The 72,089-nt window shown below is 47.4% G+C and overlaps 2 protein-coding genes and 5 pseudogenes across 2 annotated transcripts; 5 read left to right on the top strand and 2 right to left on the bottom strand.

The window, feature by feature from the left end:
- The first annotated feature begins 12,985 nt into the window (after positions 1-12,985).
- LOC125548957 (peroxidase 2 pseudogene) lies at positions 12,986-14,144 on the top strand (annotated as a pseudogene).
- A 17,069-nt stretch (positions 14,145-31,213) lies between these two features.
- On the top strand, positions 31,214-32,415 carry LOC125548956 (peroxidase 2 pseudogene; annotated as a pseudogene).
- Positions 32,416-37,810: 5,395 nt separating this feature from the next.
- LOC147980983 (uncharacterized) lies at positions 37,811-38,411 on the bottom strand. Its single transcript, XM_087517006.1, has one exon. It carries the CDS (start codon positions 38,223-38,225, stop codon positions 37,812-37,814), a length of 414 nt encoding a protein of 137 aa, XP_087373132.1. The 5' UTR covers positions 38,226-38,411; the 3' UTR covers position 37,811.
- A 45-nt stretch (positions 38,412-38,456) lies between these two features.
- LOC147980982 (uncharacterized) lies at positions 38,457-39,071 on the bottom strand (annotated as a pseudogene).
- A 364-nt stretch (positions 39,072-39,435) lies between these two features.
- On the top strand, positions 39,436-40,479 carry LOC125547096 (peroxidase 15-like; annotated as a pseudogene).
- A 5,657-nt stretch (positions 40,480-46,136) lies between these two features.
- Positions 46,137-47,408, top strand: LOC125548955 (peroxidase 2). Its single transcript, XM_048712466.2, has one exon. It carries the CDS (start codon positions 46,241-46,243, stop codon positions 47,207-47,209), a length of 969 nt encoding a protein of 322 aa, XP_048568423.2. The 5' UTR covers positions 46,137-46,240; the 3' UTR covers positions 47,210-47,408.
- A 21,645-nt stretch (positions 47,409-69,053) lies between these two features.
- On the top strand, positions 69,054-69,624 carry LOC125547095 (peroxidase 54 pseudogene; annotated as a pseudogene).
- Positions 69,625-72,089: the final 2,465 nt, after the last annotated feature.

The raw sequence follows: 72,089 nt of genomic DNA, 5'->3' as shown, positions 1-72,089 counted from the left end.
GACGACGATGCAGGAGACGAACAGGAACCACTGCCCACAGGGCACTGGACGCCCATTTCATCACATGACGTATACATGGTGGACACACCCAAAGAAAACAACAAGGAGGAACGGAAAGGACGCAGCGAAGGGTTGTTCCCTCAAGAAGTAGTCAAAGCGGCGGCGTAAACGCCGCTCCAACTCCCGCCTCGGCAGAAATAACGATCATATAGACCCAGCGATAGAGTAGGGTGAACCATCGCCCGACCAGGGCAACACGGGGAATCAAACCGAACAACCCGACTCCGTCGAAGATAACAGTCCGGACGACACCACACCGGACAGGTGCCAGGAGCAACATAACGCACACCAAAGGCTTGTTGCCTCGGCAAGGAACCTGAAAAAACAGAAGCAAAGGCTCAAGGCTGCACAAGACACACTCAAAATCAAATGGAGTGAAGTACTCAACACTGCAGCGAAGTACGGCAGTAATCGCCACACCAAGAGCTATCCCGAAGCAAAATTTGCTACCTGAATTTAATGAGGAGGCCTTAGATCCTCCACAATTAAAAAAGAAAACGTCCATCCGGCCGGATAGACGACCTCATAGCCAACATAAAGCGGTAGATGACGCCGCACACAAACCAGTACGCGATCCGCGTAAGGGCTCGCATCAAAAGGACGGCACAACCAGATCCATCTATGGACCACACAAGCGCGCTCCAGCATACAATGCAACACAACAAACATTCGAACACCACGGTACACCCAAATATAGGGGTGCCGCACACCCTCTATGTTTCACCGATGAGGTGCTGGATCATGAATTTCCAAAGGGATTCAAACCCATAAACATAGAGGCGTACGACGGAACAATAGACCCTGGGGTCTGGATTGAGGACTACATCCTCCATATCCATATGGCTCGAGGAGATGATCTCCACGCCATCAAGTACTTACCCCTCAAGCTCAAAAGGCCAGCTCGGCACTGGCTTAAAAGCCTCCCCAAAAACTCCATCGGAAGCTGGGAAGAGCTCGAAGACGCCTTTCGGGCAAATTTTCAAGGGACATATGTCCGACCACCGGATGCAGACGATTTAAGTCATATAACTCAACAGCCCAGTGAGTCAGCCCGAAAACTTTAGAACATGTTCCTCACTAAAAAGAATCAAATAGTCGACTGTCCGGATGCCGAAGCCTTAGCAGCTTTCAAGCATAGCGTTCGAGACGAATGGCTTGCCAGACACCTCGGTCAAGAAAAGTCGAGAACAATGGCAGCATTAACAAGCCTCATGACCCGTTTTTGCGCGGGCGAGGACAGCTGGTTAGCCCGATGCAGCACCAACGACCCAAGTACATCCGAAGTCAGGGATGGAAACGGGAAATCACGACGCAGCAAGAATAAGCTCCGGAATAAAGAAGACAGCCCGAAGAGCACGGCGGTAAACGCCGGATTTAGAAGCTCATGGCCAAGCCAGCAGAAGCCGCCCTCCAAAGGCAACAGAGATGAACTGTCCAGCCTAAACAAAATTCTGGACCAAATATGTCAGATCCATAGCACCCCTGATAAACCTGCAAATCATACCCACAGAGAATGTTGGGTCTTCAAACAGTCCGGCAAGCTCAACGCCGAACACAAGGGGCAGGATACACCAGGTGAAGACGAGGACGAGCCTCGCAAGCAAAGCACAGGGGAAGAGAAATTCCCACCAGAAGTCAAAACAGTCAACGTGTTACACGTGATAAAAGGGAGAAACAAAGCGGCACCTTTAGAGAAACATGCTCCAAGGCCTATCACCGCGGAGCTCCACTACTGGACATCCCAACCGATCACCTTCGACCATCTGGATTACTCGGCAAGTACCCGGCGTGCAGGATGGGACGCCTTGGTATTAGATCCAATAATTGACGGATACCACTTCACACGAGTCCTAATGGACGGCGGCAGCAGTTTAAATCTGATATATCACGACACAGTCCGCAAAATGAGGATAGACCCAACAAAAATTTGTCGCAGCAATGCTACCTTTAAAGGAGTAATGCCAGGCCCGGAGGCTCATTGCAGGGGCTCCCTGCTACTAGAGGTTATATTCAGCTTCCCCGATAACTTCCGTAGCGAAAATTTAACCTTCCACGTTGCTCCGTTCCAAAGTGGCTATCAAGCACTACTCGGACGCGAAGCTTTCGCTCGCTTTAACGCAATACCGCATTACGCTTCCCTCAAGCTCAAGATGCCCGGTCCACGTGGCATCATTACAGTGAATGGAAATATTGAGCGCTCCTTGTGCGCCGAAGACAGTGCGGCCGCCTTGGCCTCTGCACACTAAACGGCCTCACCAACTCAAGCATTTGACAGGTCGTTAAGACCACACACGCGGTTAGACGACTCCGGCGCAGCTATACGTAATTAATAGAGGTTTGATGGCTATACCCCTATTACAATATAAGGGGCTCAACACGCACGCAAAAGTGGCAATAAGGCTCACCTTTACTCAATTTCAACTATATATTGTTCATTTAGTATAACTTAACTTTTGCACAGCAATTAAGTTCCTCTCTTTTTCAGATGACCATTGTGCTACACCCGTCCAGGATACGGCACAACAGAGACACAGGCGCAGACGTGCAGCAGGGACCCGTTCCAAGGATTCTTTGTAGATTAAGACCCTGCGTAAACCTTTTTTACTATCTCTTGTTGATTTACATCCCTCGGTTTCTCAGTACAATCAAGAAGGATGCTGACGTCTTGGCATGTGGCCACGCCAGAATAATGCACATACCTGGACACCAGGGGCTTATTACAAAGGGTACTGTTTAGACCCGGTTTACACCATAAAGACCGAATACCTTAGGGAGTGTTCGGCGTCGCGAGTTTGGCCTTATATGCATCAGCTCCAAATCATGTCTTTGGTCAAATGTTGGGTTTGCCCGGCTCCTGTGTTCTGCTGCCTTACGTTCCGCTCTATCGGCAAGGCGGCACTAGGAGAACTACTGCGATTGTGCCCTGGTTCATCCGGACGAGCACCTCAGTAGAGAAAGCCGAAAACTGACTGTCATGATATAGCGTGAGACTGGTCAACCACTTGATGACCTATTGGAATCTTTGGGATTCCTCCGCATTAACGAAGGGCCGTTTCCCGGCCAGGCATGTACGCACCCCGAATCTGGATGAGTGCGGAGCCACCAGGGGCTATATAGTAGCCCCACTGTCAAACTCCTATGGCTAAGTGAAAGTGTTAAAGCATTATAGTCCGGTTGCCTAGTTCGCTGCGCTATCACCTCCGTAATAGGACCAAGACGTTGGATTAAGTGTGAATACGCGTCTTCTGCGAACACCCCCGCATTATATGCGTGGGGGCTGAAACCGACGACTGCAATCTTTCAGGTTATATACATATATACATAAACGGCCGCACAGGAGGCATCACAATACTTTCGGGCAAAAGTATAAATACAGCCTTGATAAATTCAATGAAACGTTGTTTTTACAATAGGAATACATATCACTCAAACATAACATTCTTCGAGCACTGGGCCTCTATCGAACGAGCGCCTCAAGAACTTCTTCAAAATAGTGCTCGGCAGCCACTCGACCTATGGCCAAACCCTGCGCCACGACAGTGCTGGCATCCATCTCCGCCCAGTATGTTTTGACACGGGCAAGGGCCATCCGCGAGCCTTCTATGCACGCCGACCTCTTCATCGCATTAATGCGTGGCACCGCACCAAGGAACTGCTGCACCAAGCTAAAGTAGCTGTTCGGCTTTGGCCTTTCCGGCCACAGATGATCCGCGACAGACCTCATGGCAAGTCCGGACAATCTATTGAGTTCGGCCCATTCGGAAAGCTGATCAGTCAATGAAAGCGGACGCTCTGGAACATTAAATTGCGACCAGAATAGCTTGTCCACTTCACGATCTGTTTGATCTCGGAAGTATTCGGCCGCATCGACAGCGCCGCCGCTAAGTCCAGATATGCGTCGGCCGAACTCCACAGCCGATCCAGAGGGGCATACCGCGGATCCCCGAACTTCCTCCGCAGCAAAAAGGGCTTCCCAGCCACAATGTCCCCGGCTTCGCGCAGTTCCTCCTTCTTTGCTCTCATTGCAGAGCGGGTGTCTTTGGTCGCCATTGTGGCCTTTTCAAGGTCCGCAGCCTTCGCCCGGTTTTCTTCTTCAAGAAACTGTCAGCGGTCGGCAGTGTCTTTTAACTTTACAGCCATTTTGGCCATTTTCTCTTTGCTCTTGCTATGAGCGGCCTTCTCGGCTCTCAACTCTTCGGCCGCCTTCAAAGCGGCCGCATTACTACTCCTTGCTTGCTCCTTGGATCGGGCAAGCTCCGCCCGCAGGGCCTCCACGATGGCAGCTCCATCTGCAGTCACAACATATTAAAGATACCGGCATCACGCTGCTCTTACTATGTGACATCCACTATAAATATCACCTACCATGTGCCTCGTCAAGCCGCTTGTTAACAAGCTCGATGTCGGCATCCGCCGCATCTAGTCGCCGCTTTAGTTCGGCAACCCCATCAGTCCGGCTAGCCACCGGAGCTTCAGACACCTGCACATAAAGGCGGCCTGGTTATTACCTGGGACTATGATCCTCTGTTCGCCGCCGTTCTCTACGACAACCAGAGTCTCAGGGGCTACTATCTACACAGGACACACCTAAAATGTGCGTTTCCATCACAAATGTACATCATTTCACGTACCTCAAAGCCCGTCAGTAGACTCATAAAGGCTTCATGCAACCCGTTTTCGGCGGACGAAATCCTTTCAATCACCGTACACATTAATGTATGGTGCTCTTCTGAGATAGTCGCTCGCTCTAGCAGACCCTTCAGTACGTCCGATCGCATACCAGATGGTGACGGACTCTTTTGATTACTCTCTTCAACAGCTGGATACTGAGGGCTTTGGGTGACCATGGGATTACCTTCTGGCCTTGCCGGATCCGGAGAAACTCTCCATGATGACACTTGAAGGTCGCTCGCTTCTTGAGCCGGGGAGTCCGGGGGAGGCGTTTCGCTCTCCATCATCTCCGGAAGAAGATCCCCCGAAGACGAGCTCCGCTGAGAAGGGCTCAGATCCAAACTGCAAGATAAATGCTTTGGTTATCTTCCTCAGAAGTAAGGTAGTATATCTTCACTATTAAGTACTTTTTGATTACTTACAACTCGTTAGAGGGTTGATCCCCGCACGGGCTTTGTGCGGCAAGAGCACCCTCCGAGGCGGGACCCTCTGGTGGAGTTTTCTTCTCCCGTTTGGAAACCTCGGTTTCCGGATCATCAGAGGTAGTCCTCTTCCTCCCCCGGGGCGAGGGAATGTCAGATTCCTTCCCTTGGTTATCCTCCCTCACGGAGGCGCTCGTTCCCTCGGTTGGAATAGGTAGCGGTGGAGGCCCGCTTTCGCCCTCTTTATTCCCCCCTTCATCTTCCTTTGAGGGCACCGGGCAAGGTCCTGGCTCGAGCATCTTTTCCAGCACCGGATTGTCCAAGCCTTCGGGAAGGGGGGCCGAACACCGGATCATCTTCGCTTTTGTTATCCAGTCTTGGTCAAAAGCGATTCTTCAGAATGACATCGTGATAAATGAAAGACAGTGTGTTCGACTAGAGGATTACTTACTTGGGCCGCGGTGCGGTTGCTGCTCAGGCCCACGTCCTCGGAGGTGTCCGGACATTCTATTTGGGGTCCGAAGAACGACTTGTACATCTCCTCGTGTGTCAGGCCGAGGAAATTCTGAATAGCGCGTGGTCCTTCTGGGTTGAATTCCCACAAGCGGAGGGGCCGGCGTTTGCAAGGCTGGACTCGACGAACCAGCATGACTTGCACTACCATAACCAAACTAAAATCTCCCTCAAAGAGATCTCGCATGCGGCTCTGCAGTATTGGCACATCCTTGGCTGGACCCCAGCTCAGCCCCCTGCTGATCCATGACATCAGTTGTGGTGGGGGGCCCGAGCGAAAGGCGGGGGAAGCTACCCACTTGGCACTTCTGGGAGCGGTGACGTAGAACCACTCCCATTGCCATAATCCGGACACCTCTGGAAAGGAACCCTTTGGCCACGGAGCTCCAGCGATCTTGCTTATTAATGCCCCTCCGCACGGTGCATGCTGCCCCTCAACCGTCTTCGGCTTCACATCAAAGGTCTTGAGTCACAAGCCGAAGTGAGGGGTAATGCGGAGGAAGGCCTCACATATGACAATAAATGCTGAGATGTGGAGAAAGGAGTCCAGGGCTAGATCGTGGAAATCAAGCCCGTAATAGAACATCAAACCCCTAACGAAGGGATCCAGAGTGAGGCCTAGTCCTCGGAGGAAGTGGGAGATCAACACGACGTCTTCATTGGGTTCAGGAGTAGGGACGACCTGCCCTCGGGCAGGCAGCCGATGCGAAACTTCGGCGGTCAGGTATCTTGCCTCCCTCAACTTCTTGATATCCTCTTCCGTGACGGAGGAAGGCATCCACCGGCCCTGAAGGCTGGATCCGGACATGATTGGAGATCCGAAGCACCTGACATAGGCTTTGGGTGTTAGAACTCAAGGCGGGGGAAGGATTCGATTGAGCATGGGAGGGAAAAAGTAAAAGCCTTGTCCCTTTATAAAGAGGGTGAATATCAAGCATCCTCCTCGTAGCCGTTGGGACTTGCCTAAAATCTAGGAGTCCTAGGCACGGTTGGGTTACCCACGACCGTATTGATGAGAATCCCGTAATAAGGGGGACACGATCTCTGCTTTGACAAGACGTGTCAAGAAACTGCCTCGTGTTATGTGCGGGGCTAGTTAAAGAAAAACGGTTCGAATAATCGCCGAGACATGGCATGATGTCATGTTGCCAAAACGTGTCAGTAGATTAGATTTGTGGAAATATTATTCTCTCTGCGATGGTATGTGGAACTTATTTTGCAGGGTCGGACACCATCCTTTTATTCAAACTCTTCTCTGATGTATCCGGAGGAGGAACCCGCCTTGCAATGCCGAAGACAACACTGCGCGCCGGACTCATCGTCATTGAAGCCTAGTTCAGGGACTACTGAGGGAGTCCTGGATTAGGGGGTCTCCGGACAGCTAGACTATATCCTTTGGCCGGACTGTTGGACTATGAAGATACAAGATTGAAGACTTCGTCCCGTGTCCGGATAGGACTCTACTTGGCGTGGAAGGCAAGCTAGGCAATACGGATATGGATATCTCTTCCTTTGTAACCGACCTTGTGTAACCCTAGCCCCCTCCGGTGTCTACATAAACCGGAGGGTTTTAGTCTGTAGGACAACATACAATCATACCATAGGCTAGCTTCTAGGGTTTAGCCTCTCCGATCTCGTGGTAGATCAACTCTTGTAATACTCATATCATCAAGAATAAATCAAGCAGGACGTAGGGTTTTACCTCCATCAAGAGGGCCCGAACCTGGGTAAAACATCGTGTCCCCTGCCTCCTGTTACCATCCACCTTAGACGCACAGTTCGGGACCCCCTACCCGAGATCCGCCAATTTTGACACCGACAAGCATTCCACATCAAAAATTCTGTTTTTATCATTTACCTACTCGAGGACGAGCAGGAATTAAGCTTGGTGATGCTTGATACGTCTCCAACATATCTATAATTTTTGATTGTTCCATGCTATATTATATTCTGTTTTGGACATTATTGGGCTTTATTATACACTTTTATATTATTTTTGGGACTAACCTATTAACCGGAGGCCCAGCCCAGAATTGCTGTTTTTTGCCTATTTTAGGGTTTCGCAGAAAAAGAATATCAAACGGAGTCCAAACGGAATGAAACCTTCGGGAACGTGATTTTCGGAACAAACATGATCCAGAGGACTTGGACCCTACGTCAAGCAATCAACGAGGAAGGCACAAGGTAGGGGGCACGCCTACCCCCCCCCCAGGCGCGCCCTCCACCCTCGTGGGCCCCATGTTGCTCCACCGACGTACTCCTTCCTCCTATATATACCTACGTACCACCAAACTACCAGATACGGAGCCAAAACCCTAATTCCACCGCCGTAACTTTCTGTATCCACGAGATCCCATCTTGGGGCCTTTTTCAGAGCTCCGCCGGAGGGGGCATCGATCATGGAGGGCTTCTACATCAACACCATAGCCCTTCTGATGAAGTGTGAGTAGTTTACTTCGGACCTATGGGTCCATAGTTATTAGCTAGATGGATTCTTCTCTCTTTTTGGATCTCAATACAAAGTTCTCCCCCTCTCTCGCGGAGATCTATTCGATGTAATCTTCTTTTGCGCTGTGTTTGTTGAGACCGATGAATTGTGGGTTTATGATCAAGTTTATCTATGAACAATATTTGAATCTTCTCTGAATTCTTTTATGTATGATTGGTTATCTTTGCAAGTCTCTTCGAATTTTCAGTTTGGTTTGGCCTACTAGATTGATCTTTTTTGCAACAGGAGAAGTGCTTAGCTTTAGGTTCAATCTTGCGGTGTCCTTTCCCAGTGACAGTAGGGGCAGCAAAGCACGTATTGTATTGTTGCCATCGAGGATAACAAGATGGGGTTTATATCATATTGCATGAGTTTATCCCTCTACATCATGTCATCTTGCTTAAAGCGTTACTCTGTTCTCTTGAACTTAATACTCTAGATGCATGCTGGATAGCGGTCGATGTGTGGAGTAATAGTAGTAGATGCAGGCAGGAGTCGGTCTACTTGTCTCGGACGTGATGCCTATATACATGATCATACCTAGATATTCTCATAACTATACTCAATTCTGTCAATTGCTCAGCAGTAATTTGTTCACCCGCCGTAAATACTTATGCTCTTGAGAGAAGCCACTAGTGAAACCTATGGCCCCCGGTTCTATCTTCCATCATATTAATCTTCCAATACCTAGTTATTTCCTTTGCCATTTATTTTACATTGCATCTTTATCATAAAAATACCAAAAATATTATCCTATCATATCTCACTCTCATAAGTGACCGTGTAGGGATTGACAACCCCTTATCGCGTTGGTTGCGAGGATTTATTTGTTTGTGTAGGTGCGAGGGACTCGTGCGCGGCCTCCTACTGGATTGATACCTTGGTTCTCAAAAACTGAGGGAAATACTTACGCTACTTTGCTGCATCACTTTTTCCTCTTCAAGGGAAAACCAACGCAGTGCTCAAGAGGTAGCATGCCCCCAGGAGGAAGAACGACACTGAAGGCGTCGTCATCGTCCGATCCGGTAGACCCAGATCTGGGGTTTCCCCCGGAACTTCCCGATCAGGTTGACGTGACCTGCAACGATGATGCCTCGAGAAGGGAACGATGTCCGAGACACCGCCATCCTCCGCCAAGACCGTAGTCAGGCGCAATTTTCACCGGAAGCCACGTCGTCCCGATCTCACGAAGACGTACTTCGTCCCGATCAGGCTGGCTGGAACCGAGCGGAACCGAGCCACGAAGACGTACGTCGCTGTCAGTACTCCGGCGGAGATCCGGCATCTCCTCACCGGCCCCTCCACGCGTCGTCGGTCGGCAGGGATCCGCGGCAGACCGCTGGGCACCCGCAGTATCCCAAACGTCCGGACGGATCGGACGTGATGACCGGATCCGATCCAGAAGCTCCGCCGGATCGCCAGCAGAGGCCTCCGGTGCCCCTCGTTGGCCCTTCCACGTAGCCGCCAGCTGGCCACATGTACGGGCTGGATCAGCCAATCCGCACGTCGCCGCCAACAGCCGCACCACCAGTCCTCCCCGTCGACCCTACAGCACTGCCACCACCGCCCACCACCATGTCGCCGCCATGCGCCGCCGCCGGAGAGACGTCGCGCCGCCAGCGATCCAGATCTGGGCAGGTGCCCTCACGCCCATGGATGCCCTGCATCACCCAAACCTGCGTGGGAGGGGAGGGAGCCTCCGCCACCGCCATTGGCCACGCGACTTTGCTCGGTGGCTTCCTCCAGCGGCGATGGAGGGAGGCACGGAATCTGCGGCGGCCCGGCGGCTAGAATTGCCGATCTGCCCGAGTCGCCCAGGCGGGGGGCGACGTGGGGGACCCGTAGACAGAAAGGCAAAGGTATAGTAGGAAAACACATGATTAGACGAAGAGGTTTGAAGCTCGCTGGTTACTTGAGGATGATTTTAGCTCTCGTATTTCAGAGCGCATCGGAGGCGGCGCAGGCAAATGGTGCATACAAACTACATGGTATATTACACCGGATGTCTAACGAGCAAATAATTTGTGTGTGTGTGTGCGCGCGCGCGCGCATATTATAGGTCGTACAATTCCCTACTAATCACATAGTGTTTTGTACCACACAGTTTTCTTTGTATATGTCAGCAAGGCTAGTTGATAGGGCATAAAAATGAAAAAGTATTGCATGAGAAGGGAAGTGTGATGATGACATGACAATTTTATGCATGAAAAGTCAATGCAAGTTTATTGCATGAGAAGGATAATGTGATTTCAATAAGGCAATAAACTTGACATTGTATCAATGGCATCCCACATAGAGTAGTTCCAAAACAAGAATTACCTAAAAGGACAGGAGTAAGGGGAGCGGCCAAATGGCTCCCGAGCTCATCTGCTCCTGCCTGTGAACAGTAAAAAATACACTAGAAATATTCAAAAAAAATATGATTTTTTTGCATGGAAGATGCTTGAGTGTGTGATGTTTGTGCCAAATTTCAGCATGTTTGTCTGAGTAGCTCTCAAAAAAAAAAAGGGATCCATGAAAAAGTTTACTGTTCTTGCCCTATTTCGACCGATTTTGTTATTTTTGTTGAGAGCTACTCAGATGTCTGAACGCGCTAAAAATTGGCACGAACATCACGCACTCAAACATCTTTCATACAAAAAAGTCAGTTTTTTTAGCTTTTCTAATATTTGTTTTGATTGTACTATTCATCGAGATCAGATGAGCTTGGGCACAAAATTGAATATTTGAGGAATAAGGATGTACAGATTCAATTTAGTTATATAGACCCATGCATTTTGCTAAAATGAAGACCCATCCATACACATCAACATGGCAGAAGAAAACGCTCCCCAAGCTGCCTTGCACTACATTTGCAACAACTACATCATCAGTAACCATAAGCTACCAAGCTTTTGCCGTCGTGAAGGGAAGCCTATTCATATCGCCAGAATAGACCCGCATCAAGCAATGACAGTTCAACATGGCACTCCAACAAGCGACCTCTCAGCAAAAGGAATTCACAAGGCAAACTAAAATCCTAGCAAAAATATGTGATAACTTTTTAGATATCATACTACACATCCATGTCCACGGCATCCATGCACTAATGATCCAATAGTCACGTACGCTAAACCACCACAAAACCGCCTTCAAGAGTTCGCACAAGCTCTATTGTTTCATCACTAGTACTAATCCGGTAGGCGGCCATACAAGAATGATATAGATCAGCAAAATCACGACAAGGTCAAATTTACCATGTGATATTAAAATGTATCCTTCCTATGTAAAATGTACTGACTTCTTTTCTGTAATAAAGCTTTACCTTTTCAAGCACTATGTTCTTTATCCCATTTTAGTGCTCACAGAAAATATTCCATGGAGAACTTCAATTATCTTTCATACATATGAATGCAACAAAAAAAGAGAAAAAAACTAAATAGCTAACCCTTCTATTAATGTAAAGAACTATACCTACTCATCACAAAAATGCTACGTGGTACTCCAAACCAATTTCATTTAACTTATGTAAACAAGCCACACCAGTAACTACACACATCAACCACAGTTAAAAATGCACATCAACCAGATCAGGCTTTGTCTTGTGGCGGTGGCATGTGCTACATGACATTTAGCAACATCACAAAAGAAAATGCAAATGAAAAGATGGCAGCCAAGAAAGCAACCAATCAATTAGTCACAAAATTGGCACATGGTTCTTTTTCCTGCCATATACAAAATCTTAAAAAATTGGCATGGAGCGAAAATGCCTTTGGAGGCCGACCTCCATGGAGAGGCTTCCAAAACCATTTTTCAAATTTCATCAAATTTCATATTTCTAGATATAAAAAAATTATGAAAAAAATACACATATACATGAAGGCATAATGTACATGTGCGTAAATTTTCAGAACAAAATACGTTGAAATGAGGGTTGTGCAAAAAAAATCTGAGGCTTTTCAACACATGATACTATTCATCCTTAAAGTCAATGAATTTGTGTTTTTTTTCATAGGTCGCATTTCAAGGTATTTCATCCTGAATTTTTACACACATATACATTTCATCTTTGTATACTTGCATATTTTTCCAGATTTTTTTAAACATTAAAAGTTTGAATATTGATTTTTTAAAATTAAAGGGCTTCATGGAGCTGGGCCTCCAAAACGCCTCGCTCTTCCACGAATTGGCTAGTAAGTACTTCCTTGGCCCCAAAATGTAAGATCATTTTTTACACTATCATATTGTCAAAAATGACCTTATATTATACTAGTGCGGAGTAGTATTCTAAACCAAAGGTGTTGCTTGTTGAAGACTTCCCGTGTATAAAATAGAAGTAAAAAGTCGCTCTCCTTGTCTGAAGAAAATAAAGAAATGGCAGAAAGATGGAAGAAATTAAAGGATCACACGGTGTGGCTGATCCGGTCTCTCGACCCATTCCTGGCAAGTGGCAACTACGTACATGCAAAATCACCACATATCACATGTTGACTAAGGAAAATTAACCTCTGTCTCTGACGCAATCCGTCGTCGCCGCCACACGCAACATATGCAACACAATATTTCGTCAGGAGGACCTCTTCTCTTAGATCATCAGGACGACCTCTTCCAACTTGTTCTCGCTAATCATTCCTACAAAAAAATATGAGCAGCCTCCTGCAGCAAAGGAAAGCTGCGGCAGGCGGTAGGCGACGTACGGCAGTGCTAATAATCAAGTTGACAACGGCATGGAGCATGTCAAACGCGCTTCCACAAAATCCTACCAAGAAGTTCCACACCCTGCACAACGGCTTAGACTATATATAGCTTCCATACCGTTCCCGTTTCCCTCACATCCATCTCAAGCGGCTAGCTTCCCAATCCATCCATCGGTAGCAAAATAATTAAGCAGCTTAATTCTAGTCTTCTCCTTCTGAACGTGTGGTGGTGCACATGGCCGCTTCCTCTTGCTTCCCGTTAGCTGCTCGCTGCAGCCTCTTGCTCACGGCAGCGCTGGTCCTAGCACTGAGCCATGGAACCGATGGTCATGCCGGTGCCGGTGTCGGCTTGAGCTCATCCTTCTATGACGACTCGTGCCCCAGTGTGCATGACATTGTCCGGCGCGTCATCCAGAATGCACGCATCGCTGACGGACGCATCCCAGCCAGCCTCATCCGCCTCCACTTCCATGACTGCTTTGTTCAGGGCTGTGACGGCTCACTTTTGCTGGACAACGACCTCCCGGCGACCATGACTGAGAAGGAGGTCCCTGCCAACAACAGGTCAGCACGCGGGTTTGATGTAGTTGACAGCATCAAGCATGCGCTGGAGAATGCGTGCCCCGGCGTCGTGTCTTGTGCCGACATTCTCGCCCTCGCCTCCGAGATCTCAGTTGAGCTGGCTGGAGGGCCTCACTGGAGTGTGCCATTGGGCCGCCGTGATGGCACGACCACCAATGTTGAGAGCGCCAACAATTTACCAAGCCCCTTCGACTCTCTGCAGACACTCCAGGAGAAGTTCAGAAACTTGGGCCTCGATGACACTGACCTTGTCGCCCTCCAAGGAGCGCACACCTTTGGGCGGGCACAATGCCAATTCACACAGCAGAATTGCAGTGCCGGGCAGGACGGGGAGACGCTGGTGAACCTCGACACAGTTACCCCTGACGTCTTCGACAACAAGTACTATGACAACCTCTTGCACGGCCGCGCCCCTCTCCCTTCAGACCAGGTAATGTTGTCTGACCCTGTCGCCGCCACGACCACCGCGCCGATCGTTCACAGGTTCTCCGGTAGCCAGAAGGACTTCTTCAAGAATTTCGCAGCCTCGATGGTCAAAATGGGGAACATAAGCCCGCTGACTGGAAGGGTTGGGGAGATTAGGAACAACTGTCGGAGGGTGAACAAAAAACCCTATTGATGAATGAGATTGATGTTATGAGTTGTGAACTCATTGTTCTTTTGTAAATCATTCTTTCAATTCATTCTAACTGTAAAGGATTCTTTTTATTCTCTTTGGAAACAAATGTAAATGTTCTTTTTTTTTTCTTTACTACACGTGATTGTCGTGAACCCATTCTTTTCATACCAGATGACTTGTTTTCAATAAACATATATTCATATCACTTTACCACCATTCAATCAAATCTTGTGTAAGATCACTGCTACAGAATGACCTGTCATGGAACTGCATATCTTTTATTTTTTTTTGAAGTTTTCGTGCCATTGCCTTTGTCAAAACGTGCATAGTTTAATACCTATTTGGAATAACGTATTAACAAAGTGACAGAAAGAGTATTTGTGCCTCTGATTTCAGGACAGGAATAAACATGTACATATTCAATCCAATTATATAGACCTAGTTAGGGCATCTCCAGCCGCGCCCCCAAGAAGGCCCCCCAGGCGTCTTTTTGTCCGCCGGCGCCAAAAAATCGGCCCAGTCACGCCCCCAAGAGCCCAGTTTTCGCCGGCTAGGGCCGAAATTGGCGCCGGCGGACCCAACCCGAACCCGGCGCGCTGGGGGTCGCTCGGGGGCGCCGGGCGAATCGTTTTTGGCGCGAAGAGCCGCGGGCCCGCCACATCAGCGACTCTACCCTCTTCTCGCCCCTTCGTCGTCCTCATCGCCTCGTTTCCCGCGGCGAATCAATGCCAAAGCTGTCGTGCGCTGCCGCGCCGGTCAGCCTCTATTGATGCCTCACGGGCGGCGCAGTGAAGGCTGGGCGGCGCGTCCCTTGGCCGCCACACAATCACGCCACGCGTAACGCGCCGGCCAAGCCTACCACGCGGCGTCTCCACCTATAAAAGCCGACTGCAAGCGCGCCGGAGAGACTCACCCCGATCATCCACCGACGACGCGCTCATTTCTTCCCCTTTCCTCCTCTCGCCGTCACCAGTTGAGAAAGCATATCCGAGCGTTTCCCAGGCGACGCCGCGGCGGCGAACGGATTCGGGCGCCGTCATCTGCATGAGGACGAGGCTCGCCTCCTTTTCGAGGCCGAGTACTCAGTCCCGCCGGACATGCGGGTACCCGGGGCTTGGAGGATCAGCGCCGGCGGCGTACCGGTGCTACCAGCACCCACCGAGGCGACGCGGCGTGCGGAGATCGCACGCATCCGCGCGTCCCTGCCGCGGGCGGCGAGGGAGGGCCCACGGTACATCCCCGATAGCCCGCTCTGGGAGCCCTACTTCCGCCGCCGTCACGCCGAGCAGCTCGAGGCCATCAACGGCATTGTGCCCTCCGGCAGGCTCAACTCCGATGGCCGGCGCCGGTGGTGGGGCCCATAAGGCACACAGCCAAGTTAGTAAAAGTTTTTACAATGTCTAGACTCGACTTTGTCCAAGGAGTGTGGAAGGGGGATTCCTACAGGCAGTCGGCTCTGATACCAACTTGTGACGCCCCCGATTTGACCGTACACTAATCATACACGCAAACGTGTACGATCAAGATCAGGGACTCACGGGAAGATATCACAACACAACTCTACAAATAAATAAGTCATACAAGCATCATATTACAAGCCAGGGGCCTCGAGGGCTCGAATACAAGAGCTCGATCATAGACGAGTCAGCGGAAGCAACAATAACTGAGTACATACATAAGTTAAACAAGTTTGCCTTAAGAAGGCTAGCACAAACTGGGATACAGATCGAAAGAGGCGCAGACCTCCTGCCTGGGATCCTCCTAACTACTCCTGGTCGTCGTCAGCGGGCATCACGTAGTAGTAGGCACCTCCGGTGTAGTAGGGGTCGTCGTCGACGGTGGCGTCTGGCTCCTGGGCTCCAACATCTGGTTGCGACAACCAGGTAGAAGGGATAGAGGGAAAGAAGGAGAAAGCAACCGTGAGTACTCATCCAAAGTACTCGCAAGCAAGAAGCTACACTACATATGCATGGGTAAATGTGTAAAGGGCCATATCGGTGGACTGAACTGCAGAAAGCCAGAATAAGAGGGGGATAGCTAATCCTTTCGAAGACTACGCTTCTGGCAGCCTCCGTCTTGCAGCATGTAGAAGGGAGTAGACTGAAGTCCTCCAAGTATCATCGCATAGCAATAATCCTACCCGACGATCCCCTCCTCGTATCCCTGAGAGAGAGCGACCACCGGTTGTATCTGGCACTTGGAAGGGTGTGTTTTATTAAGTATCCGGTTCTAGTTGTCATAAGGTCAAGGTACAACTCCAAGTCGTCCTGTTACCGAAGATCACGGCTATTCGAATAGATTAACTTCCCTGCAGGGGTGCACCACATACCCCAACACGCTCGATCCCATTTGGCCGGACACACTTTCCTGGGTCATGCCCGGCCTCGGAAGATCAACACGTCGCAGCCCCACCTAGGCACAACAGAGAGGTCAGCACGCCGGTCTAAACCTAAGCGCACAGGGGTCTGGGCCCATCGCCCTTAGCACACCTGCACGTTGCGTGGGCGGCCGGAAGCAGACCTAGCCTAGTGGCGTTCCAGTCCAATCCAGCGCGCGCCGCTCCGTCGCTGACGTCAAGAAGGCTTCGGCTGATACCACGACGCCGGGATACCCATAACTACTCCCGCGTAGATGGTTAGTGCGTATAGACCAAATGGCCAAACTCAGATCAAATACCCAGATCTCGTTAAGCGTGTTAAGTATCCGCGAACGCCGACCAGGGCCAGGCCCACCTCTCTCCTAGGTGGTCGGAACCTGCCCTGTCGCTCCGCCTCAAAGATCCACACAGAGGGCCGTTGGGACAAAGGTCCTTTCAGCCCCCAATCCGTGAATCACTCGCGGGTGCTCCACAAGCCGACCCGTCTTTAGTCGCCACATGTATCCTGTAGAAAGTATGTAGTAATATACCCGTGATCACCTCCCGAGTGATCACGGCCCAGTAGTATAGCATGGCAGACGGACAAGAGTGTAGGGCCACTGATGGAACACTAGCATTCTATACTAAGCAGTAGGATAGCAGGTAATGGTAACAACAGTAGTAACAAGGACAGGCTATGCATCAGGATAGGAATAACGGAAAGCAGTAACATGCTACACTACTCTAATGCAAGCAGTTAAGAGGAGAGTAGGCGATATCTGGTGATCAAGGGGGGGCTTGCCTGGTTGCTCTGGCAAGAGAGAGGGGTCGTCAACTCCGTAGTCGTACTGGGTAGCAGCGGCGTCGGTCTCGGTGTCTAGCGGAAGAAGAGGGGGGAAGAAACAATAAATATAATGCAAACAGATGCATAACGATGCATGACAAGGCAAGTAACGGTGCTAGGGGTGCCCTAACGCGGTATTAGGTGATACCGGTGAAGGGGGATAACATCCGGGAAAGTATCCCCGGTGTTTCGCGTTTTCAGACAGATGAACCGGAGGTGAAATGTTGCAGGTTCACTATGCTAGGGACACGTGGCGGATGAACGGGTTGCGTATCCGAATTCGTCTCGTCGTTCTGAGCAACTTTCATGTACAAAGTTTTTCCATCCGAGCTACGGTTTATTTTATATTAATTCTAAAATATTTAAATCACTTTTAGGATTTATTTATTTAATTTAATCAACATTATCCAGAATAGTGTCTGCTGACATCATCATGACGTCAGCATGACGTCAGCAGTTGACTTGGTCAACCTGACAGGTGGGTCCCGATCGTCATACTCTGTTTTAATTAACTAACAGTTAATTAGGTTAATTAGTGATTAGGTTAATCTAATTATAATTAATTAACCTAATTAATTCCTTAATTAATTAATTAATTAATTTTATTATTTTCTCTTTTTTTTGAATCGTTCTGGGCGTGGGGCCCCCTGTCATTGGCCCAGAGGGGCTTTGCGGGTGCCGGGTGTCGGGCACCAGCCCGAGCAGTTCGGGTGTGCGGGCAAACCCGACGACGGGCGCCGCGGGCGTGGCCGAAGCCTGAGCGGCGACCAGCGCGCGGGGGCGGCACGGCGAGGCCCCCAGGCCGCAGCGGCAACAACCGAGGGCGGGGTGCGCGAACTGCGACGGCGGAGGTGGTGTTCAGGGGCGGAGCAGAGCTCCGGGGCGCACGACCGTCGGCGACGAGGCGAGCAAGGGCGTGGCCGTGCATAGTCCTGGTGAGGCGGGGCGGTGCGGGGTCGACGGCGACCAACAGGGACGCAACCACGGTGAGCGCGCACGGGAAGGAGGCCGCGGGCGTGCCCGCAGGCAAGGCGCAGGGCGCGGCCACGCACCGGGCGCGGACACGACCAACAGGGGCAGGCCCGTGGCGGAGGCTTCGTGACGAGCATGGGGAAGGGGCGGTGACCGGCGAGGCAGTGTGCGTGCGCGCGAGGCGACACAGAGGAGAAGGAGGAGGGGAAAAGGCGGCTGCTCACGGCGGGAAGTAGGGACTAGGCAGCGGGCGTGAGGAGGGCGACGGGGACGAGCGACGTGGTGGTGGCGACGGGCGTCGGGGTGACTTCGGGGCTCGGCAACGGAGTGGCGGTGGGCGTCCAGCGAGGCGACGCCGTGGAGGAGGACGAAGGCGCGGCGGAAGGAAAACGCGAGGAGGAGGCCGGAGGTTGGTGCTCGGCGCCGGCGGGCGGCGACTGTCTCCGGGCGCGGGCGCTCCGAGAGGAGGGGAGCGAGTAGCGAGGGGAAGTGGGGGTCTTCGCCCCGATCCAGATTGGATTGGGAGGGGGGAAGAGGGAGTGGCGGCGTGGGAGGAGTGGGTGTTTTGGGTGGGGGTTAGGGTTAGTGGGGGGGTGGGGTGGCCTAATAGGCCTGGGGAGGTGCGGGGTGGGCCGGCGTGGTCGGCTGAGCCGACTGGGCCAAGGGGCCCAATGGGGGGGGGCTTGTGGCCTGCTGGGCCGAAGCCCAGGGGGCAAGGGGGGGGGTTCTCCTTTTCTTTTCTTCTTTTTTTTTGGTTTTGTTTTCTGTTTTTTTGTGTGTGTTTTCTTTCTCTTATTTATTTTATGTTCTGTTTTATTTCATTTTCAATCATTTAGACATTCTATAAAATATGTTTGCTGCACTATAATTACCTATGCCATTTTGGCACAGCCCGAACATTTTAGTTTAATATTTTGAAAACTTTTATAATTTAACTTTATTTTAATGTTTGAATTTGACTCGGTTTTGGACTAACGGTAGATTATCAATAGTAACCGGGGTGACGTGGCATGATTATCGTTGGATTACTGTAGCTTGATTACCCGGGCGTTACAAAACTCCTCCACTACAAGAAATCTCGTCCCGAGATTTTGGAGGTAGAAGGAATCAACGCGGGGTATTCATCACGCAGGCGATCCTCGCGTTCCCAAGTGGCTTCGTCTTCAGAGTGATTTGACCACTGGACTTTGAGGAATTTGATCGCCTTCTAACGTGTGCGGCGTTCAGCTTGGTCAAGAATGCGGACCGGATGCTCTTTATACGAGAGGTCCTGTTGCAATTCGAGCACTTCATGATCCACCGCTCGGATTGGATCCTTGAAGCAACGGCGGAGTTGTGACACGTGGAACACATCGTGAACCTGAGAAAGGTTCGGCGGAAGCTCCAGTTGATATGCCACCTTTCCACGCCTTTCGAGAACAGTGAAGGGACCAATATAGCGGGGAGCTAACTTTCCTTTGATCCCGAAGCGGTGTGCACCCTTCATTGGTGTAACTCGAAGATAAGCCTTTTCGCCAGGTTGATAGGCCATGTCTTGGTGATGACGGTCATACTGACTTTTCTGACGTGACTGCGCAGTCTTGAGATTCTCGCGAATAATGCGAACTTGTTCTTCGGCCTGTTGGATAATATCCGGACCGAAGAGTGGACGTTCCCCAGTTTCTGACCAGTTCAGAGGGGTTCGACACTTTCGTCCATAAAGCACTTCGAAGGGGGACATCTTCAGACTAGCTTGATAGCTATTATTATAAGAGAACTCGGCATATGGAAGAGATTCCTCCCATTTCTTGCCGAATGAGATTACACAAGCTCGAAGCATGTCTTCGAGAACTTGGTTGACACGTTCAACTTGCCCTTGTGACTGCGGATGAAACGCGGTACTGAAAGATAAGTGAGTCCCCATAGCTTCTTGGAAACTTGCCCAGAATCTTGAAGTGAATAAACTGCCACGGTCTGAACTGATAACCAGTGGGATACCGTGAAGTGAAACAATTCTGGCCATGTAGAGAGTAGCAAGCTGACTAGCCGTGATTGTCTCTTTGACCGCCAGAAAATGGGCAACTTTGGAAAGCCGGTCAATGACGACAAGAATAGCATCATTACCTTTCTGCGATTTGGGAAATCCGGTGACGAAGTCCATTTCAACATGGTCCCATTTCCATTCAGGAATAGAGATAGGTTGCAGAGTTCCAGCAGGCCTTTGATGCCCTGCTTTGATTCGGCGACAAACGTCACACTCAGCAACAAAACGAGCAATGTCCTGCTTCATATTAGACCACCAGAATCTTTGACGAATATCCTGGTACATCTTTGTACTACCAGGATGGATGGACAGAGGCGTATCATGGGCTTCTTGCATAACCCTTTTAGTCTTATCCAGGTTTTTCTTCGAACATGGTACCTCTAGGCGGCCTTTGAAATACAAGGCGCCATCGTCGGCGATCGTGAAGAATGAGGGCTTTCCCTTTTTGAGGTCGCGCTTAATCTTGAGGACTTCATCGTCACATTTCTGTATCCATTTGATGGTGTCCACAAGATCTGGTTTCGCAACCAGGGTATTGAGAGAACCCTTGGAAACAACATGGAGGTTCCGTTTGGGGAAATCTTCGGGAGGGGGAGCGAGTGATCCCGGAGGAACAATATGGAGGTTCAGCCTTCTAAATTCTTCGGTAAGCGAGGGCTGAACTTTATGAACCTGGAGGTGGTTGCAATAAGACTTGCGGCTCAAGGCATCAGCCATTACATTAGCCTTGCCGGGGGTATAAGATATACCCACGTCAAAGTCTGCAACAGTCTCCATCCATCTTTGCTGACGTAGGTTCAAATCTGGCTGAGTAAACAGATACTTCAGACTTTGATGGTCGGTGAAGATCTCGCAACGATTACCGAGAAGGTAATGTCGCCACTGCTTCAGTGCATGAATGACGGCAGCCAGCTCGAGGTCGTGAACTGGGTAGTTTTCTTCGTGAGGGCGCAGTTGACGAGAGGCATAAGCAATCACTCTGCGCTCCTGCATTAGGACACAGCCTAATCCTTGGCGGGAAGCGTCGCAGTAAATGACGAAGTCCTTCTTAGTATCAGGTGGTGCAAGCACGGGGGCAGAAGTCAACTTGTCTTTGAGCGCCTGGAAACTTTCCTGACACTTGTCTGTCCAGTCAAACTTGACACCCTTATGCAACAAATTAGTCAGAGGCCTGGCAATCTTGGAGAAGTTCTCGACGAATTGACGGCAATAGCTGGCGAGACCGAGAAAACTTCGGACTTGCTTCACATTCTTCGGAGGAGTCCAATCGAGAATAGCCTGAACTCGTTCAGGGTTGACGGCAATACCATCTTTGGAGATGACATGCCCAAGATAGGTTACTTCGGGAAGCCAGAATTCACACTTGGAATACTTAGCATACAGCTGATGCTCCCGAAGCTTTTCCAGCACAAGACGAAGATGTTCAGTATGTTCCTCCTTGTTCTTGGAAAATACAAGGATATCGTCCAAATAAACCACGACGAACTTGTCGAGGTAATCCATGAATATATAATTCATCAGACGAGAGAAGGTGGCTGGAGCATTCGTTAAGCCGAATGACATGACGGTGTACTCGTATGATCCATACCGAGTCACGAAGGCGGTTTTTGGGATGTCCTCTTCACGAACACGGATCTGGTGGTAACCCAACCTCAAGTCGAGTTTGGAGAACACTGATGAACCAGCCAGTTGATCATAAAGATCATTGATCCGAGGAAGAGGGTATTTATTCTGAATGGTAGCTTGGTTTATAGGACGGTAGTCTTGGACCAATCGGTTTGTCCCATCCTTCTTCCTAACAAAGAGAGAAGGTGCTCCCCAAGGAGAGCAACTTGGGCGAATGAAACCTTTGACAAGAGATTTGTCGATTTCCTCCTTAAGCTCAAGGAGTTCATGCGGCGGCATCTTGTAGGGTCGTTTAGCTATAGGGGTAGTGCCGGGTTTCAAGTCGATGATGAATTCGATAGCTCTAGCAGGGGGAATCCCTGGAAGTTCTTCTAGGAATACATCTTGGAATTCACGAACGACGGGAACGTTTTCAATGCCCTCGAGTGGTGCAGCGTTCAACGCATTCAAGGCATAAAGTCGTGCCTCGGTGTTCTGAACTAGATGAGCTTGATAAGCTATTATTTCATCAGAAGGGTGTAGCAGATGGACGACCTTAGTGGCGCAAACTATAGAAGCAGTATGCGCTTTTAACCAATTCATTCCCAGAATGAGATCAATGCTACAGGACTTCAGTACGATGGGAAGACAAGGAATTCCAGTCCTTCGATTTCTACAGGGACGTCGTTGCAAATCATGGAGGTTCGACATTGGCCCGCAGGGGTGTGTACTAATAGTGAAGCATCCATGTTCTCACATGTAATGTCGTGCAAGCATGCAAAACCTTCTGACATGAATGAATGCGATGCACCTGTATCAAATAAAACGGATGCTGGTACTGAATTTACGAGGAGGGTACCCATCACAGTAGCAGGCTGGTCTTGAGCTTCATTGAGATCAACATGGTTGGCATGAACACGACCATAAGACTTGGCACTGTTGCTGCGAGGCTGGTTGCTTCCACGGCCAGTTGCTGGAAGGGCCAGTTGATTCCGGTTCTGGTTGCATTCCCTAGCACGGTGCCCTGGTTGTCCACATCTGAAGCACAAACCATTCTCGGGAGTAGGAACAGGAGCTTGGGGTGGTGGAGCTGGAAGCCTTGGCTGCCTAGTTGGAGCCGTAGGCAGACGAGGTGCAGCATAGGACTGCCTTGGGGCAGGTGCATTCGGCTGGTACATGCTGTTGGGAATCCATATCTTGCGCTTTTGCGAGGACGGGCCCGAAGATGAGCCCGTGTCACGGCTGCGCCTGTGAGAGCTCTGGTATTCCTGCAGACCAGTTTCGACATTGATGGCTTTGTTCACCAGAGTGGCGAAATCAGCAAAGTCATGCACTAGAAGTGCGAGCTTGATGTCAGCTTGAAGGCCATCACGGAACTTCTCCTGTCTGCGTGCATCAGTTGCAATGTCTTCTTCAGCATAGCGGGACAAGTCAAGAAACTCCCGCTGGTAAGCTTCCACAGTTTTGTTGCCTTGGGTGAGGTTGCGGAACTCACGCTTCTTCCGGTCCATGACTCCCTGAGGAATGAAGCGAGCACGGAAGGCAGCTTGGAAGTCTGGCCAGGTGATGATTGTTCCAGCTGGCAGTGTACGCCTGTGGCTGTCCCACCATTGAGCTGCGGGTCCCTTCAGGAAGAAGGAAGCAAAGGTGACATAGCTGGCAGGGGCTACCTCAGCAGACTCCATCTCATAGGTGATGTCACAGAGCCAGTCATCAGCATCCAGAGGCTGAGTTGAGCTGCGGTACACAGTTGGGTTCAGGCGCATGAAATCCTGCAGAGTTACTGGGGTTGGCTGCTGGTTCATATTGGGGCGAGGAAACTGAGCCATCATATTCTCCATGAACTGGCGATTCATCTCAAGCTGTTGGACCATACCAGCCATGTACTCAGGCGGTGGTGGGGCGTTGCCACCACGACCACGACCACCTGGTCTAACCATCCTGCTAATATTTAACAGGGGTAGTTCAGCATTGAGAAATTTGCAAAAATAACAAGAGTCATTCATGATGAAACATGCACAACGAAAGCAGCACGATAGATACTACATAGTAGTCGGCATATCTTACAAAAGAGATCATGCATGGAGTTCGTTACACAGAGTTTGGTACATAGACTAAGACATCATAGGCGGCACGCAGGCTCGCGGCGAATGCATCTAACACTAACAAGCAAGTCTACATCAGTCCCACGCGGTACTGCGGAGGTAGCTGTAGCCTGAAAGCTGGTAGTGTGGCATCGGGTACACCACGTCGGCAACCTGGGGTCCGCGGGTACTCTGGTGCAGAACCTGACGCTCAAGTGGCAGAAGAGGACCAAGTGCAGGAGAGTAGCCTCCCACATCTGGCCAGCCGACGCCCTGAGGCATCACGGTCCTGGCAGGGTAGACCGCAGAACGCGATAGATCACCAGATCGGACAGAGGGGTGCAACAGTGTCAGAGCACGGTAGAGGTGCTGACGAGTGGTGTACAACTCGTGGTGAAGAGCTCGGTTAGCGCGATCCAGCCCATCAGCATGCAGAACCAGGTTCTGATGGTAGAAGGGCTCTCGGGTGACAGTGGAGTAGGCAGCAGTGTAGTAACCCTCCGCACCAACATCGGATGTGATAGCAACGTGCCTGAAGGGGGAGGTATCCAACTCCTGATACTCTCCACGGAGACGTGTCAGAGCAGCATAAGCAGCGTCGTGGACTGCCATATCGATAGTCACTCCAACACCATGAGCAGTGTGCAGCACGGTAGTGGAGTCATACTCTCAAGAGTAGAGGTGGACGATGGCACGGTACTGCTCCTGGTTGAAGTCCTGGTACTCCTCATAGACGGTGTACTCAGGGTGCCAGCGATAACCCAGATAGGTCATCATCTCAACCAACACAGCAGGTGATCCTGAGGCACCAATGGCCGTCGTGTGGCGCACGACCTGCCTCGTGGGTTCCATCTGAAAACAAAGATGTTTTCACAGGAGTCAAATGACAATGTGGATAATGTTCAATTACTACTCTAAAGAACAACTAGGGCTTATCCAACTTTGGGGTGAATGTCGTAACGGGACCCTAGTGTCAGAGTTAGTAAAATCGTTTAACCCGAGTAGGAGAGAGTTCAGAGTCCCAGAGTAAAGGTCGAGGAGTAAAGGATCCTAGTACCACCCGATGGCGACGTGGGCCCATAAGGCACACAGCCAAGTTAGTAAAAGTTTTTACAATGTCTAGACTCGACTTTGTCCAAGGAGTGTGGAAGGGGGATTCCTACAGGCAGTCGGCTCTGATACCAACTTGTGACGCCCCCGATTTGACCGTACACTAATCATACACGCAAACGTGTACGATCAAGATCAGGGACTCACGGGAAGATATCACAACACAACTCTACAAATAAATAAGTCATACAAGCATCATATTACAAGCCAGGGGCCTCGAGGGCTCGAATACAAGAGCTCGATCATAGACGAGTCAGCGGAAGCAACAATAACTGAGTACATACATAAGTTAAACAAGTTTGCCTTAAGAAGGCTAGCACAAACTGGGATACAGATCGAAAGAGGCGCAGACCTCCTGCCTGGGATCCTCCTAACTACTCCTGGTCGTCGTCAGCGGGCATCACGTAGTAGTAGGCACCTCCGGTGTAGTAGGGGTCGTCGTCGACGGTGGCGTCTGGCTCCTGGGCTCCAACATCTGGTTGCGACAACCAGGTAGAAGGGATAGAGGAAAAGAAGGAGAAAGCAACCGTGAGTACTCATCCAAAGTACTCGCAAGCAAGAAGCTACACTACATATGCATGGGTAAATGTGTAAAGGGCCATATCGGTGGACTGAACTGCAGAAAGCCAGAATAAGAGGGGGATAGCTAATCCTTTCGAAGACTACGCTTCTGGCAGCCTCCGTCTTGCAGCATGTAGAAGGGAGTAGACTGAAGTCCTCCAAGTATCATCGCATAGCAATAATCCTACCCGGCGATCCCCTCCTCGTATCCCTGAGAGAGAGCGACCACCGGTTGTATCTGGCACTTGGAAGGGTGTGTTTTATTAAGTATCCGGTTCTAGTTGTCATAAGGTCAAGGTACAACTCCAAGTCGTCCTGTTACCGAAGATCACGGCTATTCGAATAGATTAACTTCCCTGCAGGGGTGCACCACATACCCCAACACGCTCGATCCTATTTGGCCGGACACACTTTCCTGGGTCATGCCCGGCCTCGGAAGATCAACACGTCGCAGCCCCACCTAGGCACAACAGAGAGGTCAGCACGCCGGTCTAAACCTAAGCGCACAGGGGTCTGGGCCCATCGCCCTTAGCACACCTGCACGTTGCGTGGGCGGCCGGAAGCAGACCTAGCCTAGTGGCGTTCCAGTCCAATCCAGCGCGCGCCGCTCCGTCGCTGACGTCAAGAAGGCTTCGGCTGATACCACGACGCCGGGATACCCATAACTACTCCCGCGTAGATGGTTAGTGCGTATAGACCAAATGGCCAAACTCAGATCAAATACCCAGATCTCGTTAAGCGTGTTAAGTATCCGCGAACGCCGACCAGGGCCAGGCCCACCTCTCTCCTAGGTGGTCGGAACCTGCCCTGTCGCTCCGCCTCAAAGATCCACACAGAGGGCCGTTGGGACAAAGGTCCTTTCAGCCCCCAATCCGTGAATCACTCGCGGGTGCTCCACAAGCCGACCCGTCTTTAGTCGCCACATGTATCCTGTAGAAAGTATGTAGTAATATACCCGTGATCACCTCCCGAGTGATCACGGCCCAGTAGTATAGCATGGCAGACGGACAAGAGTGTAGGGCCACTGATGGAACACTAGCATTCTATACTAAGCAGTAGGATAGCAGGTAATGGTAACAACAGTAGTAACAAGGACAGGCTATGCATCAGGATAGGAATAACGGAAAGCAGTAACATGCTACACTACTCTAATGCAAGCAGTAAAGAGGAGAGTAGGCGATATCTGGTGATCAAGGGGGGGCTTGCCTGGTTGCTCTGGCAAGAGAGAGGGGTCGTCAACTCCGTAGTCGTACTGGGTAGCAGCGGCGTCGGTCTCGGTGTCTAGCGGAAGAAGAGGGGGGAAGAAACAATAAATATAATGCAAACAGATGCATAACGATGCATGACAAGGCAAGTAACGGTGCTAGGGGTGCCCTAACGCGGTATTAGGTGATACCGGTGAAGGGGGATAACATCCGGGAAAGTATCCCCGGTGTTTCGCGTTTTCAGACAGATGAACCGGAGGTGAAATGTTGCAGGTTCACTATGCTAGGGACACGTGGCGGATGAACGGGTTGCGTATCCGAATTCGTCTCGTCGTTCTGAGCAACTTTCATGTACAAAGTTTTTCCATCCGAGCTACGGTTTATTTTATATTAATTCTAAAATATTTAAATCACTTTTAGGATTTATTTATTTAATTTAATCAACATTATCCAGAATAGTGTCTGCTGACATCATCATGACGTCAGCATGACGTCAGCAGTTGACTTGGTCAACCTGACAGGTGGGTCCCGATCGTCATACTCTGTTTTAATTAACTAACAGTTAATTAGGTTAATTAGTGATTAGGTTAATCTAATTATAATTAATTAACCTAATTAATTCCTTAATTAATTAATTAATTAATTTTATTATTATTATTATTTTCTCTTTTTTTTGAATCGTTCTGGGCGTGGGGCCCCCTGTCATTGGCCCAGAGGGGCTTTGCGGGTGCCGGGTGTCGGGCACCAGCCCGAGCAGTTCGGGCGTGCGGGCAAACCCGACGACGGGCGCCGCGGGCGTGGCCGAAGCCTGAGCGGCGACCAGCGCGCTGGGGCGGCACGGCGAGGCCCCCAGGCCGCAGCGGCAACAACCGAGGGCGGGGTGCGCGAACTGCGACGGCGGAGGTGGTGTTCAGGGGCGGAGCAGAGCTCCGGGGCGCACGACCGTCGGCGACGAGGCGAGCAAGGGCGTGGCCGTGCATAGTCCTGGTGAGGCGGGGCGGTGCGGGGTCGACGGCGACCAACAGGGACGCGACCACGGTGAGCGCGCACGGGAAGGAGGCCGCGGGCGTGCCCGCAGGCAAGGCGCAGGGCGCGGCCACGCACCGGGCGCGGACACGACCAACAGGGGCAGGCCCGTGGCGGAGGCTTCGTGACGAGCATGGGGAAGGGGCGGTGACCGGCGAGGCGGTGTGCGTGCGCGCGAGGCGACACAGAGGAGAAGGAGGAGGGGAAAAGGCGGCTGCTCACGGCGGGAAGTAGGGACTAGGCAGCGGGCGTGAGGAGGGCGACGGGGACGAGCGACGTGGTGGTGGCGACGGGCGTCGGGGTGACTTCGGGGCTTGGCAACGGAGTGGCGGTGGGCGTCCAGCGAGGCGACGCCGTGGAGGAGGACGAAGGCGCGGCGGAAGGAAAACGCGAGGAGGAGGCCGGAGGTTGGTGCTCGGCGCCGGCGGGCGGCGACTGTCTCCGGGCACGGGCGCTCCGAGAGGAGGGGAGCGAGTAGCGAGGGGAAGTGGGGGTCTTCGCCCCGATCCAGATTGGATCGGGAGGGGGGAAGAGGGAGTGGCGGCGTGGGGGGAGTGGGTGTTTTGGGTGGGGGTTAGGGTTAGTGGGGGGGTGGGGTGGCCTAATAGGCCTGGGGAGGTGCGGGGTGGGCCGGCGTGGTCGGCTGAGCCGACTGGGCCAAGGGGCCCAGTGGGGGGGGCTTGTGGCCTGCTGGGCCGAAGCCCAGGGGGCAAGGGGGGGGGTTTCTCCTTTTCTTTTCTTCTTTTTTTTTGGTTTTGTTTTCTGTTTTTTTTTGTGTGTTTTCTTTCTCTTATTTATTTTATGTTCTGTTTTATTTCATTTTCAATCATTTAGACATTCTATAAAATATGTTTGCTGCACTATAATTACCTATGCCATTTTGGCACAGCCCGAACATTTTAGTTTAATATTTTGAAAACTTTTATAATTTAACTTTATTTTAATGTTTGAATTTGACTCGGTTTTGGACTAACGGTAGATTATCAATAGTAACCGGGGTGACGTGGCATGATTATCGTTGGATTACTGTAGCTTGATTACCCGGGCGTTACAATGCCCTTAGAGTGATTCGTAGCCCGGACTCAGCCGCTCCTGCCCATGATCATTAAAGTCAGAAAAAATAGGGAAAATAAAGTCAAAAATATCTAAACCTTGTTGGTATCCAAGATGTTTGGGTGCACAATGTGAGTGCAAATTTTCGTGGTGTTTGGAGATTTGAGGAGGTTGTGGCAAAAAAAAATTAATGCTCAAAAGAAACTTTGAAAAAAAATGCACTGCTTAAACCTGATTTTGTTCTTCTGCCACGACCTCCTCGAATGTCCAAACACCACCGAATATTTCACGCATCCTGGCATCTCTGATGCCAAAAACATTCAGTTTTTTCTTTTGTTATTGTTTTGAATTTACTGTTCATCAGGAGCATATGATCCTGGGCTCAGACATTATATAGACCGAATTATACGTGGACCGAAGAACATGGCTATCATCTCTAGAAGGGCGGGAATAAACATTTACACATTCGATCCAATTATATAGACCTATCCGTTTTGCTCAAAAAAAAAGACTCGTTCATACACATGAACATGGTAGAAGAAAATGCTGCCCAAGCAGCCCTGCACTACATTTGCACCAACTACTCCCTCCGGTCCTTTTTAGTTCGCATATAAGATTTGACTGAAGTCAAGCCTCGTAAAGTTTGACCAACTTTATAAAAAAGTATCAACATTCACAATCTGAAATTAATACCAATAGATGTGTCATGACTTAAAGTTTCATATTGTATAACTTTAACATGGCAGATGTTGATATTTTTTCATATAAATACGGTCAAACTTTGTGAAGTTTGACTTTAAAAAATTCTAATATGCAAAGTAACAAGGACCGGAGGCAGTACAACGTGATCATCAATGACCATAACTGCCAAGCTTTTGATGTCGAGCAAAGAAGCCTATACACAACACTAGCGTGGGCCCTCAAAAGAAAAAGATGACGCACCAAAACGGCGGCCTCTCAGCCAAAGGAATTCACAAGGCAAACTAAAATGCTAGCAAAAAATATATGATAAGAAGCAGGGCGAAAGCCTTTTTTGGTAAAAATATATGATAAGTTTCTAGATATCATACCACCACACATATATCGATATCTACAGCGTCGCACTAACGATCCAATATTCACATACACCGGTTCTAAACCACCACGTACAAGACCGCCTTCGAGAGGTCGCACAAGCTCTTTACTATTTCATCACTGGTATACCAGACCGGCAAACAGTCGTACAAGAATGATATAGATCAGCAATACCACGGCACAATCAAGTTTATCATGTGATCTTTTGTAGGAAACTTTATCATGTGATACCAAAATGTGTCCTTCCTATGTCAAATGTACTGTCTGCTTTCTGTGATAAAGCTTTACCTTTTCAAGCACTATGTTCTCTATCCCAACTTACTACTCACTGAAAAGGTAAACCTTCTATTTATGTAAAGAACTATACCTAGCCATCAGAAAAATGCTAGTCCATGGTTTCCAAACCATGTTCATTTTACTTACTATGTAAACATGCATTGCCACATACCACAGTAATTACACGCATCAACCAAAGTTAAAAATGCAAATGAAAAGATGGCAACATAGCTAGATAGCAACCAATTAATTAGTCACAAAATTAACACATGGTTCTTTTTTCCTACCATGTACAAAATCTTAACATAACATGTGGCCGCGCTCAGCATGGCTAGTGAAATTCTAAACCAAAACTGTTGTCTGTTAAAGACTTTTCCCGTGTATAAAATATTACCTTCGTTTGTACCAAAATATAAGACGTTTCCTAGGCTAGGCAAAACAAGCAGAAAGTCTCTCTCTCTCTCTCTCTCTCTCTCTCTCTCTCTCTCTCTTTATCGAAAGAAAATAAAGAAGCGCGTGGCTAACCCGGTCCCTCAGCCCATTCCTGGCAACTAGATGCAAAGTCACGCCATATCAGATGCATGTTTTTTATGGGAGGAAAATATCACATGCATGTTGATTAATTAAACTCTGTCTTCTACTAAAAAGATCTCTGTCTGACGCAATCTGTCGTCGCCACCATACGCAACATATACAACACAATATTTCGTGAGGAAGACCTCTTCTCGTAGGCGATCATCAGGACGACCTCTTCCAACCTGTTCGGCTAATCATATACGTATAAAATAATATGAGCAGCCTCGTGCAGCAAAGGAAAGCTGCGGTAGCGGTAGGCGACGTACGGCAGTGCTAATAATCAAAGTTTGACAACGGCATGGGGAACATGTCAAACGCGCTTCCACAAAGTCCTATCGAGTTCAACATCCCACAAAATAGCTAAGGCTATATATAGCTTCCATACCGTTGGTTTCCCTCACATCCATCTCTGCGAAATTCCTTCATTCCCTTCTAGCAGCTAGCTTACCAATTCGTCCATCAGTGGCAAATCAATTCTAGCCTTCTCCTTCTAACGTGCAGTAATGCACATGGCCGCTTCCTCTTGCTTCCCGTTGGCTGCTCGCTGCAGCCTCTTGCTCACGGCAGCGCTGGTCCTAGCGCTGAGCCATGGAGCCCATGGTCATGCCGGTGCCGGTGCTGGGTTGAGCTCGTCCTTTTACGACGACTCGTGCCCGAGTGTGCGTGACATTGTCCGGCGCGTCATCCAGAATGCCCGCGTCGCCGACGCACGCATCCCAGCCAGCCTCATCCGCCTCCACTTCCACGACTGCTTTGTTCAGGGTTGTGACGGCTCACTTTTGCTGGACAACGACCTCCCGGCGATCATGACCGAGAAGGAAGTCCTTGCCAACGATAGGTCAGCACGCGGGTTCGATGTGGTCGACAACATCAAGCATGCGCTTGAGAATGCATGCCCTGGCATCGTGTCCTGTGCCGACATCCTCGCCCTCGCCTCCGAGATCTCTGTTGAGCTGGCCGGAGGGCCTAGTTGGAGTGTGCCGTTGGGCCGCCGTGATGGCACGACCACAAATATCGAGAGTGCTAACAATCTCCCGAGCCCCTTCGACTCTCTAGAGACGCTCCAGGAGAAGTTCAGAAACTTGGGCCTCGACGACACTGACCTTGTCGCCCTCCAAGGAGCGCACACCTTTGGGCGGGCACAATGCCAATTCACACAGCAGAACTGTAGTGCTAGGCAGGACGAGGAGACACTGGTGAACCTTGACTCAGTCACCCCTGACGTCTTCGACAACAAGTACTATGGCAACCTCTTGCGCGGCCGCGTCCCTCTCCCTTCGGACCAGGTAATGTTGTCCGATCCCGTCGCCGCTGCAACCACCACGCCCATCGTTCACAGGTTCTCCGGTAGTCAAAAGGAGTTCTTCAAGAATTTCGCGGCCTCGATGGTCAAAATGGGGAACATAAGTCCATTGTGTGGAAGGGCTGGGGAGATTAGGAACAACTGTCGGAGGGTGAACAACAAACCCTATTGAAGAATGAGATTAATGTTATGAGTTGTGAACTCATTGTCCTTGTGTAAATCATTCTTTTAATTCATTCTAACTGTAAGTGTTCCCTTATTATTTTCTTTGGAAACAAATGTCGTGAATCCATTCTTTTCATACCAGATGTCTTGTTTTTTTTTTTGAAACGGAGGCAAAAGCTTTGCCTCATCCATTAAATAAGAGAGAATAGAGTTTGTTACAAGTCACTCAGTACACGGCATGAGATCACTCTCGCAAAATAATGGATCCTAATTTTTTGGCACCGGCGATGACCCAAAGGTTGGCCTCGGTCTCTATAGAGGCAAGCAATATAGTTGGAGGAGCGCTCCTGTGATTGAAAACCCTTGCGTTTCGCTCGTTCCAGAGAGTCCACGAAACAAGCATGGTGAGGGACGCCTTGGCTTGACGGTTTGGCGTGGCGGTGTCGCAGGTACTTGTCCACCAAGCCTCAACCGAGTCGAATAGGGACCAACCGTTGGTGTCAAGACCGAGAATGTGGAATTTGTCAATGATCAAAGACCAGAGCCTCCGCGTGTAGCGGCATTTGTAGAAAAGATGAGGCCCACATTCCTGCACTCTCATGCAGAGAGGGCAGAGATCACAGTTGGGCCACCTACGTTTTGCCAAACGATCGGCAGTCCAAATTCTGTCTTGTAGCGCTAACCAAGCGAAGAACTTGACTTTTGGGGGAGCCCAAGCCTTCCAAACCATTTTGTCCAAGGGTGTGAGAACCATCCCTAAGAATTGCGCCCTGTATGCGTATGCGGCCGAGTAGATCCCACTAGCCGTATGCTTCCACACAATGTCATCCTCGGTGAGATCATCGAGTTGGACCTCCTGCAAAAGCGCCCATAGGGTGAATAACTGCGTGATGTGCTCCGCGGAGATGATGGTGGGCGGTTTGATCTTGAGGATCCATGCATTGTGTGAGAGGGCCTCCCGAACCTTCCAATTCTTTCTCTTTGACGCTATGTGAATGAGCGGGGCAATGTCTTTTGGCTTGCGCCCATGAAGCCACGGTGAGTCCCAAAAAGGGGTCTTCGCACCGTTGCCAATGGTGATAGTAGTGGAGGCATAGAAAAAATTTAGGTCCTCCTCATTGCATGGGTTTCCCATCCCCACCCACATCTTGGTTGGCTCCTTCCATTCGTACCACGGCCATCGCAACCGGAGGGCACGTGTAAACTTGTTGATGTTGAGAACTCCAAGTCCCCCATACTGAAGTGGCCGGCAAACAATCTCCCAATTCACCTTGCATTTTGCTCCCGTTGTCTTGTCCGAACCGGACCAAAGGAAAGCTCTCTCAAGTTTGTTGACTTTGAGCAGGATGGTTGGCGGAATAACTAGAGGTGTGGCGGGGTAGACCACTTGGGAGGTGATCACGGACTTGACAAGAGTCGTTCGTCCGATGGTGGTGATGTTTTTGCCCTCATAAGTTGTTAGCTTGTTTGCAGCCTTGTCCACTAGAAACTGAAGATCCACCAACTTTAGTTGCCAAACTGAGAGAGGGAGCCCCAAGTATCGTAGAGGGAAGGAAGTCCTAGCAGCCGGCACCCTCTGGGTCAGACGTCCCAAATCGAGGTGGTTGCATCGGATGGGCACAAAAGAGCTCTTGTTGAAGTTAGTGCACAGTGCTGTGACCTCACCGAAGCCCCTCAAAATGTTAGCAAGGTTGTCGACGTCCCTTTTGATCGGAGCCAAGAAGACGGCCGCATCGTCCGCATAGAGGGAGGTCCTCATCATGGCTCCCCTACCCCTGATTTTATGGAGGAGCCCCATTCTCATAGCCACCTCGAGAATTCTTTGGAGAGGGTCAATGGCGATGACGAAAAGCAGCGGGGATACGGGGTCCCCTTGCCGAAGGCCCTGTCCATGCTTAATTAGGTCGCCAGCAATACCATTGAGGATTATCCTCGAGGAGGAGGAGCTAAGAAGGGCTGCGATCCAGTCCCTAAACTTGCTTGGGAATCCTCGCCATTGGAGAAGATCGAGCAAGTACTCCCACTTCACGGTGTCGAAGGCCTTGCAGATGTCAAGCTTGAAGATAAGTGAAGGGGTCTTGCTCTTGTGCAGGCGCCGAGCGAGGTTACGAACATACATGAAATTGTCGTGGATGCTTCTTGTTTTGATGAAGGCACTTTGGGTGTTGGAAACGAGCTTTGACATGTGGAGGCCAAGCCTTAAGGATTTGCAATAATCTTCGCAATCGCGTGGAGGAGGCTAATGGGCCTATAGTCGGTGATTCCCTCCACCCCATCTTTCTTAGGCAAAAGCACCACGTTGGCGGAATTGAGCCACTGGAGGTTTGACGTGTGTAGGGAGTCAAAATGGTGTATGACCCGCATGAGGTCGGACTTGACAATGTTCCAACACCTCTTGAAAAAAGGCCTGTGAAGCCATCCGGACCCGGGGCCTTGTCACATGGCAAATCATTGATCGCTTTGAGGACCTCACCCTCGGTCATAGCAGAGTCAAGATCATGGAGGTCGAGGGGTTCGAAATTTAGCTCATCCCAGTTGAAGTCTTTGCAGCTTAAACGGCCCTTCTTCATGACGTTGGAAAAGTGCTCATGAATTACTTTCTCCTTGGCCACATGCTCAGTGACCCATCCTTGCTCGTTCTTGATTCTATGGATGTGGTTTTTCCTCCTTCTAGCATTGACTCGACGGTTGAAGAATTTAGTATTTGCATCCCCCTCCCTAAGGTTGGAGATTCTGGCACATTGCTTCTTGCGAGATCTTTCAAGCACGGACAAGGCAATGACCCGCCTCTTGAGCCTAGTCCGTAGCTCACGCTCGTCGACGGACAAGAGCCTACCCTCTTGGGCAATGTCAAGGCGGAGAATCACCAAAAGGGCGACTTGGAGGTGGATTTTTGCCTTTGAGAAGAGGCCCCTACTCCACTCGGAAAGGCGAAGTGCCATCTTTTTGAGCTTGTGGTAGAGAATTTGGTATGGCTCAGTGTGGTCGACTCTTTCACTCCACACCTTTTGAACCACCTCATTGAATCCGGGCATGGAAACCTAGAAGTTTTCGAATTTGAAGACCCGAGGCCTTCGCGGTCCCTTATCATCGGCAAGAAAGAGCGGACAGTGGTCGGACAGAGAGGAGGAGAGAGCATTCAGAATATGGGAGTTGAATGTAGTATCCCACTCTGCGTTGCAGAAGAAGGAGTCCATCTTGCACAGGGTTGGGTTTGCCCTCTCGTTGCTCCAAGTGAATCTGCGGTTTTGAAGGTGGATTTCCTTGAGCTCACAGCTCTGGAGCGCTGCCCTGAAGCGATTGATCCTGCTACAATTAACATTTCTCTTGTTCTTGTCTCTCGCCCGGTAAATTTGGTTCAAATCTCCGGAAGCAAGCCAAGCCATTCCTGGAGGCGGCTTCTGACTCAAAAGCTCGGCAAAGAAAGCATCTTTGCAGGAGTGTTCCGTGGGACCATAGACGGAGGTGATTTTGAGGAGCACATCAGTTCCACGCACACTAACCATTGCGGAAAGGCAATACGTGTTGAGGGATACATGTGACACGTCAACAAGAAGATCATCCCAGAGTAGCAAAATGCCTCCCTTAGTGCCAATTGCCGGTCTTTGCGTGAAACTGCGCAATCTCTGCCCTCCTAAAAAGGCCGCCGTGAATTGATCGACATTGCCGAGCTTTGTTTCTTGCAGGCAAACAACATGGCAAGACGATGAGGCGATGGTGGCGCTAACCGTGGAGCGTCGATTTGGGCAGTTCAGTCCCCTCACATTCTAGCTTAGAAAATTAATCGGTTGCTCTAACATTATAAACTGGAGGCACCCTAGAGCTCAGCCATTCAAAAGATGATGTCGTAGAGGAACTAGTACAGGTGAGATTGCCACTGGAACCAACAGGAAGCACACCACATGCCATGCAAGGCATAACCACAGTGCCTGGCCCTTCAAAGAAGCGACCAGGTGCATCCCAACGATTACATGGCCATAGGCCAACGACGACTATCTTGCTTGCGGTACAGAAAGCACCCTTACACTTGGGACGAACGCCTACAGGACCGGGAATTTTTGCTAACATAGGAAACTGATGACCCCAGGTTGAGCAGAAGCAGCGAAAGCTCAGCTTGCCTCCTACTGCACCGCGGTGCCGGTGTTGTTCTGCTCCAGGTCAAGCGCACCTCCCCCTCCATGTGCTATGAGGGCCTCCTCGACATCCGTTGCGCTGCTGTCATCAAGCTTGAACAACCCACGCATGGCCACGATCACGTCCGGCGACAGCTGTTCCTTGAAGCGATCCGCAAATGCATCCAACGCAGCAGCAGTGACGTCTTCCCCGTCTTTGACAATGCCCAAACTGCGGCACACAAGGAGCTCGGCAGGCCTGGCTACTGGAGTTTGCTTGGAGCATGCTCCAGCCGATGGCTTGCTGATGGAAAACCCGTCGTTGGTCTTGGTAATGTTGATTCCAGCCATGGTCTTCCGACGGGCCACCGGCACCCTGGGAAGGCTTGGAGCAGGGGTTGGCAGGAGAGCCTCCTGGCGTTCTTCAAAGAGGGGCGCAAGGCACTGCAAGCCCACGGCCCCGCCCCCACGTAGCCTTTCTTCGCAGCCGCACCGGCGAGGGCGTGCGCCGCAAAGGGCCGCTGGAGACAAGAGGAGGCGTCGGGGAGGCCTCGAAGCCAGGCGGCTTGGCGGGAGAGAGCAGCGGCGCCAGAAGGGAGTCCGGTGCACAGAGTTGGAGCAACACTTGGCTTGGCCGTGCTTGCGAGAGCGGAGAGGGGCGTCCTTCACTTCTTTTGGACCGTGGCGATGGCGGAAGAACCGTTGTTGGCGAGAGCGGAGGAGAGGCAAGCAGCGTGCGGTCATCCTGGGAACGGCGCCGCGCCGAGTGCGGCGAGAGCTGGCGCACCGGGCTGCGGCCACGTCCAGCAGAAGGCAGGGGAGGGGCCTGCACAGGGTGCAGCTCAAGGACACGGGTTGCATCCCCACTGGCAGAGTCGGAGCCCAAGAGCAGCACCGGCGGCGCAACAACAGCAGCTGGCTCCGCAGCGCGACGACGGCCTCCACCGCCTCGGCGGTCATCACACCCATCATCGTGGCGGTGGTTGTCGCGGGACGCATCCCGCGGAAGACGTGAGAGGCTTCGCCTGATGCGGTCGCCCCAGCCCTCCCGGCTCCGCGAGTCGTCGCGCCCGCGTCCAGGGTCATCGTCGTGGTCGCGCCTGCGGTGCTTGACAGGGCGCGAGATGCGCTCTCGAGGGTCGCGCGCCTGCCTCTCGCCGTTGATGACGCCCTTCTGGAAGGTGTACCCCGTGGATACGATCTTGGGCCCTTGCGTAGGATCCTCATGGATGGAGAGGTGGATAATCACCCTCCGCTCCAAGCCACGGCGACCGACGACTGGCTGTCCCCCGGCGCGCGCCGGCAGGGTCACCCAGTTCATGCGCGGCACATTCTCCGGTGATGCCGTCCATGCCCAGACTCCCAGGACCTCAGTGTCCGTCTTGAGCTTAGACGCGGTCTCGATGTAGTCGATGGAGCACCCCGGCCCGATGGCCTACGCGACGGCGTAGTCGTCCCACGCCTGCAGCGGGAGACCGTCCAGGCAGAGCCGGACGTGGTGGACGAGGTCCACGTTCTCCGAGTGCGCTTCAAGGTGCCTCTGCAGCCTGGTGTCGCGAAACTTCAGGTCCCGGCGCCCGGCTGCGTCGGCGCAATGGTGCTGGTGAAAGAAGCGCACTAGGAAGGCCTCCGGGAAGTGCTTGACGACGCACACGTCGTCCGGCAGCATGCCCATCTCCGCGACGATGGCAGCGACGATTTCTTGCGTGGATGCCCTGAGGTCGCGGTCGAGCCAAGCCACCACCGCGTTGGAGCCCAGGAGTGCGGCCTCCTGATGCATGGCCGGCGTCGCGTGGATCACAGTAAACACCTCGGCCGGCCGCATCGAGTGGTCTCCGTTCCACGCCATGGAACGGGAAGGGGCTTGGGGGGTTGACGACGAGGGGCGCACAGCCGCCACTGGCGCTGCACGCGGAGGAGAGGGACAGCTGGGGCGCGCACCGGAGGCAGAGGGGCGGCCGGGACGCGAGCTGGAGGCGCCCGGTCGGAGGTGCGGGGCGGGCTTGTTGAAGTAGAGTCGCGCGCGGTGGCCGGGTTGGAAGCAGTGGCGGCAGGTGATTTGGTTGCAGCAGCTCACTTGTCAATGGTGAGGGGAGAGACAACGGAAACACAACCCTTTAATCCAGTCCGGGATGGGCTGGCGAGGCTTGAATGGCGCTGCAGGAAAAGCCGGCCGGCGCGGCCGACGGGACGCGACGGTGACCTAGCCGCCCTCCTCCTCGAGCCCCACAGCGACTGCGCGCGATGAATGCACATTCAGAGCATCCGCAGCCCCGCCGCGAACTCGATCCGCCCAACTGGAGGAGTAAATGCGAGTCGCCTGCCCAGCCGGAGCGGCATTGAAAGCACCCGTTTGGTCAGCAGCAGCAACGTGAGCCGCGGCGTGGAGCAGCTCAGGAGGAGTCTCGAGCACGCAAGACACCTCCCGCGGGTCGCGCACCGGCCCACCCGGCGGGGGAGGCGGCGGCGTGGCCAGCATCCGATCTAGATCGAGATCCGGCGCAGCGCAGAGCCCAGCGGACGCGGGGGACGGGAAGGCCCACAGCAGGGAAGGCGCAACAAGGCCGCGAGGAGGGCACTGGGGAGAGCATGGGTGGGTGGCCGAAGGCGCCAGAGTGGCGGCCCCCGGGGATGGCCGGTGGACTACAGGGGCAGGGTGGAAGCAGTCGCGAGAGCGAGAGCGTGGGCGAGCCATTCCTTTTCTACACAGCGAACACTGAGGAGGACTGACAGATGATGTCTTGTTTTTGATAAACATATTCATCTCACTCTACCATCATTTAATTAAATCTTGTGTAAGATCACTGCTACAAAATGACATGTCATGGAACCGCGTATCTATTTTTGTTTGAAGTTTTCATGTCATTGACTTATCAAACATGCACAGTTTTATATCTATTTGGAATTATGTATTAACAAAGTGACAAGAAGCAAACACGTATTTGTGTCTCTGATTTTAGGATTTTCTGGACTCCAGAAAATAAAATAAAACATTAAAGAATAATATTTAGGACAAGACACCTGTCAAAGGAGGACCAGAGGGGAGCCACGTGGGCCACATGCTCCCTCCTTCGGACCTGTGGCTGTGGGGTGTCTACGTGGGCCCATGCGCCGCCCTCTGTTGCCATCCTTCTGAACATGTAGTAGTACACATCGTCGCTTCCCCTTGTGTGACATTAGCTGTTTGCTGCAGCCTCTTGCCCATGTCAATTACAGGTCATAGCGCTGAGTCACGGAACACATAGTCATTGCGGTGTCCGTGTTGGGTTGAGCTCATCCTTCTAGGATGACTGGTGCATCGGTAAACATGACATTGCCGCGTGTGTTATCTAGAATGTCTGCCTCGCTGATAAGCACATCTGAGCCAGCCTCATCTATCTTTCCACAAATGTTTTTTAGGGTTTGATGGCTCGCTTTTGTTGGACAAAGACCTCCCGACGATTGAGGTTCAAAAGTAGGTCCATGCCAATGACAGATCGACGCTAGGGTTTGAGGTGGTCGATGTCATCAAGAGCAGACTGGAGAATGAGTGCCCCTGACATTGTGTCATGTGTCAACATTCTCGCTCTAGCCGCCTAGATCTCTATTGAACTGACTTGAGGACCCTCATGGAGTGTGCGGGTGGGGTGGCGTTATGACATGACCACAAATGTTAAGAACACCAACAATCTTGCAAGCCCCTTTGACTCTCTGGATATGCTATAGGAGAAGTTATGAAACTTGGGCCCCAGTGACACTGACCTTGTCGCTCTCCAAGGATCGCACACTATTGGGCAGGCACAGTCCAGCTCATGCAGTGAAACTGCATCGTCGGGATCGATGAAAAAACATCGGTGAACCTCAGCAGAATGTCTTCGGCAACAAGTACTACAACAACCTCTTCTGTGGCCGCACCCCGCTCCCTATGGACCAAGTTATGCTCTCTGACCTCGTCGCCATGGTGATTGCCGCACAGATTGTTCACATGTCCTCCAGTAGCCAGAAGAACTTTTTTCAAGAATTTCGCTGCCTGGAGGATTAAAATGGAGGGCATAAGATTACTGACCGAAAAAGATGGGGAGAGAAACAACTATTGGAGGGTAAATAGGAAATTCTATGCATGAACGAGATTGATGTTACGACTAGCAAACTCTTGATGCTTGTGCAAACTGCAAGCTGGCATTGTTGCCCATAATGTATTTGGGGATGCTTCTGGCTAACTCAAAGATCTTGTCGAGTGGATTTGATCCTTTGGTCGGCCGGGTGGCTACATGGGCCGAGCCGTGGCGAGGCCGGTTTACATCCAAGGGAAGTAAAATGGCCCTCATTAGTTCTAACCAAGCGAGCCTCCCCATGTATATGATGGACCTGTATATCCTTCTGGAGGGTGTTCATATCACATTCGATAAGGAGCTCGCTAGGTTCTTCTAGCAGGCATCTGATGGCCGCTAGAACCACCTGGTCAAGTGGGCAGATATCTGCTTGCCCAAGGACCGCGGAGGTATAGGGATTACATCATCCCGTAGGATGAACGTCGCTCTCATGCTATGTTGGGTGTGGCTCCAGCTCCTTCAGGCAAAGTACCTAAGGGGCGAGCCGCTCCTCGCATGCAACTGCTCCGTAGGTTCCCAGTTCTGGCGTGGGATTCAAAAGATCAAGGAGGAAATTCTACTAGGAATTTCTTTCTCTATAGGTAATGGGGGGGACCCAGTTCTGGCTAGACCCATGGGTTGGGAACGACCCGCTACGGATGGGGTTTCCGGTATTGTTCTCCATCTTTACAGATCTGTCTCTTCTAGTTTCTGCGGCCAGGCGCTTGGGGCATTGGGATGTACGGTTCATGTGCTCATTTGGCCCGGTGGAAATGGCTAAGTGGTACCGCATTCTAGAGGCTCTACCATAGGCGCTACCGGATCATCCGAACACAGTAGCCTGGCGGCTCTCACAGTCTAGGGAATTCTCAGTCAGCTCGACATACCAGGCGCTATGTCGCACGCCCATCATCCCCTGGCTCTCGCCTCTGTGGAAGCCCCCCTTGACAAGATCAAGATATTTTTGTTGGGGAACGCAGTAATTTCAAAAAAAATCCTATGCACACGCAAGATCATGGTGATGCATAGCAACAAGAGGGGAGAGTGTCGTCCACGTACCCTCGTAGACCGTAAGCGGAAGCGTTATGACAACACGGTTGATGTAGTCGTACGTCTTCACGATCGACCGATCCTAGTACCGAACGTACGGCACCTCCGCGATCTGCACATGTTCAGCTCGGTGACGTCCCACGAATTCACGATCCAGTAGAGCTTCGAGGGAGAGTTCCGTCAGCACGACGGCGTGATGACGGTGTTGATGAAGCTACCGACGCAGGGCTTCGCCTAAGCACCACTACAATTTGACCGAGGTGGATTATGGTGGAGGGGGGCACCGCACACGGCTAAAAGATCAATGATCAACTTGTGTGTCCATGGGGTGCCCCCTCCCCCATATATAAAGGAGTGGAGGAGGGGGAGGGCCGGCCCTCTCTATGGCACGCCCTAGGGGAGTCCTACTCCCCCCGGGAGTAGGATCCCCCCCCCTTTCCAAGTAGGAGTAGGAGAAGAAGGAAGGATGAGAGAGGGAGGAAGGAAAGGGGGGCGCCGCCCCCCTCCTTATCCAATTCGGACTAGAGGAAGAGGGGGCGTGCGGCCTTCCCTGGCCGCCCCTCCTCTTCTCCACTAAGGCCCAATAGGCCCATTACACTCCCCGGGGGTTCCGGTAACCCCCCATTACTCCGGTATTTATCCGAACTTGCCCGGAACCCTTCCGAAGTCCAAATATAGTCATCCAATATATCGATCTTTATGTCTCGACCATTTCGAGACTCCTCGTCATGTCCGTGATCAAATTTGGGACTCAGAACTACCTTCGGTACATCAAAACACATAAACTCATATTACCGATCATCACCGAACGTTAAGCGTGCGGACCCTACGGGTTCGAGAACTATGTAGACATGACCGAGACTCATCTCCAGTGAATAACCAATAGCGGAACCTGGATGCTTATATTGGCTCCTACATATTCTACGAAGATCTTTATCGGTCAAACCGCATAACGGTATACGTTGTTCCCTTTGTCTTCCGTATGTTACTTGCCCGAGATTCGATCGTCGGTATCTCAATACCTAGTTCAATCTCGTTACCGGCAAGTCTCTTTACTCGTTCCGTAATGATACATCCCGTAACTAACTCATTAGCTACATTGCTTGCAAGGCTTATTGTGATGTACATTACCAAGAGGGCCCAGAGATACCTCTCCGACAATCGGAGTGACAAATCCTAATCTTGATCCATGCCAACTCAAAAAACACCATCGGAGACACCTATAGAGCACCTTTATAATCACCCAGTTACGTTGTGACGTTTGGTAGAACACAAAGTGTTCCTCCGGTATTCAGGAGTTGCATGATCTCATAGTCATAGGAACATGTATAGTTATGGAGAAAGCAATAGCAACAAACTAAACGATCATCGTGCTAAGCTAACGGATGGGTAAAGTCAATCACATCATTCTCTAATGATGTGATCTCGTTAATCAAATGATAACTCATGTCTATGGCTAGGAAACTTAACCATCTTTGATTCAATTAGCTAGTCAAGTAGAGGCATACTAGTGACACTCGGTTTGTCTATGTATTCACACATGTACTAAGTTTCCGGTTAATACAATTACAGCATGAATAATAAACATTTATCCTGATATAAGGAAATAAATAATAACTTTATTATTGCCTCTAGGGCATATTTCCTTCAATTTTTGTGGTAACTTCTCCGAGATCGTATTCCTTCGGGGACAGAGGTGTGTAAGTGGCATGGTCTCGGGGATGGACTGTGCCCCTTATGCGTGGGGCCGGAAACATCGGCTCAAATCATTTTCACTTGTACGGCGGCGAGAGCCCTTTGAACATTCATACGCGAGGCTCTTGGGCCTGACTAGGAGGCCTAGGACATAGCGGAAATCCTCCAGACCAGGGCACCCAAAACTGGGAGACATCGCCGCTTATTTTGGTTGATCTTTGCGGCGATGTCATGGACCCTCTGGATGACTCACAATAAAATGGTTATTGAGCGGATCTTCCCGAGGTAGGCTTCTGCCTCATTCTTCAAATTCCTTGTCTTTATGCAGCATTGGCACCCCCTGAGGCCGGGATCAGCTTGATAGCATGTTGGACGCGCTTCAGGCTACGACGTGTCAACTATCATCTCCGTAGGACCGGTTCACGGCCGCCACTAGGTAGTTTTTTCTTATTTCTTTTTCTTCCCTTGGGCATGAGTGTGCCGCTGCCCCGGCTATCCAGGTTGGTTGGATTTGTGTGTGATGCTTGTACGGACCATTGCTTTATTTATAAAGTGGGGTGAAAGCCTGTTTCGAAAAATAGCTAGCCCCTACTAACCTAATTTTCTCGACATGCAAGCATGTCATCTCACCATACAACATGCATGAGAAAAGGCTCACTCAGCATGCTACTCTGCATAGTAAATGCCACACCTGTTTTGCATGAGAATTTACAAATTTTACAACTATACAATAATTAAAATAATAAATCATATTTATGTGTCATTTTAGTTCTCGTATTATTACTCCTGATATTCATGTTCAATACAACCAAATATCATTGATATATGCAAAACATGCTCGCAACGGTGTCATCTAGTTCTAACAGTAAATTTCCCTTAACTAAACATGAATCCATTCTTTTCATACCGAACGGCTCTTTTTTTTTATACACATATTAACATCGCTTTGAAATCATTCAATTTAGTGTCGAGACATTATGGAGTGTGCAAGAGGAGTAGGGTGGCTTGCCACTGCATTTGACATGCATAATGTAGAAGGTGGGGGGGGGGGGGGGGGGGGGGTTGATAAGTAGAGTCGAACCCAATGGGGAACAAAAGGAATCAGCCTATGGAAATTATATAGGAATTATTGCAAAAGCTTAAAAAGAGTGGCAGTTGTGTGTTTCGAGTGTTTGGATGGTTGCAAATATGCAAAAAAAAATAGAGAGTAAATGAGTGCAACAATTGACTCAATCCTTCATTGTTATAAGGACAAGCCAATTGTGTTTCTTATATTGTTCTTAAGATCATAAGATCATAAGTATTTGCATTGATTTTTGTTTCTTGATTGCTCTCATGTGGATATAGCCTAACTTATATGCTGCAAAAACGTTCGCTCACATATGATTAAAGCCTTGGCATGCATCCACAAATACTAAGAATGTTTAAGACAAATTCTAATCATTGCCTTAAGATTCAGGGTATGTTCAACTCTCATGCTTCTATGGAGCCAAGCAGTGTGAGTCTATTTTGCACGTCCTGAAACAAATTGCAGGAGACGAATTTATAAGACCTCTATGTTCTTATTTCACATGTCCCCTGCTCTCTCAAACTAATTACACTCCACTAAACCAAAAAACTTTTGTATGGCAGCAGGTAATGAAGCTGAAAGAGTAACATGTTTACATGAAATCAGCTTCACACTTACATAGGCTGGAACCAAAATTGCAACAGGAGAGGAATCAAATGGGGAAAAGATTTGAAGTCGTATATCTGATTTCAATACGATGTAGCACGTTTGCAAACATTCCATAAAGTAGGAGGCAGGCAGCGAACCAAAGGTATAGACAAGTCCGTGCATACATTTTTCTCCAGCTTATGGATGAATTCAAGAGCAAACCTTTGAAAAATTCATCAAACAGGAATCATGCAACCACAGACTGGTAAAGACAAATGAGATGGAGCGGAGTCAAGAGGGCATGTCACTTGCGCTGTCAGACATGAATGCTGAGGCGGGTATGGTGCACAACTAACATTACCACAGGGAAGAAGAAGAACGCCCTCTTAATCGAGCTACTCAACAAGAAGAAGAATGCCCTCTTAATCAAGCTATTCAACAAGAATGAGAAGGTCGGACACACTAGGGCGCAAAAAAGACGACCATGCATACTGGAATAAGAAGAAAAATACAACCACAACATGAGGATACTATAGGCATATATTACTAGATACGATTAGTATTGAAAAAAATGTATGCTCTTTTGCAACGCACGAGCAATTAACCGACTAGAAGAAAAGGTCTCTCACCTTGTCTAAATAAAATAAAGAAATGGGAGAAGGATGGAAGAAATGTAAGGATCACACGGTGTGGCTGATCTGGTCTCTTGGCCCATTGCTGGCAACTACGTACATACAAAGTCACGATAAACTATGTCTAACACAAACCATGGTCCCCGCGACACGCAACATATACAACATGATATTTCTAAATACAAGATGTATTAGTTTTTCTAGAAGTAAAATAATAATTTGGTATTCTAGACATTCATATTTTTGTCTATAAAATTGGTCAAAGTTAGACAAATTTGACTTTTTTTTACAAATAATACATCTCATATTTAGAAATGCGGGTCATGATAAGCTATGTCTGACGCAAATCGTCGTGGCCGCCACACGCAACATATACAACACAATGTTTGGTGAGGAGGACCTCTTCTCTTAGATCATCAGGACGACCTCTTCCAACTTGTTCTCGCTAATCATTCCTATAAAATAATATGAACAGCCTCGTGCAGCAAAGGAAAGCTGCGCGCGCGGTAGGCGGTAGGCGACGTACGGCAGTGCTAATACTCAAGTAGACAACGGCATGGAACATGTCAAACACGCTTCCACAAAATCCTGCAAAATGGCTAGGCTATATATAGCTTACAAACCGTTCTGGTTTCCCTCACATCCACCTTCTACGATATTCCTTCATTCCCTTCTAGCAGCTAGCTTGCCAATCCATCCCTCAGTGGCAAATTGAGCAGCTTAATTCTAGCCTTCTCCTTCTGAACGTGCAGTGGTGCACATGGCGGCTTTCTCTTGCTTCCCGTTAGCTGCTCGCTGCAGCCTCTTGCTCACGGCAGCGCTAGTCCTAGCGCTGAGCCATGGAGCCCACGGTTATGGCGATGTAGGTGCCGGGTTGAGTTCGTCCTTCTATGACGACTCGTGCCCCAATGCGCGCGACATTGTTCGGCGCGTCATCCAGAACGCCCGCGTCGTGGACGCGCGCATCCCAGCCAGCCTCATCCGGCTCCACTTCCATGATTGCTTTGTTCAGGGTTGTGATGGCTCGCTTTTGCTGGACAATGACCTCCCGGCGATCATGACCGAGAAGGAGGTCCTTGCCAACGACAGGTCAGCACGCGGGTTTAAGGTGGTCGACAGCATCAAGCGTGCACTGGAGAACGCATGCCCTGGCATCGTCTCCTGCGCCGACATCCTCGCACTCGCCTCCGAGATCTCCGTCAAGCTGGCTGGAGGGCCACGCTGGAGTGTGCCGCTTGGCCGCCGTGATGGCACAACCACCAACATCGAGAGCGCCAAAAATCTACCGAGCCCCTTCGACTCTCTGGAGACGCTCCAGGAGAAGTTCAGACACTTGGGCCTCGACGACACTGACCTTGTCGCCCTCCAAGGAGCACACACCTTTGGGCGGGCGCAATGCCAGTTCACGCAGCGGAACTGCAGCGCTGGGCAGGACGAGGAGACGCTGGCGAATCTCGACACAATCACCCCTGACGTCTTCGACAACAAGTACTACGGCAACCTCTTGCGTGGCCGCGCCCCTCTCCCTTCGGACCAGGTAATGTTGTCTGATCCCGTTGCCGCCGCGACCACTGCACGGATCGTTCGTAGGTTCTCCGGAAGCCAGAAGGACTTCTTCAAGAATTTCGCGGCCTCGATGGTCAAAATGGGGAACATAAGCCCGCTCACCGGAAGGGCCGGGGAGATTAGGAACAACTGCCGGAGGGTGAACAGAAAACCCTATCGATGAATGGGATTGATGTTACGACTTGTGAACTCGTTGTCCTTGTGTAAATAATTCTTTTATTTCATTCCAACTGTAAAGTATTTTCTTATTATTTTGTTTTGGAAATAAATGTAAATGTTCATCATGTGATTGTTGCAAACCAATATTTTTGGAGTGTTACAAGAAAACGGGACGTGTTTCATGTACAAACCGAACACTCTTCGACGAAGTATGAGGATTTCAAACAGAAAGTGTGGACTTGATCCAGAACTCAATTTTTTGCACCATTTTCTCTTTAAACTTTTTTATGTTTAATACACACCATGCAAAATCAAAAAAAGACTTTCCACGGACAAAATGGGCACATGCCTCTTTTTCCCACCATACATACAAAATTTTAAAAGACTTTCCGTGGAATTGCTAGTAAGTATTCTAAATCAAAACTGTTGCTTGTTGAAGACTTTCCGTGTATAAAATAGAAGCTAAAAGTCCCTCGTTGTCTAAAGAAAATAAAGAAATGGGAGAAAGTTAGAACATGTTGATTGATTGATGATGTGGACAGGTTGTATGTCAAGAGAAATAATGTATTAGGAGTATAATAGATGTAAGGATCACACAATGTGGCCGATCCGGTCTCAGCCCATTCCTGGCAAGTGGCAACTACAAAGTCACGATATATCACATGTTGATTAAGGAAAATCAAACTCTGTCTGACGCAATCCGTCGTCGCCGCCACACGCAGCATATGCAACACAATATTTCGTTAGGAGGACCTCTTCTCTTAGATCATCAGAACGGCCTCTTCTAATTTGTTCGCGCTAATCGTATATGTATATAGTAAAATAATATAAGCAGCGGTAGGTAGCAGGCGATGTACCGCAGTGCTAATACTCAAGTTCACAATGGCATGTTAAACGCGCTTCCACAAAAAGTTTCTAACTCTTTTTATCATGTCCGTCTTTAAAATTCTTAAAAAAAATTGCAAAGAAATTATTGACACGATGTCACAATTTTAATGGGGTGACGAGGACTATCAAAAGAGAATATATTGGATGCTGTGATGGAAGATGTGTGCTCCAAAAGATCAAGGAGGTATGGCCTTCCGAGATATACACTGTTTCAACATGGCATTATTTGCTAAGCAAGCGTGACGTCTTCTTGATAATCCCGATTCTTTATGTGCCACTATCTTGAGAGATAAGTATTTCCCTATCGGCGATTGATGGATGCAAGTTTAAGGAAGTGATCCTCTTTTACTTGGCAAAGCATTATGGCGGGAGTCAACTGCTTGAGAAATAATTATATCTGGCGAGTTGAAAATGAAAAAAATATCAATATTTGGAGAGATGCATGGATCCTGAATTGTGCGAATAGAAAAATTATTACTCCTAGAAGATGGCACCTCCTGTCAAAGGTTGCTGATCTTATTGATCCAGTCACGAATTGTTGGGATGGAGATTTGGCGAGATAGATGTTCTGGCCAATTGATGCACAATGGTTCCTCGCGGTTCCCCTCCCTATGCATAATATATTGGATTTCATTGCATGGAGCTATACAAAAAATGATGTGTTCACTGTTTGACCAACTTATTTGGAGGAACGGAACCAACAACATGGGAGGACATTGCAATATACTAATGATATATGGGCCGAATCAGTATTAATCTTATCTGGGGTGAGATTTGAAAATTATCGTGTCCGGAAAAGGTAAAGTTTTTTATTTGACGTGTGTTGCATGGAACTCTACTGCGTCGAATTACGCTTGCCAATAGACACATGAAAGTTTCACCCATCTGCCCATCATGCTCGGATGGGAAGATACAAAACATGTATTGTTTTTGTGGCAGAAGGTAAAAGAGGTTTGGGGTAAGTTGGGGATGTGCGAGGCAATTAAAGAAACTTGTGTTATTGATCGTAGGTTGAGGCAGTTCTTGAATTCTTACTTCACATGCCACACCAATAACTATCTATATTGGGTTTCTAGAATGCACGTGAATTAATCGCATAACCGCTTGGTACTTATGCTGCGATAGACGCATGTTGGTTTAAGAAGAAAAGTCTCAATGTGTATACCAGATTTCGACATGGGTTCGTGATATGGTGACATAATGTTTTGCTCACTCCCCTTGTGCGACTAGTAAAAAAGAAGGATGGAATATACCACCTATGATTTTTAAGCTGAATGTTGATGCTTCTTTTGATCATGATTTGCTCAGGGGCACGGCTGGGGTTGTCCTCAAAGATGACAAAGGAAAATTCATTGTTAGCAGAAACTAGGAGATCGATTGGTGTGCTTATGTACTGAGGGCAGAAGCGATGGCTCTTAGGTTTGGCTTTATTCTTGCATTAAAGACGGGATGTAATTGTTTTGTTATTAACTCTGATAATATGAAAGTCATTGATACAATGAAGAATGAAGGACAACTTGCGGGAGTGGTGGCAGTCTGCGATGATTGCTAATTCATGGCATGTGATTTTCCTTTGACTAGATTTAAACATTGTAATAGGGTAGCTAATAAGGTTGCTCATAAACTTGCTAGGCTAGTGAAATTTCTGCAACTAGGGATTGGTTTGAGAAGTCTATGGAGAATATTGTACCTCTTCTTATTGTAATCATTATCTCTACTTCTAATGGGCCAGTTAGTTGAATAGTCCCACCTCTTTTGTCTGGGTTTTTTTGTCTCCCTTTCCACCATCCCTTATCACCGGCTTATAGTCTATGGATATACATACAGTTAGTTGAAGCATTTATGAGAGGGGATGGAGTGGCGGCTGCGTGGCAAAGTCGACCCGACCAGGTGCGACAGCAGATGGAGCGGCGGCTGCACAGATAAACTCGTGGAGGTGTCGGTATGCACCCTGATTTTGAGCCTGGGAGGATCCTCGCTCTGCTTTGTCCTCAAGTTAGATTGTCTACTTCGTGTTGTGCTCTGGAGTGATGCACTAATGCATGTTTGATTCCTTACCTTTTCTTTTTCTTTCCCTATCAATTAGTACGGTTCTTAGCTGATTGCATGATTAGGATTTAACACTATATCCTAAGAAGAAAATTAATGAAGGAACAGATTGCTCTGCTCCAGTTCGGTGGTAGCGGAAGAGAGGCAATCATGGGGGTGACAGACGCAATGGCTTGAGCATGTAGGTAACCGCACGACAGATGGTCATCCCCAAGTTTCTACGGCTGAGTTTGGTGGTTGCTCCAGCTACCTCCCGGACATTGCTTTAAATCATCAAAGATGAACGTCGTTCCTTGTCATAGAGGAGGTCAGTACATCAAATCACCCCTAGGCTCCATTACTTCTCATTTGCATATCTTAGGAGATTGGTATGTTTCTTACTTGTCCTTTCAATTCGTTTTTTTACCCCCCCCCCCCCCATGCTTGTAGGATGATTGTACGACATGTCTGTTAGAATAGCCAATCATCCTAAAATTTTCTTATATAAATGGTGCATATAGGATTATGTTCTTCTCCTTTTTACTAAAATTATTAAGAACTAATGTTTAAATTAGTTCAACCGATTATGTTACTTGTAAGTAATATATACCTATCACATTTTAGAAGCTTCTTTCTTTACGTAAAGATTTCACTAGGATGCTAACATAGTAGGGGTCATACTATGATTTCTTTAGCATTGCTTGATTTGGCCATATGGTTTTCAACTGTTTGATCTTGCATTGACTATAAACCCTGCTCATTGTGGATTCGTTCAAAGCAAAGATGCTAGATAAGTAGTTACTATATTCTGTGTGGGGTAGAAAATTAATTTATGTATGATAATATATCTCATGCTATCAATTTAAGTGTCTGTTTCTACTCTTGGTGCTACTATTTTAATATCCAGTATCACTCGGGCATTGTAACACACTTCACTCAGATGATTTTGTCGATAGAAAATTTGAAGCTCCATGATTTGGGCGAGAGGATTTGTGCAAGAAATTATGTACATCTTCAAGTTTTGCATATCAATTTTAGTAGTTGTGTTGAACAGGCGAAAGCCTGAAGTTCGCTTCAGAGACGGAACTCGTCAATATAGAAGAGTAACACCTACACAAAATCAAATCTGATTAGAGAAGCGGATTGTAGCTTTTTCCCGAGTGCCCAATGCAGATGACTATTGTTGACGATTCCACTCACTTGCCTTATTTTTAAAGATCACATGTGCAATGCAACAATGCAAAGGGAATATCTTGGGGGAATAAGACATATTTGTGGGGTTGAAGGAGCACATGAAGGTAGATATTTTGGCCAGGTCAGAAATTGAAATGCATGCTTGGAGAAACATGTTTAGAGAAAAGCGAGAGATATACAAGAACTATTTGTCACAACATAATCATAAGCATGGGATGTACACACTACATATAATGATATTTTGATATATGTTTCCATATATAAGTTTGTTCTTCGATGACAACACACGGGCATTCAATTAGATGAAGCTTACTTGGATTAGGAATAAATCAGGAAGAAGGTGACATGGTTGAGTTGTTTTTGTACCATTTGGGACGATAAAACAACGACATGGAAGCTACATGCGGTCAAGGGGCGATAGATTGAGAGGATGATGGATGACAAATTCAACGGGAAAGAGTGGCTAGAGGGGTGTGTGGTGTTTGTAAGAATAGAGAGAAGAAGATGCTTGTATTTGTGTTGCAGTTGAACACTGCATGCAATGTGCTTGTTTGTGGGGAGGAACACAAGCATTGTTTATAAATTCTTTGTTGGCCCGTGGCAACGCACGGACAGTCTACTAGTTTCTAACTAATAAAGTGGCACTAGTAGAAAACAACCCTTTAGTCCCGGTTCCAGAACCGGGACTAAAGGCCCTCCACGTGGCCGCTGCCTGGAGATCCACCTTAATTTAGTCCTGGTTGGTAACACCAACCGGTACTAAAGGAAATTTTATGATTCTTTTTTTTGAATTTTTTATTTTCAAATTTCTGAATTATTTTAACCTCTAATCACCTCTCATCATTGCTCAATTTAACGTATAATCTCTAATCATCCCTCATCATTCCAAATCATCTAACTTTCCGGACGGTCACCCATCCTCTCACTATTCCAGTCTGAGCACGCTTACTTTCTGGGTTCTATTCTCCCTCGTTTCTAAGTCTGCACTTGTTGTTTTTCTGACAATAGTAAGATGTCAATCCTATTAACCCTCAGAAATTTAGCTTGAGCATGAAGTCACACATTTCACTGTTTGAGTTTGAAACTATTGTTCTAAAAAACAATAATTATTTAGTAACACTAATATTTCTTGAATAAGTAGTTTGACCACAGTTTGACCATAGTTTGACCACAGTTTGACCAATGTTTAACCAAAATTCAAAAAAACTGAAATAATTATTTAGTAACACTAATATTTCTTGAATAAGTAGTTTGACCATAGTTTGACCACAGTTTGACCAGATTTGACCAAAATTCAAAAAAACTGAAATAATTATTTAGTAACACTAATATTCTTGAATAATTATCTAGTAACACTAATACTTCTTGAATAAGTAGTTTGACCATATTTAACAAAAATTCAAAAAAAACTGAAATTTGAGCATAACTTTTTTTCCTTTTAGAATTTGAGGATTCTAAAAATTTGCAAACAGGCCGTAGGCCGTCAAAATCGGATGTGGATTTTCGTGCTGAACATTTTGATATATTATACATTTTTTTTGACATCGTATGCAAAAGTTATAGCCGTTTTACATTTTCCCTGCACTTTTTGCAAAACATGTCCAAATTTAAGTTTTTAAATTTTCCTAACTAGTAGATGTGGTAACATAACTACAACTCGAAGGATTTTAACTTTTGAAGTTTTTATCGTTTTCTTTTGCTTTTTACAAAACTGAAAAAGCGATACACCGGGGGGGTAGGATTTGAAAATTGCACCATTAGTATCGGTTCGTGGCACGAACCGGTACTAAAGGTTAATATCGCGAATCTTTTAGATAAGCCTCTTAAGAAGTTGGAGGGCCTAGTATACGGCGATTTCTCTTTTGCTAGGCCCAGCACTAAAAAACCCACTTTTTTATGATTACGTGGTTTATTCGAAGAGGAAATTACATCCTGTAACCACAACATTTCTCCCTTTTTTTCTACCCCAGGCTTTGCAACATTTCGAAATCGGGAAATTGCGACAGGAGCAGGTGCTATTAGAGAACAATTAGCAGATTTGGATTTGCGAATTATTATAGAGAATTCTTTGGTCGAATGGAAGGAATTAGAAGACGAGGGGTATAGTGGAGATGAGTGGGAAGATAGACCTTTAGTACCGGTTCGTGCCACGAACCGGTACTAATGGGCATCACACCCTTTAGTACCGGTTTGTGGCACCAATCGAGACTAAATGTCCCATTTGAACCGGGAGTAATGCATACGGTGCCCTCGCCGCTCGAATCGGGACTAATGCTCACATTAGTCCCGGTTCGTAACGCAACCGGGATTAATGCTCTTTTCTGACCGAACGAAAGCCCTATTTTCTACTAGTGTGGTGAACACGCTTCCACAAAATCCTACCAAGTAGTTCAACACCCTGAACAGTGGACCTAGACTATATATAGCTTCCATACCATTCGGTTTTCCCTCACATCAATCTCTGCAATATTCCTTCATTCCCTTCTAGCAGCTAACTTGCCAATCTATCCATCAGTGGAAAATTAAGCAGCTTAATTCTAGCCTCCCCCTTTTGAACGTGTAGCAGGGCACATGCACTAGTGCAAAACCGGGCAATAGCACTGGTTCGTAAGGCCCTTTAGTGCCGATTCGGTAACCGGCACTAAATTGTAGGCACTAAAGCCCCCCCCCCCATTTAGTACCGGTTCAACATGAACCGGTGCTAAAGGGCAACTGTTGGGGAACGTAGTAATTTCAAAAAATTTCCTACGCACACGCAAGATCATGGTGATGCATAGCAACGAGAGGGGAGAGTGTGATCTACGTACCCTTGTAGATCGACAACGGAAGCGTTTGGTTGATGTAGTCGTACGTCTCCACGGACCGACCGATCAAGCACCGAAACTACGGCACCTCCGAGTTCTAGCACACGTTCAGCTCGATGACGATCCCCGGACTCCGATCCAACAAAGTGTCGGGGAAGAGTTCTGTCAGCACGACGGCGTGGTGACGATCTTGATGCACTACCGTCGCAGGGCTTCGCCTAAGCACCGCTACAATATTACCGAGGACTATGGTGGAAGGGGGCACCGCACACGGCTAAGAATATGATCACGTGGATCAACTTGTGTCAAGGGGTGCCCCCTGCCCCTGTATATAAAGGATCAAGGGGAGGAGGCCGGTCGGCCCTCTATGGCGCGCCAAGGAGGAGTCCTCCTCCTAGTAGGAGTAGGACTCCTACTAGGAGGGGGAAAGAAGTGGGGAGGGAGAGGGAAAGGGGGGCGCCGCCCCCCTCTCGTAGTCCAATTCGGACTAGGGGGAGGAGGCGCGCGGCCCACCTTTGGCTGCCCCTCTCTCTCTCCACTAAGGCCCATATGGCCCATTACTTCTCCCGGGGGGTTCCGGTAACCCTCCGGCTCTCCGGTTTTCTTCGAAATCACCCGGAACACTTCCAGTGTCCGAATAAAGCCGTCCAATATATCAATCTTTATGTCTCGACCATTTCGAGACTCCTCGTCATGTCCGTGATCACATCCGGGACTCCGAACTAACTTCGGTACGTCAAAACTCATAAACTCATAATATAACTGTCATCGAAACCTTAAGCATGCGGACCCTACGGGTTCGAGAACAATGTAGACATGACCGAGACACGTCTCCGGTCAATAACCAATAGCGGAACCTGGATGCTCATATTGGCTCCTACATATTCTACGAAGATCTTTATCGGTCAGACCGCATAACAACATACGTTGTTCCCTTTGTCATCGGTATGTTCATACTTGCTCAAGATTCGATCGTCGGTATCTCAATACCTAGTTCAATCTCATTACCGTCAAGTCTCTTTACTTGTTCCGTAATACATCATCTCGCAACTAACTCATTAGTTGCAATGCTTGCAAGGCTTATGTGATGTGCATTACCGAGAGGGCCCAGAGATACCTCTCCGACAATCGGAGTGACAAATCCTAATCTCGAAATACGCCAACCCAACATGTACCTTTGGAGACACCTGTAGAGCACCTTTATAATCACCCATTTACGTTGTGACATTTGGTAGCACACAAAGTGTTCCTCTGGCAAACGAGAGTTGCATAATCTCATAGTCATAGGAACATGTATAAGTCATGAAGAAAGCAATAGCAACATACTAAACGATCGGGTGCTAAGCTAATGGAATGGGTCATGTCAATCAGATCATTCACCTAATGATGTGATCCCGTTAATCAAATAACAACTCCTTGTTCATGGTTAGGAAACATAACCATCTTTGATTAACGAGCTAGTCAAGTAGAGGCATACTAGTGACACTCTGTTTGTCTATGTATTCACACATGTATTATGTTTCCGGTTAATACAATTCTAGCATGAATAATAAACATTTATCATGATATAAGGAAATAAATAATAACTTTATTATTGCCTCTAGGGCATATTTCCTTCAGTCTCCCACTTGCACTAGAGTCAATAATCTAGATTACACAGTAATGATTCTAACACCCATAAAGCCTTGGTGCTGATCATGTTTTGCTCGTGGAAGAGGCTTAGTCAACGGGTCTGCAACATTCAGATCCGTATGTATCTTGCAAATCTCTATGTCTCCCACCTGGACTAGATCCCGGATGGAATTGAAGCGTCTCTTGATGTGCTTGGTTCTCTTGTGAAATCTGGATTCCTTTGCCAAGGCAATTGCACCAGTATTGTCACAAAAGATTTTCATTGGACCCGATGCACTAGGTATGACACCTAGATCGGATATGAACTCCTTCATCCAGACTCCTTCATTTGCTGCTTCCGAAGCAGCTATGTACTCCGCTTCACATGTAGATCCCGCTACAACGCTTTGTTTAGAACTGTGCCAACTGACAGCTCCACCGTTTAATGTAAACACATATCCGGTTTGCGATTTAGAATCGTCCGGATCAGTGTCAAAGCTTGCATCAACGTAACCTTTTACGATGAGCTCTTTGTCACCTCCATATATGAGAAACATGTCCTTAGTCCTTTTCAGGCATTTCAGGATGTTCTTGACCGCTGTCCAGTGATCCACTCCTGGATCACTTTGGTACCTCCCCGCTAGACTTATAGCAAGGCACACATCAGGTCTGGTACACAGCATTGCATACATGATAGAGCCTATGGCTGAAGCATAGGGAACATCTTTCATTTTCTCTCTATCTTCTGCAGTGGTCGGGCATTGAGTCTTGCTCAACTTCACACCTTGTAATACAGGCAAGAACCCTTTCTTTGCTTGATCCATTTTGAACTTCTTCAAAACTTTGTCAAGGTATGTGCTTTGTGAAAGTCCAATTAAGCGTCTTATTCTATCTCTATAGATCTTAATGCCTAATATGTAAGCAGCTTCACTGAGGTCTTTCATTGAAAAACTCTTATTCAAGTATCCCTTTATGCTATCCAGAAATTCTATATCATTTCCAATTAGTAATATGTCATCCACATATAATATCAGAAATGCTACAGAGCTCCCACTCACTTTCTTGTAAATACAGGCTTCTCCAAAAGTCTGTATAAAACCAAATGCTTTGATCACACTATCAAAGCATTTATTCCAACTCCGAGAGGCTTGCACCAGTCCATAAATGGATCGCTGGAGCTTGCACACTTTGTTAGCTCCCTTTGGATCGACAAAACCTTCTGGTCGCATCATATACAACTCTTCTTCCAGAAATCCATTCAGGAATGCAGTTTTGACATCCATCTACCAAATTTCATAATCATAAAATGCGGCAATTGCTAACATGATTCGGACAGACTTAAGCATCGCAACGGGTGAGAAGGTCTCATCGTAGTCAATTCCTTGAACTTGCCGAAAACCTTTTGCGACAAGTCGAGCTTTGTAGACAGTAATATTACCGTCAGCGTCAGTCTTCTTCTTGAAGATCCATTTATTCTCAATTGCTTGCCGATCATCGGGCAAGTCAACCAAAGTCCATACTTTGTTCTCATACATGGATCCCATCTCAGATTTCATGGCTTCAAGCCATTTTGCGGAATCTGGGCTCACCATCGCTTCTTCATAGTTCGTAGGTTCATCATGATCTAGTAGCATGACTTCCAGAACAGGATTACCGTACCACTCTGGCGCGGATCTCACTCTGGTTGATCTACGAGGTTCGGTAGTATCTTGTTCTGAAGTTTCATGATCATTATCATTAGCTTCCTCACTGACTGGTGTAGGTGTCACTGAAACAGTTTTCTGTGATGCACTACTTTCCAATAAGGGAGCAGGTACGGTTACCTCGTCAAGTTCTACTTTCCTCCCACTCACTTCTTTCGAGAGAAACTCCTTCTCCAGAAAGTTTCTGAACTTAGCAACAAAAGTCTTGCCTTCGGATCTGTGATAGAAGGTGTATCCAATAGTCTCCTTTGGATATCCTATGAAGACACACTTCTTCGATTTGGGTTCGAGCTTATCAGGTTGAAGCTTTTTCACATAAGCATCGCAGCCCCAAACTTTCAGAAACGACAACTTTGGTTTCTTGCCAAACCATAGTTCATAAGGCGTCGTCTCAACGGATTTTGATGGTGCCCTATTTAACGTGAATGCGGCCGTCTCCAAAGCATAACCCCAAAACGATAGCGGTAAATCAGTAAGAGACATCATAGATCGCACCATATCTAGTAAAGTACGATTACGACGTTCGGACACACCATTGCGCTGTGGTGTTCCGGGTGGCGTGAGTTGCGAAACTATTCTGCATTGTTTCAAATGTACACCAAACTCGTAACTCAAATATTCTCCTCCACGATCAGATCGTAGAAACTTTATTTTCTTGTTACGATGATTTTCAACTTCACTCTGAAATTCTTTGAACTTTTCAAACATTTCAGACTTATGTTTCATTAAGTAGATATACCCATATCTGCTTAAGTCATCTGTGAAGGTGAGAAAATAACGATATCCGCCACGAGCCTCAATATTCATCGGACCACATACATCTGTATGTATAATTTCCAACAAATCTGTTGCTCCCTCCATAGTACCGGAGAATGGTGTTTTAGCCATCTTGCCCATGAGGCACGGTTCGCAAGTACCAAGTGATTCATAATCAAGTGGTTCCAAAAGTCCATCAGTATGGAGTTTCTTCATGCGCTTTACACCGATATGACCTAAACGGCCGTGCCACAAATAAGTTGCACTATCATTATCAACTCTGCATCTTTTGGCTTTAACACTATGAATATGTGTGTCACTACTATCGAGATTCAACAAAAATAGACCACTATTTAAGGGTGCATGACCATAAAAGATATTACTCATATAAATAGAACAACCATTATTCTCAGATTTAAATGAATAACCGTCTCGCATCAAACAAGATCCAGATATAATGTTCATGCTTAACTCTGGCACCAAATAACAATTATTTAGGTCTAATATTAATCCCGAAGGTAGATGTAGAGGTAGCGTGCCGACTGCGATCACATCGACTTTGGAACCGTTTCCCACGCGCATCGTCACCTCGTCCTTAGCCAATCTTCGCTTAATCTGTAGTCCCTGTTTCGAGTTGCAAATATTAGCAACAGAACCAGTATCAAATACCCAGGTGCTACTGCGAGCATTAGTAAGGTACACATCAATAACATGTATATCACATATACCTTTGTTCACCTTGCCATCCTTCTTATCCGCCAAATACTTGGGGCAGTTCCGCTTCTAGTGACCAGTCTGCTTGAAGTAGAAGCACTCAGTTTCAGGCTTAGGTCCAGGTTTGGGTTTCTTCTCTTGAGCAGCAACTTGCTTGCCGTTCTTTTTGAAGTTCCCCTTCTTCTTCCCTTTGCCCTTTTTCTTGAAACTAGTGGTCTTGTTGACCATCAACACTTGATGCTCCTTCTTGATTTCTACCTCCGCAGCTTTCAGCATTGCGAAGAGCTCGGGAATAGTCTTATTCATCCCTTGCATATTATAGTTCATCACGAAGCTCTTGTAGCTTGGTGGTAGTGATTGGAGAATTCTGTCAATGACGCAATCATCTGGAAGATTAACTCCCAATTGAATCAAGTGATTATTATACCCAGACATTTTGAGTATATGCTCACTGACAGAACTGTTCTCCTCCATCTTGCAGCTATAGAACTTATTGGAGACTTCATATCTCTCAATCTGGGCATTTGCTTGAAATATTAACTTCAACTCCTGAAACATCTCATATGCTCCATGACGTTCAAAACGTCGTTGAAGTCCTGATTCTAAGCCGTAAAGCATGGCACACTGAACTATCGAGTAGTCATCAGCTTTGCTCTGCCAGACGTTCATAACATCTGGTGTTGCTCCAGTAGCAGGCCTGGCACCCAGCGGTGCTTCCAGAACGTAATTCTTCTGTGCAGCAATGAGGATAATCCTCAAGTTACGGACCCAGTCTGTGTAATTGCTACCATCATCTTTCAACTTTGCTTTCTCAAGGAACGCATTAAAATTCAACGGAACAACAGCTCGAGCCATCTATCTACAATCAAGCATAAACAAGTAAGATACTATCAGGTACTAAGTTTCATGATAAATTTAGGTTCAATTAATTTACTTAAAGAACTCCCACTTAGATAGACATCCCTCTAATCCTCTAAGTGATTACGTGATCCAAATCAACTAAACCATGTCCGATCATCACGTGAGATGGAGTAGTTTCATTGGTGAACATCACTATGTTGATCATATCTACTATATGATTCACGCTCGACCTTTCGATCTCCGTGTTCCGAGGCCATATCTGTATATGCTTGGCTCGTCAAGTATAACCTGAGTATTCCGCGTGTGCAACTGTTTTGCACCCGTTGTATTTGAACGTAGAGCCTATCACACCCGATCATCACGTGGTGTCTCAGTACAAAGAACTTTCGCAACAGTGCATACTCAGGGAGAACACTTCTTGATAATTAGTGAGAGATCATCTTATAATGCTACCGTCAATCAAAGCAAGATAAGATGCATAAAAGATAAACATCACATGCAATCAATATAAGTGATATGATATGGCCATCATCATCTTGTGCTTGTGATCTCCATCTTCGAAGCACCGTCGTGATCACCATCGTCGCCGGCGCGACACCTTGTTCTCCATCGTAGCATCGTTGTCGTCTCGCCAATCTTATGCTTCCACGACTATCGCTACCGCTTAGTGATAAAGTAAATCATTACAGCGCGATTGCATTGCATACAATAAAGCGACAACCATATGGCTCCTGCCAGTTGCCGATAACTCGGTTACAAAACATGATCATCTCATACAATAAAATTTAGCATCATGTCTTGACCATATCACATCACAACATGCCCTGCAAAAACAAGTTAGACGTCCTCTACTTTGTTGTCGCAAGTTTTACGTGGCTGCTACGGGCTTAAGCAAGAACCAATCTTACCTACGCATCAAAACCACAACGATAGTTTGTCAAGTTGGTGCTGTTTTAACCTTCGCAAGGACCGGGTGTAGCCACACTCGGTTCAACTAAAGTTGGAGAAACTATCACCCGCAAGCCACCTATGTGCAAAGCACGTCGGGAGAACCGGTCTCGCGTAAGCGTACGCGTAATGTCGGTCCGGGCCGCTTCGTCCAACAATACCGCCGAACCAAAGTATGACATGCTGGTAAGCAGTATGACTTATATCGCCCACAACTCACTTGTGTTCTACTCGTGCATATAACATCAACATATAAAACCTAGGCTCGGATGCCACTGTTGGGGAACGTAGTAATTTCAAAAAAATTCTTACGCACACGCAAGATCATGGTGATGCATAGCAATGAGAGGGGAGAGTGTGATCTACGTACCCTTATAGATCGACAACGGAAGCGTTTGGTTGATGTAGTCGTACGTCTCCATGGCCCGACCGATCAAGCACTGAAACTACGGCACCTCCGAGTTCTAGCACACGTTCAGCTCGATGACGATCCCCGGACTCCGATCCAGCAAAGTGTCGGGGAAGAGTTCTGTCAGCACGACGGCGTGGTGACGATCTTGATGCACTACCGTCGCAGGGCTTCGCCTAAGCACCGCTACAATATTATCAAGGACTATGGTGGAAGGGGGCACCGCACACGGCTAAGAATATGATCACGTGGATCAACTTGTGTCAAGGGGTGCCCCCTGCCCACGTATATAAAGGATCAAGGGGAGGAGGCCGGCTGGCCCTCTATGGCGCGCCAAGGAGGAGTCCTCCTCCTAGTAGGAGTAGGACTCCTACTAGGAGAGGGAAAGAAGTGGGGAGGGAGAGGGAAAGGGGGGCACCCCCCCCCTCTCCTAGTCCAATTCAGACCAGGGGGAGGAGGCGCGCGGCCCACCTTTGGCTGCCCCTCTCTCTCTCCACTAAGGCGCATATGGCTTCTCCCTGGGGGGTTCCGGTAACCCTCCGGCTCTCCGGTTTTCTCCGAAATCACCCGGAACCCTTCCGGTGTCCGAATAAAGCCGTCCAATATATCAATCATTATGTCTCGACCATTTCGAGACGCCTCGTCATGTCCGTGATCATATCCGGGACTCCGAACTAACTTCGGTACATCAAAACTCATAAACTCATAATATAACTGTCATCGAAACCTTAAGCGTGCGGACCCTACGGGTTCGAGAACAATGTAGACATGACCGAGACACGTCTCCGGTCAATAACCAATAGCGGAACCTGGATGCTCATATTGGCTCCTACATATTCTACGAAGATCTTTATCGGTCAGACCGCATAACAACATACGTTGTTCCCTTTGTCATCGGTATGTTACTTGCCCGAGATTCGATCGTCGGTATCTCAATACCTAGTTCAATCTCGTTACCGGCAAGTCTCTTTACTCGTTCCGTAATACATCATCTCGCAACTAACTCATTAGTTGCAATGCTTGCAAGGCTTATGTGATGTGCATTACCGAGAGGGCCCGGAGATACCTCTCCGACAATCGGAGTGACAAATCCTAATCTCGAAATACGCCAACCCAACATGTACCTTTGGAGACACCTGTAGAGCACCTTTATAATCACCCATTTACGTTGTGACGTTTGGTAGCACACAAAGTGTTCCTCTGGCAAACGGGAGTTGCATAATCTCATAGTCATAGGAACATGTATAAGTCATGAAGAAAGCAATAGCAACATACTAAACGATCGGGTGCTAAGCTAATGGAATGGGTCATGTCAATCAGATCATTCACCTAATGATGTGATCCCGTTAATCAAATAACAACTCCTTGTTCATGGTTAGGAAACATAACCATCTTTGATTAACGAGCTAGTCAAGTAGAGGCATACTAGTGACACTCTGTTTGTCTATGTATTCACACATGTATTATGTTTCCGGTTAATACAATTCTAGCATGAATAATAAACATTTATCATGATATAAGGAAATAAATAATAACTTTATTATTGCCTCTAGGGCATATTTCCTTCAGCAACCACGTGGCAAGAGCCAGCTCCGTGGGCGCGTAGGACATTAGTACCGGTTGGTAACACCAACCGGTACTAAATGTTTGGGTGTGTTTTGGTTTTATTTTTTATTTTTACTTTAATTTTGTGTTTTCAATTTAATTTAGTGATTGTTTTACATTATAATGAGTTGTTAAATCATTAGGTGATTAGTTTGACTGGATGCGTGGATCCTAGCTAAGTCATCAAGTATATGTCATATCCATATTATATATACTTGATCACCTACTTAAGTGATCGAGGTAATATATATGGATATGGCATATACTTGATCACTTAGCTAGAATCCATCCAGTTGAAACTAATATGCAATTTCTTTCATAAATGATATAATAACTCATCATCATCATCATATTAATTAATATAAAAACTCTTGCATCATATATATCACCACCAACGGTTTTCATAGCAAAGATATCATCGAGTTCAACATGGTAATGATATTATAAGCGTTCATAACACCACAAAAGCAAATCACTCTTTGATATTAAGTTCAGGACGAAGAACACGGACATGAGAGGACAAGTACTAAGAGCATGAACTAGCTAATTAATCACTCCTGCTGCTCTCTCTCAGATAAAATAGCATAGAACATGTATAACTTTGCTGATTCATCATATTGGAGCATGCAGATGAACCTGTCTCCTAATCGTGGGTTGCGCTTCTGATTGCTGCCCCCTAGTACTTCTCTGTGATCGTTCACAATTTTGCTCCAGTCTTTTACTATTAAGCATTCCTCGCTATTAGAAATCCTGAATGCACTAAAGTGCATTGTAGGATATCTTGGCCGTAAGCTAACAATATTCATGGTACCTTTAGTCTCGATCCAATCAGGCACAACATTCATCGGGAGTCCCTGTTGAAGAACATCGTATAGTAACATACTTAGCAATGAAGTTTAGCTTAAAAAATAATATATGCAAAACATGCACTGAGGAGAAATAGTAGAAATCTTACCATCTTTCCTAAATATATGTGACCGTAGTTCAGTACGAACACTATTGGTCGCACGTTTTGAGTACTAACATTTCTAAGTGCAGGAAAGAAATTTGTCTTGGCAGCATCAAGATCCTCAAGCCATGAAACATAATGACTTGTCTCCTCGCAGTTTAGTTCAGCCCCGGGACAGTGGACGGTCCTGTCTACCAAGCACCGGACATGTTTGCTTGATTGGAAGTAAGCTGTCAATATAAATTGAGATCTATTAATTATTCAACTGGTTCAAATAATCTCATATCGACGACATAAATATGGTTGAGAAACTCACATAATGGTAGAACTGGAGGCGTCTGCACATCGACCCAGATGTCTCTATTACCTTCAATATCATCTTCCGGACGAATATCAAAGGTGATAACCATATCAGGCTCAAATGCATAAGCCTTGCATAGTGCTTGCCAAGTTTTGCATTCAAAATAGGTGTATGTGTCTGCATTGTATAATTTGACGTTGAAGGTATAACCATGCTCGGTCTTCAAGTAACTCTTTTTACCTCCATAGTTTCGTTAGGACTGAAACCTATCTTATCGAAGACAAAAATTCTTGCATGGCAGGGGATACGCTAGTAGAATGGTGAAAAATTAAAATTAAAAGTTGAAGCAAATGAAGCATAAGTCATGCTTAATTACGAAAAAAGACTTGTCGTTGTGACTTACTGTATCCACTTTGAAGTTCTCATCCAGCTTGATGCTGAAGCGTCTATCATCAACTAGAAAATTTCTGCCGCACAGGCCGCTCTGGTCTTCGCAGTATTCGCATATAATGAAATTGTGTTCGTCGTCAGACGACATTCCTATGTTCATAGGTAAAACATTAAACACTTATTAGTTCTATTAATTCAACTAATTCTGTTAATTCAACTAGTTCAACTAATTAATTGAACTAATTCAACTAAGCACTTGCGAAAAATATACCTAATTAATTGAACTAATTCAACTAACTAGTCCAACTGATTAATTCAACTAAAGTAGTTCTATTAATTTTCTTACTAAAAATAAGGTAGCTAGTTCTATATAATAAAATGTTACTTAGATAATGAAATCTCATATAACTAAATAAAATATATATATATAACATATAATTTATATCTAATTCATCTAACATTTGACATTAATATCTAACATGTGTTCATATATAGGTGAAACATTAAACACTTACTAGTTCTATTAATTCAACTAAATAAACTAGTTCTATTAATTCAACTAAATAAAGTAGTTCTATTAATTCAACTAAACTAGTTCTATTAATTTCTTACTAAAATAAAGTAGGTAGTTCTATATAGTAATATTTTGATTAGATCATCAAATCTCATATACCTAAATTTTATTACTAAAAATAAACTTGTTCTATTAATTTTCATACTAAAAATGAACTAGTTATATTAATTCAACTAGTTCAAATCTCATATATATACCTAATTAATATCTAGCTATACTAATTCAACTAGTTCAACTTGTTCTAATTCATGTAAAATATATTTAACATTAATATTTAACATCTTTTCCATATAATTCATCTAACATTATTATCTACGTAATTTATCTAACATTAATCTAAACAACAGAAAATAGAAAATAAGTAAAAACAATGTGTGTGTGTATGTGTGTGTGTGGTGTGTGTGTGTGTGCGTGTGTGTGTGCGTGTGTGTGTGTACGACCGGGGGGCGGCGGCGTATGGGCGGCGGTGGGCGACGACGGGGACGGGCACGGCGGGCGAGAGGCGGCGGCGACGTACGGGCGCGGCGGGGGCGACGGGCCGGGCAGTGACAGCGACGACGGGTGGTGGGCGCGACGGCGGTGACGGCGACGACGGGTGGTGTGGGCGACGGCGGTGACGGCGACGACGGGCGGCGGGGGCGGCGAGGGCGGCGCGCGATGGGGCGACGGGGGCGGCGAAGAAGTTGGATCGAGAAGAACTACTGGTGGTCGATGAAACTGATTTTTTCGTAGGTTCCATATATATAGGAGGGACCTTTAGTGCCGGCTGGAGCCACCAACCGGTACTAAAGGCCAATTTTCGCCAGGCCAAGGGGCCGGAAACGGCCCCTTTAGTACCGGTTCGTGCCATGAACTAGTACTAAAGACCCCCCCCCCTTAGTACCGGTTGGAGCCACCAACCGGTACTAAAGGTTGTGCGCTGCCACCGGCGGTGCACAATGTTTAGTCCCATCTCGCCGAGCGAAGGGCAGCCGCACTGGTTTATAAACCCAGCCGCGGCTACTCCTTCGAGCTTCTCTATATAGCAGGCTTCTGGGCCTAATTAATTAGGGCGCGCTGCCCTGTGAGCCTGCTGGCCCTTCTGGGCCTACATTTGCACACCCTGGGTCTGGCAGGCCTACTCGGCAGCGCGCCAACAAATTTTTTATATAGTTTTTTCTTTTCTGCATTATTTATTTTCTTCTATTTATTTTTGAGTAGTTTTTTATATAGTTTTTTCTTTTCTTCATTATTTATTTTCTTCTATTTTTTTTTGAGTAATTTTATTGTATAGCTTTTTATTTTCTGAATTATTTCTTTTCTTCTATTTATTTTCTTCTATTTCCAGTTTGTACACGAAGTGCGTCCAGTTTTTGCCGTGACCCTCTCTACTCTTTCAGACATGCTATGCGAGTGAAATGATGATACCATGCCAAGTTTCAACATTTTCAGGATTCATTTTGTACTGATTTTCAATTTCACGGTCATTTAGCTCTCTAAACAATTAGGTAAATGATCGAAAAACAACAAATAATGTTAGAACATGTTGGAAATTGATGACGTCGCTTTGAATGCTGCATACTGAACACAAAAGAAGTCTGGAGTTCAAATAAGTTTAAAAAACATTGAAGTGGCCGTGTAACAGATGAGTTCTCGTCCGAAACCCTGATACTCCGAAAGAGTTTGTCCAGTTTGTACACGAAGTGCGTCCAGTTTTTGCCGTGACCCTCTCTACTCTTTCGCACATGCTATGCGGGAGAAATGATGATACCATGCCATGTTTCAACATTTTCAGGATTCATTTTGTAGTGATTTTCAATTTCACGGTCATTTAGCTCTCTAAACAATTAGGTAAATGATCGAAAAACAACAAATGATGTTAGAACATGTTGGAAATTGATGACGTCGCTTTGAATGCTGCATACTGAACACAAAAGAAGTCCGTAGTTCAAATAAGTTTAAAAAACATTGAAGTGGCCATATAACAGATGAGTTCTCGTCCGAAACCCTGATACTCCGAAAGAGTTTGTCCAGTTTGTAGACGAAGTGCGTCCAGTTTTTTCCGTGACCCTCTCTACTCTTTCGCACATGTTATGCGGGAGAAATGATGATACCATGCCAAGTTTCAACATTTTCAGCATTCATTTTGTACTGTTTTTCAATTTCACGGTCATTTAGCTCTCTAAACAATTAGGTAAATGATCGAAAAACAACAAATGATGTTAGAACATGTTGGAAATTGATGACGTCGCTTTGAATGCTGCATACTGAACACAAAAAAAGTCCGGAGTTCAAATAAGTTTAAAAAACATTGAAGTGGCCGTGTAACAGATGAGTTCTCGTCCAAAACCCTGATACTTCGAAAGAGTTTGTCCAGTTTGTACACGAAGTGCGTCCAGTTTTTGCCGTGACCCTCTCTACTCTTTCGCACATGCTATGCGGGAGAAATGATGATACCATGCCAAGTTTCAACATTTTCAGGATTCATTTTGTAGTGATTTTCAATTTCACGGTCATTTAGCTCTCTAAACAATTAGGTAAATGATCGAAAAACAACAAATGATGTTAGAACATGTTGGAAATTGATGATGTCGCTTTGAATGCTGCATACTGAACACAAAAGAAGTCTGGAGTTCAAATAAGATTAAAAACATTGAAGTGACCGTGTAACAGATGAGTTCTCGTCCGAAACCCTGATACTCCGAAAGAGTTTGTCCAGTTTGTACACGAAGTGCGTCCAGTTTTTGCCGTGACCCTCTCTACTCTTTCGCGCATGCTATGCGGGTGATATGATGATACCATGCCAAGTTTCAACATTTTCAGGATTCATTTTGTAGTGATTTTCAATTTCACGGTCATTTAGCTCTCTAAACAATTAGGTAAATGATCAAAAAACAACAAATGATGTTAGAACATGTTGGAAATTGATGACGTCGCTTTGAATGCTGCATACTGAACACAAAAGAAGTCCGGAGTTCAAATAAGTTTAAAAAACATTGAAGTGGCCGTGTAACAGATGAGTTCTCGTCCGAAACCCTGATACTCCGAAAGAGTTTGTCCATTTTGTACAAGAAGTGCGTCCAGTTTTTGCCGTGACCCTCTCTACTCTTTCGCGCATGCTACGCGGGTGATATAATGATACCATGCCAAGTTTCAACATTTTCAGGATTCATTTTGTAGTGATTTTCAATTTCACGGTCATTTAGCTCTCTAAACAATTAGGTAAATGATCGAAAAACAACAAATGATGTCAGAACATGTTGGAAATTGATGACATCGCTTTGAATGCTACATACTGAACACAAAAGAAGTCCGGAGTTCAAATAAGTTTAAAAAACATTGAAGTGGCCGTGTAACAGATGAGTTCTCGTCTGAAACCCTGATACTCCGAAAGAGTTTGTCCAGTTTGTACACGAAGTGCGTCCAGTTTTTGCCGTGACCCTCTCTACTCTTTCGCGCATGCTATGCGGGTGATATGATGATACCATGCCAAATTTCAACATTTTCAGGATTCATTTTGTAGTGATTTTCAATTTCACGGTCATTTAGCTCTCTAAACAATTAGGTAAATGACCGAAAAACAACAAATGATGTCAGAACGTATTGGAAATTGATGACGTCGCTTTGAATGTTGCATACTGAACACAAAAGAAGTCCGGAGTTCAAATAAGTTATTAATAATAAAAAAGAGGTGCAATGCTGGTTAATTTGCTTCAAGCCTTTCGGAATAGTGTAGACTGCACTGCACATAGCTCAGTGCAATCTATACTATTCCGAAAGGCTTGAAACTAATTAACATGCAGGTGAGCATTGCGCCTCTTCGTCATTGTCTGTGCACTCACGGCTTATAAACCGCTCATACTGCCTCTCTCTTGGCGAGGTAGGACTAAAAATCAGCTTACTAAGAAACTCTAGTACCGGTTCATGGCATGAACCGGTACTAAATGTCTTCGTGGGGGCCCCAGCCTGACCATAGCCTGACACGGCCTCATTAGTACCGGTTCGTGGCATGAACCGGTACTAATGATGCCCGCCCGCCTAGCCGTTGGAACCGGCACTAATGGTCACATTAGTGCCGGCTCAAATTCAAACCGGCACTAATGTGCTTCACATTTGACCCTTTTTCTACTAGTGATGGCTGCCTCCTCTTGCTTCCCATTTGCTGCTCGCTACAGTCTCTTGCTCAAGGCAACACTGGTCCTAGCGCTGAGCCACGGAACATACGGTTAAGGCGATGTCGGTGCTGGGTTGGGCTCATCCTTCTACGATGACTCGTGCCCCAGTGTGTGCGACATTGTCCGGCGCGTCATCCAGAACGCCCGTCTCGCCAACACGCACATCCGAGCCAGCCTCATCCGCCTTCACTTCCACAATTGCTTTTGTTGAGGGCTGTGATGGCTTGCTTTTGCTCGACAACGACCTCCCGCCGATCATGACCGAGGAGGAGGTCCCTGCCAACGACAGGTCAGCGCGCGGGTTCGATGTGGTCGACGGTATCAAGCATGCGCTGGAGAACGCGTGCCATGGCATCGTGTCGTGTGCTGACATCCCCGCCCTCGCCTCCGAGACCTCAGTTGAGTCGGCTGGAGGGCCTCGCTAGAGTGTGCTGGTGGGCCACCGTAATGGACTTCTTCAAGAATTTCGAGGCCTCAATGGTCAAAATGGGGAACATAACCCCGTTGGCCGGAAGGGTCGGGGAGATTAGGAACAACTGTCAGAGGGTGAATAGAAAACCCTACTCACGAATGAGATTGATGTTATGAGTTTTGAAATAGTTGTCTGTGTGTAAATCATTCATTTAATTCATTCTAACTGTAAAGTGTTCCCTTTCTTTGGAAACAAATGTAATTTTTTTTCTTCACTACACGTGATTGTCACGAACCCATTTTTTACATACCAGATGACTTGTTTTCGATAAACATATTCATATCACTCTACCATCATTCATTCTAATCTTGTGTAAGATCAGTGCTACAGAATGACATGTCATGGAACTGCGTACCTATTTTTTGAAGTTTTCATGTCATTGACTTACCGAAACATTCATAGTTTTATATCTATTTTCAATAACGTATTAATAAAGTAAAAAATCATGCACATTTTTATGTCTATGATTTCAGGATTTTTCGGACTCCGAAATATAAAAGAAAAATATGTTAAAGAATAACATTGGGTACAAGACACATGCCAATGGAGGGCCGGAGGGGATTCATGTGGGCCCATACCCACTTGAGCAGAACAAGCTAGCCGTGACGGGGGCAGAAAGGTCATTAGTGGCAGGTTTTGCTGTGGGGGGAGCCCACCACTACGAATATGTCAGCCGTGGTGGGCATGACGCCCACCAGCGGTAACTAGGTTTCTTAGACTAGCCACAATGGGGAGTAACTTAGAGTAGTAACATGCATATGTTACTAGTCTATGTTACTACCTCCACAGTAAGGAGTAATATATGTGTGGTATCATGCAACACTTCATTTATTATGCTATAGGGCATGTGTGATGTTACTCATAATAGTAGTAACTAGCTATGTTACCACATGTCTCTCTTGTGGCCGCATGCATCGCCCAGATGCAGAGGCCGAGGGTCATCCTTCTTTTTTTAAAAAAACAACAACATGTCTCTCTCTTCATTTATTACTTGCCACATCATCTATTTTGTCTAGATATGTGTGATGTTACCACATATGTTACTCTCATTATGGGTAGTCTTATGACGAGTAGCACTGATTACCCGACACTGATGGGTGATAGTAATAATGGCGAGCAGACCAGAGCGCCCGCAAGTGATAGACGTCCTGGTGAAAAAATATGGCTGCGACGACACAACGTTTGTACACATGACTTGTAAAGAGTAAAATAGTTATATGATTCTTAACATAATTGAACAAGTCTTTATCAATTTTGAATGGAAACAATTAAGTTCCATATTTGTTCCACTAGAATCAAACAAAAACAACAATGTATCATCCATCGTCTTAACAAACAAACAAACAACAATATATATTTATTAACATCTTAACAAACAAACTACCACTTCGGGATAATTTCTAAACGAGGTCAAAGTCAACCATCATGTGTAACAAGTCGTTCCTGCCGTCGTTCCTTATTGTGATTAACACATGTGTGCCAACCCTCGATCCCTTTCCTGTGAGGAACTACTCCCAAACGACCTCACTAAAGGATATGTGCCCGTCTTTCTCCGTCTTGTACTCAACGATGTTGATGGGTCCTTCTCCAAGGCATACTCCAGCAGGGCCTATCACTGGGATGTTCAAAACAGAAATCACCTTCATAGATAGGAGGACAATGCTATCTCAACCTATTAGGGTTCAAATCCTGTCACATTATTTTGGATTTATTTCAGAATTTTCAGCGATACGTGTTTAATGGGAAGAGATGTTCCTGTCGACTACGAGGCGTCTGCGGTGACTTCGTCAATCTCAAGATGTTATGCCCGCTCAGTCTCTCGGAGGTGCTCATAAGGGTAGGGTGTGATTGTGTGTGTTCATAGGGGTGAGTGTGCACGCGTATATATGAGCGTCTGTGTCTGTACTGTATTCTAAAAGAAAGTAATTTCTAAGATTCCCTAAATTAAAAGCAAAAAGAGCACACTAGCACAAAATATTAGGCATCGCCATATAGTGCACACAAAAAATAATACTAAAAAAATATACCATGACGTGTGTGACAATGTTTGTCTTAGTCAAACGGTGCACAAAAGGTATTCATGTAGTCCTAAGTGAGTGGGAGGGGTTACCACAGACATTGTTGGTCTCATCCTTAGTAAGTATATTCATTCTTTGAGAGAAATATGCAGAATATAATGGATCATCCTGAGAAGGGTCGCTGATATAGATTATCCTTAATCTGGGGACTTCTTTCAAGAAAAAGCATATATACTCTCTCGATGAGCTCATTCTTTGAAATGAAGTTCTCGCATACACGACGGCATATGAGGGTCCTTTCCTGTTCTTTATGGCCTTGAACTTTGAGTGACCGCTCCGTGTCATCTTTAAAGAGCACAATGTCACCTATTGCATCATTGAACTCCACCCTAACGTTGCATGGGATACACTATACAACAATAGAGAAAATGCAGTAAATAATTAATGGTAAAGAAACTAAAAAAATAAAATTGTTACCACTGATTTCTTGGATCCCTCCTCCAAG

Source organism: Triticum urartu, chromosome 3A (assembly GCF_056163025.1).
Source record: "Triticum urartu cultivar PI428250 chromosome 3A, HENAU_Tu73, whole genome shotgun sequence".
Classification (NCBI taxonomy): Eukaryota; Viridiplantae; Streptophyta; class Magnoliopsida; order Poales; family Poaceae; genus Triticum; species Triticum urartu.
The sequence above is the reverse complement of the archived record's forward strand: the minus strand, read 5'-3'. Positions and strand labels throughout refer to the sequence as shown.

Bases quoted from the DNA above. Each gene is read 5' to 3' on its own strand.
- LOC147980983 (XM_087517006.1), bottom strand. From the start codon at position 38,225: ATGGCGTGGAACGGAGACCACTCGATGCGGCCGGCCGAGGTGTTTACT.
- LOC125548955 (XM_048712466.2), top strand. From the start codon at position 46,241: ATGGCGGCTTTCTCTTGCTTCCCGTTAGCTGCTCGCTGCAGCCTCTTG.